Source organism: Centruroides vittatus, unplaced genomic scaffold (genome assembly GCF_030686945.1).
Source record: "Centruroides vittatus isolate TY-2023 unplaced genomic scaffold, ASM3068694v2 contig_4, whole genome shotgun sequence".
Classification (NCBI taxonomy): Eukaryota; Metazoa; Arthropoda; class Arachnida; order Scorpiones; family Buthidae; genus Centruroides; species Centruroides vittatus.
The window spans coordinates 4,217,044-4,289,132 of NW_027122214.1; the positions used below are offsets into that span (position 1 = coordinate 4,217,044).

Sequence of the window (72,089 nt, forward strand, 5' to 3'; positions counted from 1 at the left end):
TATGACAGAAATATATTTAGGAACTTTTGTTTATATCATTTAGTATATACTAAAATTTGTTTTGTTATACATAATTTTACTTAACATTGCAGTTTACAAAAACCTATTTGACAACGTTAAGTGAGGACTTGTTGTACTTTTTCTTTTAATAGAGTTTTGCACTAATTATTATATAATTATTATTATCCTGAGTATAGTCTTATCTTTATTAATTAAAAAATAAAAGATTCTAATTCAGTAAATTGTATTTTAGATATAAATTGGATTTAATATAAAAAATTGTTATACTTTTGTGAAATATTTCTTCACTGTAATCAATTTAAGATATTACTACAGCTTATAAATGCAATATAGCCTTAGGTATTCCTAAAAGCAAATATAAATAACCTGCTGTTTAAAATCTATGATATACAACTACAATTCTATTTTATTATTTATATATATTTGTCTATAAAAGCATCTAATTTCCATTTAAAAACTTTTTGCAATAAAAATTTCTTCTATTACATTTACAATTATGAAACTTTTATATTTTTTGGCAAGCAATTGTCAAAAATATATAAAAGTTTTGTATTTGTGGAATAATTCTGAAATAATTCTCTAAGCACAAAATACTCTATTGCTTTGATTTTGTTGATTAAAGATTTAAATGATTAATCTTAAATTGGTTAATGTGAACCTAGGTATACAAAATGGCAGTGCTTCCGGTAACCTCGATGGCAAGTGTTTTTAGAAAAGAAATGTAGATGGCGCTGATAGTAATGATGCCTTCGTATGCAAATATCCATCAAAAAATTCCGTTCAGGAAACATGAGGAAGTAATGTGAATTTCGAATTTTGGTTATGATGTAGATGGATTATGAATGTTGTTAATTTTTTAAAAGTGTCCGTGTTTTTTTAAAGTTTGTACAATTTACTCAAAGTCTAAAGTTATCGAGAAGGAAAGTTTGTCAATGGTAATTAACATCTTAAACGTGTCGTTAATGTGTTTAATGCGTGTTAATATCACAAAAGTGTATTAAAGGTGTGTTAACATTGTGTAAGTGAGGTAAAAATTTTGTAAAGGATTTATATGTGGTTCAAATTTGTGTTTAAAGTGTGTAAATGTGTTAAATCTGTTTAAAAATGTGCAAATATGAGTTAAATGTGTTTAAACGTGGTTTAAATGTGCATTTATAGTGTGTAAAATGTGTTTAAAAGTGTGCAAATGTGTGTTAAATGTGTTAAATTTGTCATAACCAAGGATATGTAATAGTGATTTCCGACCTGAAAGACGACTGTGAACGACACATGGAAGGCTAGGTGGCCATGGATCGCAGGTGCCAACCTCTACGGAGACGCTGCCTATCATAGATGAAAAGGCGAGAGATGTGAATCATAAGACTGCAGTTCTTAAGAGGAGTAAAATTTATGTACAATACAGGCAAATTTTGTTCGAACCACTGATGTATAGAATCTCGTAATTCACTTCGTTCATGCATCAATTGAATTTATAGGTAGTATGATGACTTTTATTTTTCGTTTCTGGTCCAAGAGTAGGAAAGCAGGAGAAAAAGCAGGGGAAAAAGTAAGTAGCAAATTTACGTTTTAAAAATGTTTGTTTTAAAAAAGTTTAAATATAGGCGCGTTTAGGTTATTGTCGACGATCGCCATCTTGTTTGCACATTTGCGTGTGCAAACAAGATGGCAACTGGAAGCGCCACCATTTTGTATACCTAGGCTCACATTAACCCTTAAATTAAATATTCATCTCAAATCAAGTAGTTTCTAACAAAATTAAATATGCTTTATTGGATTTATGACAAAGTATTGTAAATTAAACATTTTCTTATATCCAAAAATTTAATTTCTTCTAAGAGATATTTACAAATATTTAATTGTACCAAGTTCTCTAACCATCCTGATGTCATACATTAGATAGATTGATACAAAAGTCTAAAATTTTCCATTTCTAGCATTAAAATTTAAACTAATTTATTTGGTTATTTATCTGACTCTAATGCCAAAAAAATAAATTTTTAAATTTTGTACTGTATTGAGAGATATTTTTAACTGTTTATAAATTTGCATATCCTCAAATTTAATTGAGGATTAAATAAAAACAGATTAATGAGGTTTTACCATATTAACTTTCAGAAACTGTGCAATATTTACAATGATATTTAATTAGTGTATTTGTATATCTAACAATAATCTCCTATTAAATTACTCTTCTATATAAATTATCTTTCTATTTTTACAAATATAAATTTGTTTTCTTTTAATATAAATTGGGTAAAAATTATTTACATTTCAAATTACAATTTCATATTCTATTTTATATAAAATTAAAATTTTTAACGTATACTTTCAATTTTATTTTTATCTAATACATTTTCAAAAAGCTTCTATAGACTTAGATTAAAAATTACTTTCTTTGATTCACTGATTATCAGTTGGAAATTTCTTATTAGATAATATTAATTTTTGATCCCTTAATATGGATGTTTTGTTATAAATTATCTTCACATAATTGTATACAACAGACTCTCAATTATCCAATTATGGATTTGTCTTCTTTGTCCCAGAATGGGACAAAGAAGACAATTCCAAACAATTGATAATTTCTGGCCATAAAATTCAGAAAATATGTAAATGCAAATTTGGAAAATAATAACAGACTCTTAGTATTATCAGACAGAACCTGCGCATTTTCTAATGATATATGAGCCTTTTACTAATATATTTTAACATTTTTTTTTATCATTTGATTGTTATATCAACCTTCTCCAGGGGGTACAGGAAAACCCTGTAAAGAATAAGAGCCTTGAACATGAATCAAGTTCAGACCACTTGAGTAATTTTGACTTGAATCATGTTCTTAACATATTGGCACTCATTTATGGATGTAAAAGTTAACCTTTTAAATATCTCCATTAATCTAATCTTGGATAAGTAGAGTCTATTGTATTTCTTGCAATTAGGAGATGAAACTTTGAATGGTATCAGAAATTATTTGCTCTCTTGCAAAATTTAGTAAAATTCATTTTTCATGTATTTATTTCAATGTAATCAAAGACTATTATTCAAACTTTGTATCAAATAATTATGTTTTTCTATATAATCAGAATCCATTCATATGCATCCTAAAAATAATGTTATCAGTATATATGTTTAACTAATATGAAATATCAATTATTGTATATTTTAAGTGATTTAATCTTGTTATGAATTTTTCATCTTAACTTTCTCTTATGTACTTATAGTTGAAGTTTTGCTGTAACAGGTGACTTTAAAGTAATAGGTGATGTGGCATTATTTTCTAAACTATTCAATGAAAGTGAAGAACTTAATCTACTACTTGATTCCAAAATAACAGGATTGTGAATTCTTAAATTTGGTTCAGACTTTGACTTGTTCTTTAAATCACTTGCTAATACCTCTGATCTTGAAACTGGAGAATCTGAATGAGATTTGCGAAGTTTTGAATCTGTTTCATCCTTTGTTCTCACTCCAATGGCTTTTAATATCATATCCATTTTACGAGCATAATCCATGTGACCTGAAACCTACAGTGAAACAGTAAGCATTTTTATATGTTTACTTAAAAATTATACGTCAACATTGAAAATTTTATTTTAATTACATTGAAATTTAAATATACAGTAAAACCTTATTGATGTGGCCACCTAGGTGGGGTTATGAAAAAATTGGCATAACATAAAATTGTAATTAGAGTGCAGTACTGAATTCTGATAAAAGTTTAATATAGATAATAAACAAATAATAATATATTCACATACTATTATAATCTTTTGCAACACACAGTAATTCAAACTTTCAAATTTGTTAATGTATGAACACTAAATAGAGTATTAAAATAGAGAATGTATAATGAATGCAGGCTGTTTGCTATAGGGTTCATTCAAGTACTGTACAGTACAGCATTAAATGGAATTGTTTAGTATCAATACACAGAATCGATACATTTTTGAAATGGTAATAATAATTTATTTAAATACTGTATTTTAATAAAAGAATTCAGGAAACAAATTTATTAAACAAAAGTCACTAAATATGTAGAAATTTCCAAGTGTCAGGAAAAAACAATGTTAATAATTAAACTCACTTTTACATCAGATTCGTTGATATTTTTCTTTGTTGAATGTTGTGAGTGACATTGCTAATTTAGATAGTTATATTTTTGCAAAATTCAATCAAATTTTGTGTAAAATTATTGAATAACTACATAATTGTTATTCTTCTTAATAAATTCTGGAGATAAATTTAATTTATCAAGTGTAAATAAAGATTTATTTTATTTGCACATCATATATCAGAGGGATCTTAACAAACTTTTTCAAAATTACAGCAACAAAGCTTAATTCCATTTAAAGTGCATTAAACGATACATTAAGTTTAGGAATGTGGGGTTTTCCTGTTCTGTTGGTCAGAAAAATGGAGATAAATGTCACTTTAGGACACACTTATCATGGTCACATAAGCAAAATGGATACCAAGATGGAGTTTGATTTATATGTAAACTTATGCAGTTTTACAAGGAAATTTTTCAGGTGACAGCAAAATGAGGTTTTACTGTAATTAAAACAGTGAAATTATATTATTTATTAGATAATATTAAATGTGACTTTTATACAATATTAATGGCATAAATTGTAAAATTCGTTTTTATAATATTTTAAATATTCCACTAAAACAAAAAAAAAAAATGCTAACTGAACTGTTTTTAAATTTAATAATTTAATGTTCACTTTGCACTACTTTGTATGGTTATTAAATTTTTATAAATATGTAGTTAAATGATACATTTTAAGCACATAAAATTTTCTGATGATAACATATTTAAAAAATGATAAGAAAAATGTACAAATGTATGTATGATATTCCAATTGTCCTGCACCATTAAAATGTACTTAATAAAGTTTATTTTATCTTTTAGAAATTTTAGAAATTTCCTTTTAATAATTCAGCTGAATTAATTTGACTTCATTCGCATTTTCCATTATTAAGAAAAAAAAGAATTTGTATTAACCAATTATTATTTTAAGGATATTACTACAGAAAAAATTAACTTTTCAAATTAGCTAGTTTGTTTAAAAAATGATGCTTTTACACTATCTTAATTAGTTACCTTTAGATTCAAAAACAAAGTTCTGTAATAAAAATATTACATTCCAGACCATATAACATTTAACTATTTCATGCTATTTACATATTACTACTTGTTAATACTGAAATTTATATTCCAACGTCCCACTCTAATTCTTTTTACATATCTATCTCAGATCACAAGGGATCTTTCTTTTAGGAACCTATGCAACTGGTCTCTAATGTTGAAAACATTTTCTAGCTGAATTTAACAATTTTAAAACATAAAAACTTCTATTTTTTAAATTTAGGACTTCTATATTTATTGTAGTTAAATTATTAAATATTATTTTATGTATGTTTTATCATTGTAATGTTTTATTTCTGAATTTCTACTATTGCACAGTATGAAGAGAAAAGTATTCCATACAGTTAACTGCATTCCTGCATGCTTTTTGTAAGTAAATGTATTTACTTATTTCTAACTATTAATATATATTTAACTATTAAATCAGTTCAATAAACTTCAATTTTTTCTAATTAGAAATTATTTATTTTATTTATTCATAATATATGCCGAAATAACTGTTTACATTTCAAAATATTATTACATTATTCCTAATAGAATTATAAATCCAACACATAATATATTATATTATATATGCTTTGATATTGACTGAAAATTATAAACAATCTGCAAATTTTCACAAACAAAAGAAAACACAAAAATATAACATCTTCACACTTGCAAGGCTAATGTTTAAAACATTTTAAACTATATCATCATCAGAGGAGCATTTTAAACAATTTTATATACAGTCAAACCTGTCTATAATGGAACCCATATAAAGTGAAAATCTGTCATTAACAGAAAATTTCTTCCATCCCTTGAATTTTCTGCAAAACTTAATGTAAATTAACCTGTATACAGAGGAACCTGTCTAATGTGAAAATGAAAAGGAAAATCAAGCTGTACAATGAAAAAATTGGTATCTTTATCTGATTTAACACAAATTTAACAAGAAGCTTACAAGCCTAGCATGTATAAATCATAAGAAAGTAAAAACATACACGCGCAATACAGAATAGCAAAATACGACTACTGTATTATAGTAATTTTATTGGGATTTGAACAGAAAGTTTTTGCATATTTTTATTAACAGCTGTTTTTACTTAACATAAATATGTGATGTAATTATAAGTTCTGAAATTTAATACATTATTTCTGATGTGAGATTGTATTCTTTGTTTTGTAGCTTATTTTAAATTTCTTTCATCACATTTTGTTTGAATAAAATCAAGTTAAAATGTGTGCAGACAAAATACACATTGAACATATTATGCATGCTTTTTAAATTTCATAAAGGATATCAAGCTACACAAACAGTAAAAAATACTCCTACCATGTATGGGGAAGATGCTTCTAAACTCTGAATGTGTCAAATGTGGTTTTCAAAGTTTCATTTAGGAAATTTTGAACTAAAGGGTACAAAATGTACAGATCCCAAAAGCTGTTGAAGAGAAATTGTGGGGAAAAAATTGTTAAAGATTGGTGAATAACAACTCGTGAATTTACAACGAATCTTAGTGTGTCACAGACAATTATTGTTGAAACATTACATCCACTTGAAATGGTCGTAAAACATGCTAATGATTGTGTTCTATACACAGTTTGTTTTTTTTTCACTTATGAAAAAACAAACTGAATTGAGTATAATTTTGTCTGAGGAAGGTAGGCAGCTGTACAGTTTTATTTTATTTTTAAATCGATTTCTCATTTTTATCTTAGAGAACTTTAATTTTTCCATTTATCCATAAAAAAGTTAAAATAAAAATATTTGTTATTTACCGAAAATTTGTTGTAGCAGATGGTGATTGTTCTGTACTTGAATACCACTTAATTACTAGTATATTTAGGAGAATAATTACTTACAATATCACTAAGATCCACATTACACATTCTTCTATTATTCCATTTAATAGGCTGTAGTCCAGCAATATTCATTGTAGCAGATGATGTACGATATAAATATTTTAACAACCAATCTCCACTGAAATAACATATATTTTTTTTACTTTTCACTCTCTTAAGAACAAAACTTTAGTTTATAATAATTTTTCTAACATAAACATTTCAAATTAGCAGTATTGATAGATTAATATGTCTCATACCGACAATATCCATTGATAATTTTCCCACACACAACTCTTGCTAAAGACTTCCATTTATTTATATCAGCAGATATTGGTGCTCCTAATAAAATGGCATCTTCAATAATCCCTTCACAACCTGATGTCAAATAATCAAAAAAATTAATTAGATTAATGTTTAAATAATCAATTCTTAATACTAATTATTATTATATCATCTAAAATAAGCACCATAGTGGCTTGAGTAATCTTAAAGTTATCCTTAATTAAATTAGCCCTATTTAAAAGAGTTCCCAACAAAACAAATAATTATAACTCATCTTATTTGTATTTTGTATCTTATTTATAAACAGGAAGTTGTAATAAACTCTTGTTATATGTTACATATATCATGTACAGGGTCTATTTGATTTACAGTCTAAAAGGATAATCTTGTGGATACCATTAGCTATTAGAATCCAGCATTACTATATAAGCTTTTCTTTGCTAATTCAGTCATGCTGAATACTAATATTAAAACTTGTTTTTCTAGCATATGCAATTTTTTCACAATAAGATTACAAAAATTGTATAGAATAATTTGAGTAATATAAGCAATAAACAATATTTCAGAATAAAACTTTGTGCAATATTTTATTTAAAACCAAGAATTAACTATATAGAAAAGTATATTTGTTTACTGAAGAAAAAAATATACATATTACAAAGTCATTTAGAAAATGAGTATAACTATAGATTTGTGAGAATTTGAGTTTAAGTAAAAAGTGAAACTCAATTTCATTATTGGACAGTCAATCACAAGGAAATTAGACTTAAAGTTATTCAACTTAGGCCTAATTTCCTTTTTATTGAAACTTTTCTGTCATTATCATGTGGGACAATCAAGTTAACAATAGGAAAAAATCTGTTTCAAAAAAACACACTATAATCATTCTTTCCTTTAACTGGGAACAATTATTAAAATTGTTAGAAACAGAAAGGAAAAATTTGCCCACATGCTTTGACTGACCCAAAGGAAATAAAATAATAATTCAAATGCAAAACCAAGAGAAAAAACAAAAAAGAAAAGAGTGTCAGTTAAGAAAAATGGAAAGTTTTTATGTAAGGAATCATTGTTGACATATTCTCTCTAGAATTTTCAAAAGCCTTAGACTTGACTTGTTCTTCTCATCTCCAGCAGAGGTAAGAGCTAACATAGCACATTCTCTTCTGCAAATAGATTGTTATAATCATTTTGATGTTGGAGGAAAAATGTTGATTTATAAATATGCATGGCCAAGTAAATGTTAAATAAATGCTTATTGTGTTTATTTGCTATAGTTGAGTATTTTCACTCTCCATTCAGACTCATGGTGTGAAAGTAACTTTTCAACAAGGTGTATCATTATAATATGTTGAGATTTATGTAAGCCAACCACTCAGGTCTCATTATGACACAACAACACTGCAAAATCTCACAAATTTATTCAAACTGTAAATCAACTGTAAAATTATTACTAATTTAAAATAAATAATGAAAATAGAAATACCTTTCCTTTTAGACATTTCTTGTAAGCAATAATAAATAACTCGTGCACCAAGACTAAATCCAATAAGAGTTACAGGTCTGTTTCCCTTAAATTATATAAAAATAATTTTTAATTTCTGAAATTAATACACACATTGTTTTAAATATTAAAATTTAATAAAACCTGCTGTCTTCCCAAAAGAACATCTGCAAGATGTCTTCCTACTTCTGCGGATCGATTGATGCAGACTCCCCAAGGATTATCAATGATACCAGCAATTGTAATTATGGTGCTTGGCCAAGTAATTGCAGTTATTAATCCTAAAGTAAAGAAAACAATAATTTTCTATTTTAGTAGTAAAATAAAATTAACACTTACAAATGCATGTATGATTATAATAAATGTATTGGGCATTATCACAAAGTTCACATGATTAAATTCCAACATATTTGATTAAATTTTTTTACAGAAAAAAGGTCAAAAATTAAACGATTAAAAAGTTTTACTAGTATTAAATTTCAGAAATATTTCAGATTATCATTGATAAATTAAAGGCACTTGCTTCTTAAATGTGCTTTAAGATGTGTAAAATATAAATGTTTTGTTATTTTTTCTTTCTGCTTAGTTCAGTAGCATGCCGTCATTGGAAGTGGTGGAAGCGCTGCATCCACCTTCCAATGACCTTCCCTTGTATTTTCTAAAATATAAATTTTCATATTTTAACGTACTTTGAATTAATTAAAATTAATATTTTATTATAACTGCATTATGTATCTTATTAAAAAATTCTCTACTATATGTGAAAAAAACGATAAGATTACTATTGTATATTCGAATGTCAGTGGCAGAATGGAAGCGCTTCCGAGACAGCTTTCAAGGCGAGAATAACTGAATGGTGTAAAGCAGCCAGAGGGCATTGGCACATGCGCTTTACAGAGCACCAACCTCAGCCAGTTTAGTTGGTGGAAGCTACACACGTGTAACGCTTCCAACAATTCTATCCCTTAGCCACTGGGTAGCTATCAGACTAAGTGAATTGTTTAAGATTTAAAAAGTAAAGAGTATTCAATGTTATTTTTATGTACGTTTTTTTGCAAAGTTATATTTAATTACAGTATAATTAAAAGAAAATTATAATTATATTGACAGATTTTCAGACATAAAATCTTTAGAGTTTTTATCACTTTTAGATGTTTTTCATAATATTAAAATTATTAACAATTTTTCCAAGCGTGTTTTAATTCTTTAAATTAAGTAAATTTTATGGGAAATTTTTTGATTTATCTAAATTACGTAGCGAATCGCAATATTTATATTCGTGTCCGGACTATATTGATGAGTAACTCTTAAACATAAAACATATTATAATTAATGTCGACCGAACAAAGACGTACTAAAAGAATTATATGATGTAATATCATTAATTTTTATGGTACCATCTACCGGTGGGTCTGCTGAGTGCAGTTTTTCGACCACGAAGCAAATTCATACATTGGCCAGAAACACTCGGCCAGAAAAAAGACTGTAGTCGCTAGTGTCGCTTTCGATAGAAAAAGAGCTTTTAAATACGTCGATGGAGTCGACGTCCGGCGACTTTTATGATAAAGTAATTAATGACTTTGCGGAAAAAATCGCCGAATAGAGGTAGTTTATAAAAAATTAAAAAAAAAACAAGTTTTTCTATCATTGTTTGTATCGTATCAATTTGTATTATGTATGTATTGTTTGTACTTTAAACTAAAATACATAAATTGTTTATTTTTGTCATTTCCGGTATTTGTTTATAACTTTTATGGAAATGTCATGTACTGGACAGGTCTGACCCGTCACGAAAGACGCGAAAAAACAGGTAATTTAGAGAAAAATTTATTAATTTAAAACACACAGGTAAAAGTCGTTTATAGTCGGACACCCATTGTTTATATGAAACTGCCAGGCAGAAACCATAAATCGCGGAAGGAAGTCGTCCTATGATTGGTGGAAGATTGAATTCGTCTTCGATTTTGACTTTTCTCACTCTCCAGGTAAGTCTCGTTACGTTTAGTAACCAGGGACCAATCACTTGGGAAGCGTCATTGAGGGCGAACAACCAATCAAAATGGATGAAAGAACGGAGATTGATATAATCTCCAACAAATGAGGACACCTAGCACTCGGTGTCCTCGTCATGTGTCAACGCGCAAAAAAAAAAAATTTCTCGTCTATTTTGCCAACCTGTAACCCATGCCACTTCGGACTTAGACCGTGTCTCCGCCGCCAACAGAGGAAGTCTCCCCATGCCCTACAGTCTTGTCAACCCACTGTTTTGGGACCACCTTCGATCGACCATCGAAGAACCACATCGACGCTCAGGACGTCCGAACGGCTGATTGTCCTAAAGCAAACTATTTTGTACATAGTATATGTTTATTTTATGTTAAAATAAACGGTTTTTGTCAGATACTTGTCGTCTTTGTCTCTACAGCCACTACCCATGTACGAATGGACCCTAGACCACTACTGACGTGCAATTAACTGATTGCCCCTGGAAGTTGGCTTCTTACAGAAACACAGCTTCCCTATCATCAAATGTCACAGCATGCCACTGGCTTAGTTCAATGTACATTTCTTAAACTATTGCATAAGCAGTTAACACAGTGATTCTCAAACTTTTTAAAGAGATATCCACCTATTTTTGTAAAAAAAAAATTCTTGTCCCTACACTTTTTATAAAAGTATATGTTTTCTTATGGTGTATTTTATTATAATAAAGTAATTTTTTCTTACAATTTCTGATAGTATGCAATTCTATTTCAAACAAATCTAAAGTAAATAGTGTACAGAGATGCTATTTGTTTATTGCTAAATGAAATCAAATTTTGAAAACAATATTGTATTTAGGTAGTCATAAACATAATAATAAATTTCAATGTAATAATATTAATGAAATAAACTAAAGAAATTGTGAGTGTATTTAATGCTATATTACATTAAAACTAGTGGATAGACTATAAAGTATGTATAGTGCTATATTTGAAAATAAAAAATCCAGCAATGAGTTGCTTAACTTTTCCAGCAACATTTGAAACTGTGTATGGGTGCCATTTGCTATGATATTTTATTATTAAAAACTTTTTTATTTTTAATTACTACAAAATAGCAAAAAGCTTGACTTTGACAGTAGGGATGAGTTTTATAAAAAATTATAAATGCTAATTATGAGTAAAATCATCATTAAGTCCAACCCTACTCAAGATATGACACATGATCACCATTTACTTCCCCATCTGATTGACCATTAAATATCATAATTTAATAGCGTCAATCTCCCTAATAAAGAAACCTCCCTGCAAAATTTCAGAAATTTTCAATGAAAAGCACAGAATGTATACAGACTTCTATTTTTAAGTTGGGAATATTTAAAGGGTCAAATTAGAGATAACTGGAGAATAGAACTGGTTTTATCCAATTCTCACTACTAAAAATAAAAATATGACGAAGGTAGCAAAACTTTTCAGCAGGCCTTCATATATCCACTGAATTTAACTATACTTGTGCTTCAAAAGCTTTAATTCTCTTTTATCAGCAATTTAATACTTACCTGAAAGTATCGTATACTTTAAAGCTTCTTGTGCAGCCATGGAAACAGCAAAACTAAAAAGATAATCCATTGCACGGCCTAACTCCAGGAAGTAGGTTGATTCATATCTAAGACAATACTGTTCTCTGGAATGCATAAGTGTTTGCCATGGTTCTTGAAAGCCTTCTATAAATATTATTCTCAATTATCACTATTATATTGATTAAAATTCATTTATCTATAATTATTGGGCTTATTTGAATATTCAAATGAATCATTCATATCTGTCAAAATTCTTTCTTTCAGTTAAATCCTTGCAATTTCTCAAATTTTTATGTTAAAATAAAGATATAATCATATTATATTTTCTGTATTAAGTAGAAAAATGTGTCTTCAAACAAGCTTTAAAATACCATTAATTATAATATAATACTTTAAATAGAATTAAAAATTAAAGATAGGCAGATTTTATTTTAAATAACTAAGCTCAAAACTGAGACAGTTTGGCTGTGAGAAAAATCAAGAAATATAATCTAAATAATTTATCTAATTAATCTTTGGTTTTTATAACATGTTATAGGAATCTGCCTATCTATCTAATGCAATGCTTGCCTGCCTCAGAAAACAAAATCATTCTTTTATGAGCTGAAATAAAATTTTAAGAGATAAATATAATTTTTTTTATTTTTGTATAAAATTTAAATTGTAGATGAAAAAACTTTTGTTAGTTTTTGAGCAATTTTTTCTTGTTTTAATGTTAAAACATCCCAAGAAAATCTAGTGAATCATTTAAATGACTCTTACATTATCGAATGATTTCAATTTTGAATAATCAATTAATTTTTATTCAAATGAACCCATCATCATCTATAATCTTTAATATGCAATAAATGTATTAAAATAATTAATATATATATAATTTGCATTCTAGTGTGACTTCTAAATAATATGAGATATTACACTATTACAAATATGACTCAAACATTGCACATAAGAATGATATGTATAGTTAAGGTGATAATCACAGACCTCATAACTGATAGATAACTAACTGTTCACTTGCTTTTTTTGTTTGTTAATAATGTTATAAAATGTTTTCAAATTTTTATGACAATAATTATAACATTTTGTTTTGAAGAATAATAATAAATATCTTTAAATAATTTTTTTTGTTATTTTTCTGTTAAAATCAGTGTCTCAAACCTTCCTTAGAAATAATCTCCTACAAGACATTTTTAATCAAAGTTTTTCCTAATCAATCCTAACAAAATTTAAAACAACAGCATACCTTTTACATGTATGTTCATTATCTTTTGTCTGACAGTGTTACTTACATTCCTGATTAGTATGGCTGTCCATATTTTATTACACCTAAAGCCAACTTTTACCTCCTCAGACAGTCATGGTAAACCTGTGACCCATGCAATTTCAAGGTACCCATATGGAATGTTTAGAAAACATTAGGTTTATAAATTATAAAAAGTATTTGAGAGATTTTAAAATTTTTTATAGGTAGTATGAAAGTGAGGTTATAAAGTTATCATGAAAAAGCCACTAATTACAAACTTCAAATATAATAATTATAATCAAATAAACAACAAAAGATTTCTTACTAAGTAAAATATTTGTTTCCGTTATAATCATATTATTTTCTTTTCACTAATATAAGAGTTTATAGTTATTTTTGTGATGTAGATTAAAAGATTAAAATAAAATTTATAAGCATGTTTTTTTAATTATTTTTCAATTACTAAACTTAAATATTTGATCTACAATTTGGAGTTAATAAATTTCAAGTTCAATTTTGACCCAACTTCAAATGTTTACCATTGCTGTCCTTGGACAACATCACCGAAGGAGTAATACACTGTTTTAGGTAGACATATAATTTACTTGCAATTGCTTAATGTTTTAGTCATTTGTTTACAAATTCTATTGTCAGTTATTATCATCTGCTTCAAACACTAAACTTATTAAACCAGTCGTAAAGGAATTACAGCATATTCAGGAAGTCTTCATCTTTTATTATTAATTCATCGACGAATGGAAAAATGTGTTTTTGATTTTTTTGTCCCTAATCTGCCACTTCATGTAAACAAACTTGTAAATATCATATAGCTATTTTCAATCTGTAAATTTCCCATGCTGTAATTCCTTTACAACTAGTATAATAAGTCTAGTATCTAAGACAGACAATAATAGCTAACAACAGAACTTGTAAACAAATAACTAGACATGAAGCAATTGCAAGAAATAGTTAATACAGAAGAAAGTGTAGAGCCTTCCTAGTGTAAAGAAGAAAATTTGAAGGAACCAGTATATTGATTATTTCACATATATATATAATCAGTTATTATAATTAAATTAGTTTTATTAAAATTCCAATATGATAAAGGAAAATACTTTAGCTTAAAAAATAAAATCTAGTAGCTCCAAATCCAATGTTTAAGGTAATTTTTCATTCAATATGTTTAATTTTAAAATATAAAGTAATAAAACTCTGATAAACTTACCTGGACCTTCTTCTGACAGCCATCCTGACACAGCTAATGTGATATGTAATTGCTGTCCTTCTGTCAATGTTTCAAAGGCAAATTCTTCAATTCCACCTACTCGTTTTTTCATTTTATAACCTAATATAAAATATTACATTATAAAAATGTAAGGTATTACATTACTACATGAAATATTACATATCCAGAGATTTGGCAGATGATCAAAAATAATGGCATAAGAAGCGAGGTCATTCCATGTATAAAAAAATTAATATATGTAAATTCTTTGATCACTTTCAAATTTGAGCATGAAGCAGTCTGTTCATTTCCTTCAGCCTCCAGACCAAGAATGATCTACCTATCTTTTGTGTAGGACTTTGGAGCATTTCATAAGGAGGAGTATAATTAGTAATTGCTGCTAAGTAAGCATTAGTGAGCTCATTAAGTTTATGATTTTCTAATTTAACCATAACAAATATTAAGTAAGAACTCCAATAGGAATGAACCAAATTTTCCAAAGATTTACTTATTAATAGCATCATTTCTCCCTTCAGCCTAACAACTCCAGATTTTTTTTTATTGCTGAAACAATAATATAATTGAATGATCCTTGCAGGAGAGCAATCTCCTTTTCAGTTAGTTTAGTAATTCAAGTTTCTTCTAATCCTAAGATATCATACATCCCTAACAGTTTTTGAAACAGACAGAAAAAAACTTATTACTAACCCCTTGGATATTCCAATTAATCACTTGATCTCAGTTCCTTTGTTTAATAATGAATATAATCCACCAAAATTATCACTACTATTGTGATTAACATTAGTATTCATCACACTAAATAAATTAGTCAATTCATTTCTACATTGAAAAAAGAGCAAGCAATTCTTTATAAAACTATAAGTAGTTTTATGAATTATATAATTGTTTCTTAATAGAATTTGCATAGCTTTCTTGCATAGCTTTGCTTCTTATAAAGTGGGAGAACTTTAGCTCTACAATCCCTAGTCTCTTGAGTGAGATTGGAAAGATTATAATCAAAAATTGCTATAGATCTTTTCACAGGTTACTTTTTTTATAGTTATAAAAGACTAATAATATTTGATTTTTTATCCTAATATTACTTATTGTAATATTTAGGATCATGGGCTCTTCTTTTCTTATAATGTAAGATCTGGTTATTTCTTCCTTTTTAAATTCTGTCAATTTCAGGATCTCCCTAAAGGAATTTATTAGGCTTTCTTTAATATTCATGTTATCAGTCATCAGACAGCCAAATAACATCAGATTAAGTTGATTGGTTATATTTAAAATATTATTTGCCATATACTGTTGAGCTTCCATTTTCCTGTCTAAATCCAGTAGAACTGTTTCTTAATTTATTGACCTTCTGTTCCAATAAACCAAGTTTGGTCTTAAAATCTTTAATGTCCTGATGTATCAAACTAATTTCTGTTTTAACCTCCAAAATTTATTCGGTTATAGAACTGTGTGAGGCTTGAGTTAGTTTTGTCAACTCTTGTAAACTGGTAGCTGTCGAGCTATCACCCTTCTCCATCAACTCAAGACAATCTACTAGCACAGATTCAAAATTATTTTTCCTCTCTTCTTCATATACTTTTTCACTCCTCTTCATATCCATAGGAGTTGCAGATTATTTACAGAGTATAGTTTCCACTTTAGCTGATTAGACACCTTAACTACTTCTGGTCATGGAGGCTGCCCTCTCTTTGATGGAGAATGCTATAAAGGACTTGGATTTTGTTCAATTCCAGCCATAATACATAAAATCGATACTATTGTCAGTAAATATGCTTGAAATTGCCACAAAATCATCATTGAATAATCCTTCTTTTTTCTCAAGAAAAGCTCACTTAAAATTTATGCTAACAACATTGAATGTCTGAAGTGCCCCAAAATATATTTAAATTTAAATAAATAAATAATATATATATATACATATATATAATATTTACAATACATACATACAATCTTAAGTCACCTTTTACTCCAAAAAAAAAAAAATTCATTAATTCTAAACAAATACTTAAACATATAATGTATAGTATTAACAATTCTATTTAGCAAACATTTTTAAAAATTACTGGAAAAAAATTACAACTGACCTGTTAAACCAGCACCAGCAACACCAAAAAGAGAACTTATGACTGCAATTCCAGCAGCAGATCCTAATGCTGCTGCACCAGCACCACCAATAATTGCTCCAGCTCCAGCTGCTACAAAGGGAGCAGCTAAACCACCAGTTAATCCTGTATGAAAAATTTTTATTTTAGGGTGTAAAAACACTACATATTTGATACATAATTCAGAATTATTTGGATAATTTAACACATCTATCATTAAGTTGCTTATTTTTAGTTTCATCAACTATTTGAATCTTGCTTAAACTGAATTACAGAATATTGCATCAAAATTGAGATACAGGAAATCCTTGTTTGTTTGAAATTCAAATGACAAGATAATCGCAACTTTGAATTATCCAAGCCACATTTCTGTGCATTATGCCAAATGTCATGTAACTGATGTAATTTATTAATGAAACAAAGTATGGTTATGTATACAGAATTCTATTGCCATTAATTAATAATTAATAACAAGCAATTATTTATTGTGACATCATCACAATTCTGGGCTGCAATTTTTAATCATATTTTTATTTTATTTAAAATATACGTTCTCTGCCTCACATTAGTACTATAGTGTCTTGCCCCTGTACTCCATGCTTTTCCATTAGCAATGGAGACATGCTGGTCATCTATTAACTGCTTTCAAGGAAAAATTTTTGAATTGAAAAATAACATGACTTCCGGTTTGTATTGGAAGTTCATATATAGTTAATTGGGGCCTCCTGCCCTTAAGGTTTCCATATCTGATCTCATCTTTAATCTATCTACTGTAACTCCATTCTTAAGAGAGAAGGATGGACAAATGTCAGTGAAAATTTATAGGTCTACAATTTTTTCAAATTGCAGTAAAATAATAACAAATAAACTGCAGATAAACAGCATTTGTCCAGTGAGAACCTCACAGATTGCCAGATAAGTTTTATAAAAAGTAAAGCAGAATTCCTTGAAATGTAACCCAAATTATTTTTAAAGTAGCCTAAAAAGTTGTAAGTCACCCAAATGTAGTAGCCTAGAGCCCTACAAATATCTCAATCTGCTACTAGTAGCCCAATCTTTCAATCTCAAAACCTAGCCATATTTTGTGAGATAAGAGAAAAAAGAGTAGTCCATGAGAAAGATGACACCCTGAAAATGTGTTACTCAAAAGCAAAGGCATGTTGACCAGATTAGAGTTGTTCTTGGTCTATTGTTCTCTTATAGCATAGCAGTATTTTGATCTAAATGAACCAGTTAACATATGCATATCACAGTTTGGACAGAATTTTCACTTTGAATTTCAAAACAGCCATATTTTGAACTAACCAAATTCCTTAACATGTAAATCTCTATATCTCCAGCTGGGACAAAAGTACAGTTATGAACTAATGGAATTTCAAACTATCCAAGTTCAAATTAACAAGGATTTCCTGTAATATTTTTTCTCTAATTAACTTATCTGTATCTTGCAAGATCATATTTTATGAAATGATGACAGATGACAGTAACATTGATCTTTAGATAAAACTATCTAAAAGATCAATGTTATAGAGCAGTGGTTCTCAATCTGTGGTCCGCGGAACACGGGTGCTCCATGAAGCCACTTCAAGTGTTCCATGAAAAAACAAATAAACAATTAAAAATTGTTAAAATATAAAAATCAATACAATATAAAATAATTTTTGTATGGGAATGTAATTAGCAAATGCCAATGTTGTCATCTACTAGACTGAGTGCACTTGATTTCAAAAAGGTTTGCCACCCCTGCTTTAAAGCTGATGTATTGTAAGTGTTCTGCGGAAAAAAAATGTCAAAGTTTAGGGTACCGTGGAAAACAATGTAAAAGTTTAGTGTTCCCCAACTTCAAAAAGATTGAGAACCACTGTTATAGAGAACAGAAGTTTGTTTATAATTTCATATTTTGATACAACTTGTTATATAATGACTTTATCAGAATTTGAAACTTTTAATAAAAATAAATAATCATGAATCTATTTCTGTAGTTATATGTACATTTCATATTTAACAGAAGCTACTTGATCATTGTTTGACTAAAGCTTTTACATATACATACTTACAATAAATAATAATATTATTGAAAAAACTTTGAGAAATGAAAAAGAGAAAAGAGATGATATTGAAAATGTGGGCAAAGGTAGGTGAAGCAACAACATTGAGGGCTGATGGTCATTATTTTGCTTAAAATAATAAATTACTAACCTCCAGAAGGAGGTGTAATTGTAGTCTGTACATATCTCCTAAATCTGCCATTGGAAATGGAAAAGTTAAGAGAGGATTAATTAAACTGAAAAGACGTGAAGTTTTTAGAAAAGTTTGAGAACAGTTATTATTAATAATAATAATAATGAGTGAAATAGTTTATCAAATTCATGTAATTAATTAATTGAAGAGGAACAAAGAAATTTCAAGAGTAAGGAGTGAAATAGGAATGACGTAGGGGTCTTAAGGGGAAGATTGTCAAGACTTGTAATAAGAATTGCATATGCTCCATTCTTTCTACATCCCCTTTCAGCTGTCATTTTAAAAATGACTGTTGGCTACAAAGCCAACAGACATTCTTAAAATGACAACTGGAAAATAAAAGTTGTGCAAATAAGCAAAGCAAATGTGTGTTAAAAGAGGAATGTATTTAATATCTTTATGTTTAATGGCTATATTAATTTTTGACTAATTTCTAATGTAAACTGATATTGTTTATTGTTTGAGAGTGAGATTTTTGATGGTAGTATAGTTTTTCTTTTTGATACTTATTGTTAGAATAGTGTCCCTGAATTATAGCAATCTAAAAGCCCTTGAAATAATGAAGTATGTGAACAAAAAAATCAGTAATCAATATCTGACTTGATATTGAAATTGATTTTATGTTCAAGTTTTTCTAAATTATCGTTGTATTTTGTAAATTGTTTTCATGCAGAATTAAGAATTTAGAACAAGACAAGACAAGGATTTTAATTAAAAAGTAATATCAATTTGTTTGTTAAAGAAAAAGACCAACTTCATGCACTAAGATGAAATTATTTCAAATAAAATACAATATAGTGAAATGCTTTGTGTGGTCTTAATTTTATTTTCTAGTACAAATTTTTTATTGTATGACAAAGTTTATAAGTTATAAACAATGCTTAGAAACTAGTTTTATCTAAACATTTTCTTCAATAAAATGTAATTTTATTTTAGAACTATTCAATTCAACATTTTTCAGATATTTTTTTCAATTAATAGGGCATTAAGAACATTGAAAATTACAGATTATTCATCATTTGATAAAAGTAATTCATTTAACAATTTTTAACATAAAAAATTATTTTATGAAAATTTTAGAAGTTATCTCATTTTAATATATTTTCAAAATTTAATATTAGTTTTTTAGGGAACTTTTACAAGGGGTAGTAATCATATGTTTCTAAAGCATTACCTATGTTAACAATTTGAATTAATTAATTAAATTTAGTTCAAATATAATGGTCCATGTATAGATATTCATAAAATCAAAATATGTAATAACTGGCCAAAGTAACTTGAAACACTGTATACAAATATGATGACCAATGATAAATATTACTAAACATAAAGAATAATTATGAATTTCACGTTTAACAATAAAATATTTATGGATCATAAAAGTTTGCAATAGACTTTATAAAAAAGAAAAACATACTGTTAAATAAGTTTAAGAGATTTTGAAGGCCATTAGCTTCATATTCAAAACCTAATAATATTAAAACAATAGTGTGTGCTTATTATACTCACTTTGAGACTCACTTATATTGATAACAAGCAATTGATAACATTAAGTAAGATTACAATTTGTGAAAATTCCGACTTTATTGATTTTGACATTAAAAGGACACACAAAAAAAATCAACAGATGAAAACTAGATATCCAAAAACAATTATTGATCTTAAATATTTTCTTCTAAATACGATTTGAGGAAAAGTAAATTGAATTTGATATTAAACAAGTCTGCAGACAATCCAATAAAAGTGTCTTCTATTTTATCTTTCATACTAGAGAAACTAATAATACAACCAGTTTCAATCTTTTATTATAGACAACCAAATGGCTGAAAAAGTTAGGATGCCAGCAAATTGCTCTGGGGAACCTGTAACTATATTTCACCATAAGTAACCTCAGAAATTTTTCAAGAGCAATATACCCAGATAGGTCAAGCAGGACTGTTCAGAGCTTGTATGGGGTCCAGTGTAAAGTGAGACCCCTTTTGTCTCTTAGCAAGCCCCTTCAATGTTTTCATTTTAATAAATGATATATCTAAAATGTTTCTTTATTAATAAACAGCAATCTTAAAAATTTTATTTTCTGTTAGTAAAAATAACATTAATTGTATAGGAGTAAGAATCAAGGAAGTTTTTTCCAGGTCCACAGAAAAATTCCTATCCTCCTTTCAATACTCCTGATATCATGCTCCATTGCTTACCACCCACAACTGTCCTCATTACATGTTTAGCTGGAGAGATAATGGCTACAGAAAAAAGCCTTATTAGAGCCCTACAAGCAAAAAGACCCAAAAGTAGAAAAAAAGTTTTTTTATTGTAAGTAAACCTGTCATTATTATTTACTGTGTTCTTGGATGTCTAATTTTTATGAATTTTTTTGTAAATATTTTTAAGGAAACTTAAAACAAAACTAAAAATCAATCCAAATATTTTATTTCTAACATTTAAAGAAATCTTATTGAGAAATTTTTTTTAATAATGAAATATCTTACCCATTAATGCACCACCACCAAGAGTTGCCACACCAATCATTAAATAACGCTTTATTTTCTTATTTCTATTTCGTATTTTACTTTCATGATGTTCTTCTCTAAATAAATTAAATTAAAATATTAGTACATATAGAAAACATATAATATTAGAAATTCTCTCATCAAGCATGATGGAATACTTTTTATCAGAAAGTAGAGATTGGAGAATTGAGAAAAGTAGATATTTCAAGAAATTCGAGAAGAGTTGCTAATATTTCTAGAAATTAAATAGTTTATACTCGAGCTTGATGTTGTGATGTTATTTCTGCAGCCCTTGAAAAGCCATTCTTATTTGATATTGCTCAAGTTGAACTTCACGACCTTCAGAGGTCTCTATTGTTCTTATTCTTTAAATCTAGAATTTACCTGACTAATTTTACTCTTAAGCTTTTTTTTTAAGCCCCTAGACATTTTTTTTTCAACAAAATAGCAAGCCTTTTAATTCCACATTAATAAAACAAAGATGAATTATATGTACAGTATGTTAATTAGATGAGCAATAACACTTTCTAAATAACGGGCTTGTTAGATCGTTACTTCCGATTGGATGATAGAACATCATGTCGTCTCTGTGAAAAGATTTTTTTTTCATTTGTTATAAAAGTGATACAATATGGCTATCTTTTTTAAAGTTTAAATTTTAAATTTAATGAAGCAAGTTTAAAATACGCCATTTGCCAAAATGTTTAAAAATGCAACTTAAAGGAAATTTCCTTTAAGTTGCATTTTTGAAGTATGAACGTCAAGTGGTCACTGACATCACTGCAATGTATGTGCAATCACCAATCCCAAATTGATAAAATGTTTATTCTATAGCTAATATTTCTGTGAAATAAGTAGCCTGTACTTGCACTGTTTGTGTCAGAATATAAAATGAATATAACCAAAGTTTCATCTGGATTGGACAAAAATTGCACGAGTTATAAGAATTCACACACACACACACACAGAGACAATGCCTTTTATATTAGTAATTTTAAACACCATTGCAATTTATATTCATTTGTACCAAATTTAAGAAAATTGCAAATAAATCTTAGAGCCAAACAAAATTACAAAATCAGAACAATATTTCAAAAAAATAAATAAATAAAAAATAATAATAATAATAATAATCATTTTCATGCTGTTACATTTAAACAAAAAGAGCAAATTAAAGCTAAAAAAATTAAATTTTTATGATATTAGTTATTACTTAAATATATGAAAATTATATAAGAAATCTTTACTCTGTCTGTCCTTGAACATCATCAGATATCATCTCAACAACAGATTCTTCATAAATTTCAACTAATGGCTGCTCCACTCTCATCAACCAAGCCATGTGATGGATCAAGACTCGCATTCTTGCATCATATTCTCCTAAAATGAAAAATGTATACATTATACTGCAATAATGTGGCAAATAAAGAAATAACTAAAATATATATATAATAACCAAATCCAGTTTAATCTTTTCTTTCATAATATTCTAAATTATTTAATTTCATTCTAAAATTAATTTAATTATAATATTAATATAAATTATAGTCTAACTGTCTATCCTTAAACCAAATTACTAAGTTTCACTAAAAGTTTAACTGAATTATAGCCTAAAAAGTTCAGCATTTAGACATGTAAAAAGCTAAAAGTAATTATAAATTATTTTACATATTAAATAGCAAAAATTAGTTTAAAAATTAATACAATTTATTAACTCATTACTTGGTATAAATTGTATAAAAATTTCTAAAGCAAAATAACAAATACAGTGGAACTTCACTTAACAAGCATGTTGAATAACGAGTAATTCACATAATGAGCAAAACAAATTGTAAAAAATTGACTGAGAGAGAGATTAATCAGCAACGTTTTGCATAACAAGTGACTGGGAGAAGGAAAGTCCCAGATTGTGAACATGCTCCATCAGTCTCCATTCACTTGTTCCACTAGCATCTTAGTGTCGCTTGTGATCACACATATTACATATAAACATCAACAACCATAGCCCATTATATAATAAACATGCCAAATGATATGCCAAATTCTTATGCCATATAAAGGCTATAATTAAATATTAGAAATTAAATAATTTGACTAGAGATAGGCAGTTATGCTGCCATCTTGTATTAAATTTAATGACCAATTCCAGATTAAATTTTCGAAATGTCTAAATTAAAAATTAATTATTTATAATTATTAAATTTAATACGAGATGGAAGTACAGTAGAGCGTCGATAACTGGAACCAATTGGGGACTGGGGTCGTTCCAAGTAGTGATTTTTTCCAATTTCCGATTATGTACGAAAAAATATATTAACCTGTCCGATGTTCAAATTTTTCTTTGTTGCATATCGCTTCCTGTTGAATTTTTCTCCATTGCGTGTCGCTTTGTGTTGAATTTTCATCGATTTTAAGCCTAATGAAAATTTTTATAATAATAATCGAGGCTATCGTATCGTTAAAAATTATTTCTTTATTTTGTACAAACAAAATAAATATATTGAAGAATATAAAAAACATGAAAATTATACTTTAGAAGTAATTTAGTATCAAAAACGTTCGATTCAGCACGACACAGTCCGACTGAAAATCGTTCCAGTTTCCGGCCATTTCAATTACCGACGTTCCAATTTTCGACGCTCTACTGTATAACTGCCTACCACTAGTCAAATTAATTCATTTCTAATATTTAATTATAGTCTTTACATGGCCTAAGAATTTGGCATATCGTTTGGCGTGTTTATCAGACATATATCTGTGATTATTTTTGTTTTCTGCAAATCAAATTAGCATTCCAGATTGGTTCCACATTGGTTCATTCTGTGATAGAAGAAAAGATGATGATGATTCATGCTCCTTTATGATGTATATTGTATAATTTTCTTCAAATAAACATTATATATAAAATATTTGAGTATTTTTTTCAGCATGAAATGCATTATTGTATTATGCATTAATTTATATGGGAAAAATTGTTTTGCTTAACGAGTGTTTCGCATTACGAGTAAGATTCTGGAACGAATTATGCTCATTAAGCAAGATTCCACTGTATAAAATTAAATTTAATAATACAAAATGTATCAATAAAACATTAAAAAAATATTTTAAATTTAAAAATAGTATTAAAAATGTAAAATATGAGATAATAAAAAAATTGGAAGCATCATTATATTTTCTTAATTATAAAATAATTTTCTAACATACCTATTCTTATTCCTTGGTAGCAATATAAAATATAATTTTTAAAATTAATTTAATAAAATTTATTCTTTAATAAATGACTTTATGAGAAGAAAAAAAATACACTATATATGGAATACTATTAATTTATGGAGTAGCATGTCCATATTAATTACATTTGATATATTTTAAAACACATAAGAAATTTTTTTGTATACTAATATTTATGAGACTTTCAATAATTTTGATAAAGTTGTAATCAGTTAACATGAGACAGATCCAAGTATAAAACACTTAAAAATAGTAACCTTCATAGTCTCTAAATATAGTATAATATTCTTTCTTTAAATCAGGTGAAATTTAAAGAACTACTTAAAGACTGACCAATAAATTCAAATTACTTATTATCTATTTTAAAAAATTTTTATTTAAACATATTTGTTTGCATATATATTCTTATAATTTCTTTTGAAAGATTATTCAATTTTATACAAAGTACAAACCTAGCCTGATCTTTTCTCATAGGATATCAGAAACATGCACATTTACATAAAAACAATATATGACCAGTATTTTTACAGATTTTAAGAATTGTAATTTTTTGCAAACTGTTATTATGTACATATTCAGTGAGGAAATAATGTCTTCTAATAGTCTACAGAGAAAAGTCAGGAGAAGTTTGTGCTGCATTGGTTAGGGAGGAAGGGGTTGCAAAATATTGGGAGAGGTTTGTGTAAAATGGTTGTCTATTATGTAACTTTGTTATGTCAGTTTGTTACTTTATAAGAAGTTTTAAACTTAAGTTATATGATCAGCATTTTTATATATATTTGCATTGTTTTTTTTATATAAGTAAATAAATTATTAGTTTTCATTACCATAATAATTTTTTGAAAGCAATGAAAACTGTTTTATCTTTTTTAATTTCATTATGATTCACTAAGCAAGTTTTGATTTTATGTTTCTTTGTCAGCAGATATATAATAGTGATAAGAAAGAAACTAAATGTCAGCAACAACAGAACAGAATAGTATCTACATTTGCATAATTTTTATCTTTGTCTGTATCTCTAAATTTAACTGTTTAGAAAGGTTAAATTCCATCAATTTGCTTATCTGGTTTGTACAATTATCAAATCTGTAATACCAGATGATTGTAATTAAAGTACCTATAATCAATGCCATCTAGAGAAATATTCAGTAGTTTAAATGTAACCAAATTTGGTATGGTAACATTTTAGGATATGCAGAAGAGATTTTCTTAAAAAACAATTTGTATCAAACTCACCACATGATAAGTTCATTTGCAACTCTATAGAAAGATAAGTTGTTCGAGATTCCTTTCCCTCTTAGAACAAACTTTGAATATTTTGAAAAAGAGATGCTGTCTAGAAAGTTTTCACAACTAAAGTAAAAAGAAAGAGATGTACACCACAAAGATAAGAAAGTGATGACAGAGTGATAAAACAGGAGTCATTAAGTAATTTTTTACAATTTAAATATGTTCTACCTACAACAATACTTCAGACTGGAGTGTATGTATACAGTAATAAAGCACCTTGTAGAACAAACAAACTCCAGTAAACAATCATAAAAAAAATGACTAATATTTTTGATCCTGTCCATCAATCTTCTTCAGGTCAAAGGTTTTGAATCAGAATGATATTTGAATATTGTTGTGAACAATGCATTTCAAGTATCATAGCATTTTTGAATCTGTTCCATTTTTCAAATGCATTTATATCCTAAGCATGGCAGAGATTAATTTAAAACTGCAACCCAATGCAATTATGACAAACATTAAAGCATAATTATTCAGAGAGTATTTCATAAAAAATATTTTTGAAAATAATTTAAGACATTTAGTGCATGCTATCAATTATTATTGTTTTTATTTTTATGCTATCAATGTCTCACACCAAATTTAAAACTAGGACATTGTGCGACATTGTTGTATCGTGATAGAATTGAGGTGGAGCCAGACAGAAAGAAGTGATCTTTGGACTTATTAGACACAGAAGAGGCAATCCTTGTACTTGCTGGCCTTGGAAGACATGATCCTTGCACTTGCCAACATGGAGAGGCGATCCAAAAACAAAGCAATTGCCATCAATTGCTTTGTTCTTGGGTTTTATTCATTTTTTGCACCCATTTTCCATTAGGCACTCACAATGATGTTTTTATTTTTCACCCCAAAGCCTAAATTCTGTTAGGCATGTTCAGTTGCATCAGAGAGTGCAGACATTGTCACTTTAACTCCTCTAATCAAAAATGAAGTCATGGACTCCTATTTTTTATATTTAAATGGTCCTTAATATATGTTGGATTCCTCATTGCAATTAATGGAAAATGGCAAAGCAAATTCTATAAGCTCATAGAAAGAGTTCTAGCTACCATAGAACATTGCACAACAATGTCATACAATTCATGCAGTGCTATGACTTTATATCTGAAAAATGAAGTCATGGATCACCATTTTTTATTACATTTTTGAATTCCTCAGCCTTCCTGGAAAATGGCAAAGTTTAATCAAAATCAAACAGATTTTGAGAACAAACACAATTCTGTAAGCCACACAGAAGACATTTCTCTGTGGCTTTTGAATGCTTTATAATTGAAGCAGAGCTAATGCTCTGCCTCAATTATAAACGCATTCAAAAATGCAATGACATTCAAAATGCATCATTTACAACCTTTGACCTAAAGAAGATTCATGGAAAGGATCAAAAAAATCATTAGTCTTTCTTTATGTGATTGTTTACTGAAGTTTTTTCTTTTTGGTTGTAAAAGGTGTTTTACTAATGTAAGATTTAAATACTTTAACTCTCACTCAAGTACTTTTGGTTAAGTTGATTTAACCTTTATCAGGATCAAATGAAATGGAAAAGAACAGAACATTAAATTTAAAATCTGATATTCTTGTTCTGACAATTTTGATATTATTTTTTCTTAGCATCTTCTGCTTGTCTAAAATGTCACTATACTAAATTTAGTTGCATTTGGACTGCTAAATATCTCTCTGAATAATGTTGAATAGAGGTACTTTAATTACAATTACTTGGTACTTTAAATTGTTATCAACTTGTTTTATAGTTCTGAAGAATTACCGACATTGGCAAGATGGTTGAAGCGGTTAAAGTGAATATCTGCTCTTTAGAGGCCTCTCAATTCAAATACAGATTCTTATAAATTTTCCATGGATGGTTGGGCAAATGTGTACCTAGATGAATTTATAACAGGCTTATTAATAAGTCCTCTTATTGACTGCAGAAATAAAAAAAATAATAACTATTATACATAAAAATTACAGATTAATAACTGATATTAGTTATTTCAAATTCATATTCATAATTTTATGTACAGTCAATGCTTATATTCATATTTTATTTATTGTAAAAGTGTTTTGGTTATGTAATTCATATAAAACTCAAAATAGGTTATTAGGATAAATGGTAATTTCTAAAATTACATCTATTGCATTTTAAACTTTTTAATGATCAAAAAATGTAATACACATTTAACATAAACTTAAGTTTAATCAATTTTGTAAATTTGAATTACATTCTAAATTTTAAAGTCATAGAACAAATATTCAAAAATAAGACACAACTGTACAGTACATAGTGATGAACCTAACCCTGAAGTCAGGCTGTGAATCTGTCTGTAAACATTTGTCTTACTATGAAATATATTTGCTGTAAGAATAAATAATGACCAAGACACCCTTAACTAATAGAAAAAATATTATATAAATTAACTAACTGATAAAATATTTTAATAAAAAATTTAAAATTATCTCAAAAAGCTTTAAATTTACATTTAAACAAATTCTCTCTGCAATCTGAAATAAGATAAACTTTTACATACTTTTAATATTAAATACTTAATACAGTAGAGCATCGATTATCCAACCCCTGATCAACCGTCACATCGGTTAACCAACCGCGTTCCAGTCAGCAAATTCAAATGTCTGCTAGTGATGCGGCGCTACAATACTTGGCTATGTCTTGGCTACTTTATTTTTGTTAAATTTTTGCGTGTTTAAGCTGGCAACACTGACTTGACCATGAAAGGGAGGCCAGTATTTAAATGAGGCTTAATGTTATTTAATGACGCTATCAACAAAATAAAGAAATGTATTTACAAAATAAATACATTTCTTTATTTTACACAAAATAAATAGCGACGATTATTATTTTAAAAAAAATTTTGTTAGGCTTAACATCAATGAAAATTCGACGCGAAGTAGGTTAATAGCTATATACCAATATACTAATTACATGGGATATACTAATAATGTATTTTTTCATACTTTTCGGTTATCCGTTTTTTTCAGTTATCTGACCAACCCCAGTCCCCAATTGAGTCGGATAATCAATGCTCTACTGTACATACATAATATTTTTAATATCAGGATATTGATTCTCATATTAATATATTTTCTTCAAAAGAATTAATTAAAATATATTTCAAAATAAGAATGTTTGAATTTGAATTTCATACTTTAACAATTTCTATATTCTAATACATTCATGTTTGAAATTATGAAATAAATATCCCAAAAATATTTTAAAATCTTATTCATCTTGGTTTTTTAGAAATGTAATTTGATTTATTTTATTCTGGTTGATTTTACCTTAGTCAATTTTAAATATTTAATATTATTTTACTCAAATACTAAACTTTTATAAAAATTTAATTAAAAGCTTAAAATTTAAAATAAATCAATCTATGTAAGATTCAATTTATTTATTTTTACCTTCTTCTACAGCAAATAATATTGAATCTTCTACGATTTGAAGACAATTTCCATGAAGTTCATCTCTTAATACCTGTATTAAAGGATCAACATCACCACTTTCACCTGACATGAATGCATGCATGCCTGACCACACCTATCAAATGTTTAAAAATGCATGAAATTTTCATTTTAAATAAGTTTTCTAGATTTTAAAATAGATTCAAATTAATTAGCTGCTAAGTCCACTGTTAATTAATATTTTTCTCATTAACGTTATTACAAAAGTTCTAAAATATATATAATAATAAAAATTAGGATTATTATTAATCATACAACCATATAAATATTAAGTTTTTTTTTTTTTTACTATAACTATAATTTTCTTAAATTAGAATTTCAAGAAACTTATTCATAAACATTAAAAATATTTTAATGGCTTTGGATATATTTTATAATGAAAGTACAATAAAACAAAGTATTTCTGTATAATGCATTGGGGATGAAGAGAACATCTTTGGAACTGTTTTAGAATTAAAAATAATACCTTCTATAAAATTAATTAATGTTGTATTTATTTATTGTTTAGAATATAACATAGGGTTGAATGATGACAAGTATTCAATACTATATCACTGTAAATCAGATGATTTTTCAAATTCAAATAAAGACAATCCCAAACTTTCAGGCATAATGCATTCCTAATTTTCACAAATGATTTTGATGTGAAACCAAAACCAGTGAAAAGATTATTATTATTTGTCTGTCAACTGAAAATGTACAAAAGTCCAAATTTGGTGTTTAAAAACGATCTAGGGGTATCAAATACTACATATAAAAGATAGTTGTTTAAAAGTTAAATGCCTGAAAGTTGAAAATTATATCCTGGTCTATGTATTTTTATATAAAAAAAAAAACATTAACTTCTGTAAAATTGCTACAATTGCTATATATTTTAGAATTTTTGTTTTTTGTTAAACTGACTACTAATTCTTACTATACAGAAAAAATTGTAAGACTTTATAGCAAAATAAACCTTGTTTCAAATTTTATAACTTTATCTAGTTATTAATCAGAAATACAATAAAGGAAAAAAATTTATTATTCAACAAAGGAAATTTCCAAACATTTTAATATCTTCTTTTTATGCTAATAAAGATATAAAAGAATATATTTTTCTCATCTATAACAAAAAGCTCAATACAGTCTGTAATAAAAGTTTTTGAGATTGAAAAATTAAGAAATTTATGAAAAATCTTTAGATTTTAAGTTAGGAGCTTAAGTACATAACAATTTACAATATCTTATAATAATTTAAATTTATAATTTTTGAGGTACAAAAATAACTAACCTGGGAAGGTAAATTTAATCGGCGAATTAGTTGTCTTAGGCATCTTTCTCGAAACGTTCTAGAAAATAAACAATAATTTAATAATTTCAATAGCTGAACATATGTAAAGGTGCATCTTTAATATGAAATACTTGAAATTTTTCAAACCTGTCCCATTCATCCGAAAATAAATTATGGAGAGATATTGCACAGAGGGCACAGTATGAATAAAGACCTGCATCACTAAGTACTATTGTAATTGGTTTAAAGAAAGTTTGAAGAGATGATTCTATTAAAATAAATAAATTTTATAAATACAGTTAAAATAATTTTGTATATAAATGCATTTTATGTTTGTACACAAAATTCATATAATACAAGTACAAATTTTATATCGTTAATAAAATTTTAATTACTAAAAAAGAGTGCCTAAAAAAACTAAAAATGTTAATTAAACTTTTATGTATTTCATATATTTTTAGTTAATAAACTTTTTATTATAATTTTATTTATTATATCATCTAATAACAAACAAACAAATTAGTAAATTCATCAAATAAATATAATAATCAACATTTTTATTCAAAAAATTTATGACTTTTTATTAATATTATTTTTGCAGAATTTGTGTATAGGAAAAAACAACTGAATAAAAATCTTAAATAAAATTTATAAAGTAATGAATTTATAAGATTCTTAAAAAATTACTCTCTAACTTAAAATGTGAGATATAAATTTTAAATTAAAGCCAATTATTAAATACCTCTAGGCCAAATTACTTTAGTAATTAATTATTAATAGTAGCAGCAATATAGCTGATCTAATCCAGCTATCATTTGGCTTTAATATAACTAATGGGCTTACAGATGTTTATATTTGTACATAATTTTAAGAAATAAAAAATTTTTAAAATTAAGGGAAATTAAAAATTAGAGAAGTTTACAAAAATTTCAAATGTTTAATACTTGGAAACTTAAAGAAATGTAACATAAATATAATTCTATTGGTCATAATATTAAACTAAATGTTTTATCTAGATTCAATCCACTTATATTCAAAATTTTATCAGTAATACACTGCAATATTTGCATTTCTAATGGAGTTTTTGAACTGATTAATCAAAAACAACAGTGAGTGTAAAATATTAAGAAAGATTCTAAAAAATTAATTTTGAACACCTAATAAATATTTCATCACTTTGGTTATGAACACATATAGTTCCTTCTAAATTATAATGATAAAATAGCAAGAAAACTTTCGCTTGAAAAATTTTATATATTGATCAAAAATGTCTTCAGATAGATCATGTAAAATGATTGAGGAAACTTTCCAAATGTATTTTTAAAAGGAACAGTATTAGGAGTAGGATAAGATAGATATAATGCATAATATATTAATATTTATATTCATAATCCAGGATTAAGAGCCAAAGTTAGAAATTAATTAATTAATATTTTATTTTACTTTATGCAAATATCTATTGATAAACTTCTGGTATTTACTTCTAAATATAGCTATAGCATATTTATATATAATCTAATACAATATACTCCCTAATGATTGTAATATATTAACATAATCTTAAAGTACTTACTTGTTAGTATTTACTATTATTTGAGTGATCATAAAATATTTCATTCTCTATTTTATGTGAAATTTAAATTTACAGTATTTTATCATAAACTCGATAAAATATTCTTAAAGTAATTGAATTTTTGTTATTTATTTCTACTTTGAGCATATCTTTCAAAAATCTTAAAATAAAGATAATTTACTTGCAATATCCAGAGAATAATAAATATAAATTTTTCAATTCTTTGTGCAAACATAACTAATATTTGTCTCTAGTGAGAAACTATATGGCTTATATAAATCTGCATTATGGTATATTATCTTTGTATTATTCTAAAACTTTACCATTATTTTTTATTTGGCATTTTTTATTTACCATTTTATTTTACCATTATTTATGTTTTAAAAGAGTCTAATTCCAACCATGTTAAACAGTAAATAATTATATTATTTTGTTATATTTTTTAGCTGAAACTGTTAACTTATGCTGTCTAGTATTTATACTATCAGTAGATTCCTATAATAATATATATGTTCAGTTATCATTTAATTGGTTATAAACTGGTTATTTAAATATCATATTCATCATCATCATCCAAACTTGAAACCAAATTTTGTAACTTTATTTACTATCATTAAAAAGAGAAATGGATAGAAATGTATTGTACATTATATTCCTAATATATGATTTTCATGCAAAATTTAGAACATTAACTTACATTTAAATTGCTAAGATTCAGCTTTGAAGAAAAGTCAAGATCTTAATAAAATACAAGTATTTTTGGAATATTGTAAATTCTATTTTCAGACAATATTAAAAAGTTTATTTCTCCAATTTTCTTAACATTTACAATTTTCTGCTTGGAGCCAAATAAATACCTTTTATAACCCCAGTATTTTTAAGTCTTTCGACTCAGATAACACCACATTCTTTCAACAGAATATACACTAATGATGATGGACTGCAAGATTCAAAAATACTTAAGATTATGAATAATATTCATTTGGTTTCCAAGAAAGCAAAAAAAAAAATAAATGCTAAAGTGTTTACAAAAGTAAACTATTTACTATAATATGAATTTGAAACCTAAACTATTCCAAAAATGTTCATAAAACTTTAAAATTTTTGATTTTATAAAAAAAAAGCAAGCTATTTTGTGAAGCAATAAAATTTTTGTGTTTATAATATCAATTTAAATAAATAAAATGAGTCCATAAAAATAAATAAGAACAGAAACAGTCAGGGAATATTAATTAGAAAATTAAGAAAATAAAGCAATATCCTTATTTATTATTGGTAATGTTTCTAGAGACTTTATAAACAATATAAGAAAATTAAATTGATTTATAATTGTTATTCTTTTCATTTCTTAATTGTATAAAATAAATTTTTGATTATTTACAATATTTATGACATTTATACATTATTATAAAATAAAATTAAAAATTAAAATTATAAAATTTATTTTAATTATAAAACAGTTTATTTAAAATTAAGACATAATAATGAATATTAACTATTTAAATATGAAAATATTTAAACAGAAAAATGGTATATTATTTTCATATTGTATAATAATATACCAATCGTATCAGTGAAATCTTTGAAGTACATTTTTAAACACAAGCATAAAATTTTTATTACAGAAAACAATAATTAATATATTTAAAAAAATATAAAAACAGTTGAAACAAACATTAATAATTTAATGACATTTACTATACCTCTAATCCTATGATCCTGTATTAACTGTAAAAAATTTAATAAGAATATTTATATACATATTAGATCACATTATTTAAACTAAATTAAACTATATAATGAATCCATATATTAAAAAATTATTATAGTAAAATATTGAAATAGTTATTATTTATTATGCTAACCATCTAGCTTAAATATCTATTTACCACTCATAAGATATTCAAAAAATTTTTACTTATTAATAAATATAAGCCTAATGTCATCTAATTATCATCATAAATTACTAACAAGTGTGAAAAATGCAATTCATTATTGTTACACTCTATTTAACTCATATTGACAATCTGGAATAAACTATGCATTCTGATTCTATTTGTTACTAAGTAACAAATAGAATCAGAATGCATAGTTTCACAACTTCAACCAAAATTTTTTCAGGCAGACTAACAATACTTAGACAGACTATTAATTTTCTATAAAGATAATTGATGGAAAACAGTAAGAATGAATAACCTGGAATGTAAAACTGAGTAGTATGAATATAAAAATCTATAGACATTGAATATAGACAGATAATCTATCAAAATGACAACTATTAAATCTAACATAAGAAAAAGAATTATAAAATATTCCCTTTCTTATGAGAATAGAATCTTCCTTTTCTTTCTGAGGTTCCAAAAACTGATAGGATTTTTTTTTTTAATTGTAACATGATAAAGATAACTTTTGTCATTAAAAAAACCACCTATGAAGTATCATGATCAGTGTCAGTCAACACATGTAAAGTTCTTCGTAGATATTAATTCAAAGTATTAAATAAGTTACAAGTAATAACTTGAAGATATGCAACTTATTTCTAAGTCCAAATAGATTTTATTGATTAAGATAAGATTAGAATTATAAAAAATGTTTACATTGTAAAATACAAATATTTAGTTTAACGCCATACAAATCTATCGTTTAAGCGAAGAGTCAAAATGAACAACACTTTCTTAAAGATCAAGATATTCGAAAGACATACTTTTATTTGTTGATGTTTTTTCCATAATCTTTCCATTTATGACAGCTGTCGATGCCATCTCGTGTCTGATCAAATTTAAGAGTGCACTCTGGTGGTTGTTAATGGTGATTAAATTTTTTCAATTTTTTTTATTTGGTTTTTAATTTTTATTTATTTATTTTTTTAAGAGTTTAATTTTTATAAAAATAGTAAAATTTGGTATACATATTAAAATACGTGTATTTGTAAAAATATTCGTTAAAAATTATTTCAATAAAAGTAATGGAAACAGCAATATTATTTAAGATAAAACGACTTTTTCCCATTATTGAGATTATTTCCCGGGATTCACTCACTCTTATTATAATAAACAATTATCAGATTTTAATGTACAAATTTATTTAGTAACGTAGGCTGTTTGTATGCCATAAGAAAGCATTTGTCAAATGGTCACGGTTAGAGATGCTTGGCGTCCTAATTCAAGAATTTACTGTATATGGCGCCCTAGAATTGTTAATATTATAATGTTCAGCATTAATTAATTATTTGTAACTGTAATTAAAAACGGGTATGATTTAAATAAACAAAACATAAGTAAAAGGACAACTTAGTGAAAAGTAAATTATTTTGCGTCCGAGTGCCCTGTCATGGGCACTCTTGTCATCAAGTGCTTCTCTGCCTTGCATATGCTGCTTACTTCGTTCCTCCAACCGTGACCACGCTAAAATACATTAGCTTTACACCAGATGGTCGAGGCTGTTAAGACGTTTGTCAACCGCTCTGGGACATCCAGGACCGAATCCGGGCGGTCGAAAAATCCCAGAAATTTTTCGTATGTGGTCTTCATCGAACCATCACTCAACAGCCACTCCATTGTGAGTTTGGTCGAGCCAACGACGAGTACAATTAATAATTTTAATATATTTTAAAATTTTATTTTAAAAACGCTTTTATTAGTCATCTTATAAATATTTCAACTATGGGAATAGCGCAATATTTAAAAAAATTCTGACTTCCAGTTAACAAGTTTAATACTCGAATTTCTCAATTTTTTTTTTTTTTTTTTTTTTTTGTGTCCGTAAATTTTCCATTATCGAGCTGTTTCTCAACAATCTGTTCACAGAATGATTACAAAATTGTATACGGTTTATGGGTCTTTTGAATGCGTTGTCAAAGCGCCTCTTGTGTCCCAATCAGAATACCAGTAACGTACTGTATCGATAAAAGGACGTTGACGTGAGGTTATAATCAGGGATGTGTTGGGCCAGAGCGACGTTGCAGGACTTTTTTGTACCGATTTTGTCATAAGAAACAAAATATGAAATTTTTTCTAAAAGACTGAATTGAATTATTCTGGTTATATATTCAAAATGTCCTACAGTGAAAATTGAAGATGTAATAAAGGTGCTTTTTAATTACAATTATCAAAAGTTCCGATTTCTTGCGTATTTTATTTTATTTTATTTTTTCTTTTGTTCTTTACTCCCAGCGTTCCGGTACTTCTATTTTTAGCAAAACACCATTGGTTATAATGGCATGTTGTGCTCGGCATTGAGCCACATTGTTTGTTTATATTAATCGTCTGTATTCACACAGAATATAAGCGATCATGGACCTATCAAAGGGTGAAGGGTACACGAGAAAATAAGTTCGAGTTAAAAGTACTGACGATTTCGATTTAACGAGACCGTTTAAAACTTAACATGGAAAACCTTAAATACTGTGTCCGGACCTGTAGACAGCTTCCAGTTAACACAATTCGATTTAGAGAGGTTTACAAGTTCCAAATATATAATAATATTCAGTAAAGTTTTAATTGGATATATTACAGTCATAGCTCGCAAAATTTAATTTATTTAATTATATATATTAATATTAATTTAAAACCAATAGGTTCTCTGTAGAAAAGTCGAACAACGCAAAACTCTGTAATTACGTTGCTCGACTCCGCAATAGCGGTACGAAATTGCAGCTACGAAATTTTCAGCTCTTTTATAATCGGTTGTGGTGCGAACGCCACAAACCTTATGAGACCTCCGTCGTATATACGGTTCGTCGTTAAGCGATGCATACTTGTAGTTATTTATAAGTTTTTTAATAGTCTTTCAAATTTTATTACATTCTTCACTAAACAAGAATGAATTTGTCCTGAGGTAAAGAAACCGAAGCAGAAAGATAAGATTAAATGATTCATCTATAATCGATTTTTTGCATTCTAGAATATACAAAGTGTTTCAAAAATATAAGGGAAACTTCAAGAATGGATTTCTAACATATAGAGAAGAAAAATAAGTTATAGTATCATGGATCCGAAAATGTTTCGTTTAAGAGTTAATTAATTAAACACTCTCTCTCATTACCTCAGATGAAATGTTCAAAATGTTCATCTCCTGCCTGAATACAGGCCTCAGCTCGTCATCTCATTGAATCCCGAACACGCTCTTAAGTTTCTGGTTTAGCACATAATAAAGAGGTTAGGGCAGACGTTTTCAACGCTAAAACGTGTAAGTCGGATGTTCAGCGTCGCCTTCCTGTAAGCCTAGAAGTTTGACAATGGCGTAAAGAACGTCAGTGGAATCATGCTCGACGTTCGAAAACGCCATTGTTAAACTTCTAGGCTTACAGGAAGCAGCGCTGACCGTCCGACGTACACGTTTTCGCATTGTAAACGTCGGATGCAACCTCGCTATTGTCTGACAAGCTACATATTTCTGTAACAGTCTCGGGACATCCACTGCAGTAAAATACACCAAGTCTTTAAATGCCCAACAAAAAGTCTAAATCGTGTATGCTTGCAAGAGTATCGTACTTAATTGCAGTAAATGATTGCATTAGAATACACTAATGTCTTACTGGATTGTTTTTTAATTTCCCAGCAAAACACACTAACATTAACACAAAATTAAAATTGTCTGTAAAGCCATGTTATGAGATTTTCTTGGTTGAAAAACACGGGAAAAAATTCCGTGAATGTGTGTTTGTGTTAGTGTCTATTTCGTTTAATGTCTCAGGATGAGGTAATGATTAAGAAAATTTTGGCATGGTAGCTTGTGTTTAAGGGGCATTAATGCTATTAAATTTTGATGGTCATAAGTCGACGAAGTGATGAGTAGAGGGGTCACGTGTCCTATCTCGAATGGAATCGGACTTAAATTAATGAGGATTTTACTCGTTATTAGCATTTACAATTTTATAAAACTCGATCTCTGCTCTCAAAATTAAGCTTTTTGCCATTTTATAATAATTAATAATATAAAAGTTACTTTTATAAAATTCCATGACAGATGGCGCCACAGACAATTTCAATTTTGTTCTAATATCTAAGTACTTCTCGCCGAAAAAGTTACGCAACTCGTTGCTGAATTTTTATAACGTTCATTAATTATGATTTCATAGTGCATTGATCGACGAAGAGATACGAATTCGTATATATGGACGATGATATTGACGGCAAGCCGTCTCTTTGGACAAAAGGGGGCGGAATATAAATCCTCCGAGTCTTACTTCCCCGTGGTGCTCTATCGATGAAAATCGAAGACCGCTGAAAACCAATCTATCAATTGGTATCATCATAGGTGATGGTGATGGTGGATGTAGAGAAGACCGACTTGATTGCTAACAAGGCATAGGGTCATTTTCCCCAATAATCCCCAGGAATTTTTCGGGGGTGGTCCGTTCGGATATGTCGGGCCCCGTCCCTCACCACCCGGTCGCCCCATTGTGGGCCTGGCCGAACCCATAATGGGCCTACTAAAAGAGGCTCTCTTAGTGCCCACAGGGCGGAAAGAGTTAAAAAAAAAAAAAAAAAAAAAGGGTCATTTTCCCCGTCGTGTCTCTGCCTTGTGGTGATGGGGGCTTGGTGATCTGTGCTGCGGTGCCTCTGTGGAGTTTTTTCACTCGAACGACACAGCCAGATCCAATTAACGAGTAAGAGAGACATACGCCAATGGCAAGCTGGGAAGAATCGTAGCGTTCTGCCTCGGCGTTGCATACTCCCTCTCCTCTTAAACCAAAGCATCCAGAAATTTTTAAAAGAACTGAAGATATAGTTTATGTGGAACTACGGCACCCATCATTCCTGATGGCTGTATCTGTTCCGATTTGTCAGATCAGATTTAGGATCTACTAGAGGTCAACAAATCTGAATCTTCGATCGATTGAACTTCGCATCTGTGTGCTCTAACAAAGTGCTACTCACTCAAAGTGTGGTTCTAGTCAACCAACAGTTTATTATTGGGCCAACAAGCGATTTCATTGAAAATGTCTCATTTTTATATGTTACGTTAATAAAATAATTCTAAAACGTCTTTATAAGTTTTTTAAAAACATTTTTGACATTTTTCTCGATATGTTCTCTACCTGCGCGGCATCGGTTAGGGAAAGTTTCCTACATCCAATTGACCCTACACGATCGTCGTAACTTTGTGTGTTCGCCATTCGTACCATTCTTAATGTTCTTTTCTCTATTAGATGGAATGTATTATGGTGAACTAAACCAATTCATTTTGTTAATATTGATGAATGCGTACGTGTTTCTTAATAAGATCGGTCTTAAACGAAGGAATGTACGAAAGTGAAAAATTGTTCGTAAGGGACTATTCATAAATTACGTCCGCATTTTTCTTGAAATTTTTACTCCTTCCCCTCTTGTTCCAATTTTTCCAAATTTCCGTAACCCCTTCTCTTCGGACATTCAACAAAACTCAATACCCCTTAGAATCTTTATCACTTTATGAATAATAAAATGCATAAACTGTAAAAAAGAAAAAATTAACGAAATGAATCGGACGTCCATTGAAGTTCAATCCTTTCCCTCTCCCTTGTCCGACTTATCAAAACCCCCTCCCTCCCAGTGTGGACGTCATTTATGGACAGCCCCTAACTTCTAAACGGCTGATTGTAAGTAAATTTTTTAATGCCAATAGATTCAGATTAATATTAGATTAAGACCTTTTGCTTCAGTCTAACTTCTACATTATAAGTTATGGACGTGCGAAAACTAAGACGGGCGGACAGAAATCCATAACTTAATATTGCAGGCATTTTTTTATTGTCTCCTTCCTCTCCGTCCGTCCGCTGTACTGTACGCTTACTTTAAGTATTATATATTTGTGCACGCAATCTCCAGCCGATGGCGTTAAAAAGTTAAAGCTTTTTCTATGGAAAGAACTTTTTAGAAATTCTCGAATCGGAAGTAGATAAAATCAAACAGTTTCTTGAATTATAATCCTGTTTAATTTTTAGAAAAGGATTTTCCCATAGAAAAAGCATTAAATTTTTAACACCTTCTAATGGAGATCACAAGTATAACCACAGAGATTACAATCAGTCTTACAGACACCAAAATAGTTCACTTATTTCTTGGTAGTAGTTCGCATCACATTACGAGTCATACGAATACTCAAATAAGACAAAAGCTCGAATTTAGAAATATGAGTTTAAATTTTGATTTTAATTTATTGGAATTACTAAAAATAAGTTACAAAATAAATTTAGCACAATATTGTATCTACATAACTCGAAGTCTAGCTTTTGATCTAAGCGAGGTTTTATTATTTTTTTTATCTTTAAACTATACCAGATAAAAAGCCACACATTTTTATAGCGAAATAATTTATTACATATGAGAAAAACATTTCATTATCAACTTTAATTTAAATTAATTCAAAGTAATTCCAACTGAAAATGAGAATATTCAAATGCAATAATTGAAATCTTTCGATTCTTAAAAGCTCTCGTTGTTTCCGAGGATTTGTGGTAGGTATTCAGTTTTCAGATGTGATCCTTATAAGCTCAAACGGCAGCGAATAAGCCAATTTTAGAACTAATATCTAGTATTTCACTTTGCCGTTGGAAATTCTAATCTCATTACAGTAATACAGAGACCAAATTTTGTTTGTGATCTGATTTCTCAAATAAATTTAATACTCTGTGTGAAAGTAAAACAATTAACTTACATATTCGGAATTTAAAATTTATGTTGCTGATTATGCGAAACTTATCTAAGCATCCATGTTAACATATCTGATGTTATGAGAACACAACATCAGACCATAGCCCAAAACATAGACCACCTGAAAAGATAGTCTATGATGCTTTGTATGGAGTGTTATATAAGCGAGGTTGAGACCGAAGTTTTAAACGCGAAAACGTGTACGTCGGACGTTCGGCGCCGCTTTCCTGTAAGCCTAGAAATTTAACAATGATGTTTGGAAATTCAGTGGAATCATGCTCGACATTCCAAACGCCATTGTCAAACTTCTAGGCTTACAGGAAAGCGGCGCCGAACGTCCGACGTACACGTTTTCGCATTTAAAACTTCGGCCTCAACCTCGTTATTTTCTAATGATAAAGTTTGATAAATTACATCCGTAAAGAGACGGTAGAACATATTCTTTACTCATAACTATTATTTTACAAATATAATTACTGTATTTTAAAATTAAGTTAAGCTTGTTCATTTACATCGCAAAAAAGTAAATTAGAAATTTTATCAATTATTACTCAAACTCTACGATATTTTAAATAATCATTTAATTGCATATAATTACTTTACATCAGTTACTATTATAAACACTTATTCAAACTTTTAAAGTATATACTTGAACAGTTTTATAAACGATTAACATGAATCTGTATAATAGTATAAAAGGGATTTATGGCTTATTTCCACCTCCAAAATTAGCGAAAGGGGCAAAAATAGGCCATTTGATATGCTTATCTGAATTCATATAATTACGTATAGCATCCAAATTTTCAAATCTTTCCAGATACTTCAGAAGATTAGAATAGTTATCCAAACAATCTCTCTGGAAGAATCGTAGAAAATCCAATATTTCGTAGGCCATAAAGTCTACGTAAGTCAGTCGATCTGCAACCATCCACGAACGTCTGCCAAGAAATTCACTAAGAAGACGGAGATATGCAGGCAAATTCAATAGAAATCTTTTTTTATCATTAACAAAATCTTGACTATAATAACTGATTCTCATTAACCAGTTGCGTATGTCTAAAAGCTGTTGTTCAACCAAGTCTTGGCTAACTATATCTTGTTCTTCTGTTGCTATCAATCCATGTTTTCTTCCCAAATAGCGTAAAATTGTGGTACTTTGAGTCAATTTAACATTCTCGTCGATGTAATAAGGAAGATTTGGAAAACTTAAATTTAAGCTAAATTTATCTTTCATCCAATCCTCATAACTGGTATATCGTTTGTCTTCGTATTCGGTTCCAGTATAATGTAATAAATATCTAATTTGTTCACCCAAACCACGAATATTCCAGTATCCTAAAGTAGGTGCCATATCGTCGTTTCACTATGAATGAATTACATATCACATATCGGTTTTATCTCGCTAAAGGCGTTTAGTTTACATTAGATAAAAGTTGATTTATCAGCGTATAGATGACCTAAATGTTAAAATAAATTGTAAATATTTTATAAACTGGTCTGAAAACGTTGATTAATTCTAAATTAAATACCGATTTATGAAAGATTTTTAAAAATTAAAAGAATTTGTTTAATTAAAAATTAGTGTTATTACTAAATAATTGCGAAATATAGATTAAAGTTTAAGCTGCGTCTGTTCTATTGTCTATTGTTATTCAGTGATAAATTAACATTGTGTTCTATATCAAGGTTGCTGTGTCAGTGTTTGTATATTACACAATGTTTCTATCCTTTGGATATAATATTAGTTCAACGAAACGATAATGGTTCTAAAGTGTTGCTTTCCATATATACATGTACACAATAGCAAGTTTTTCCCGCAGTTGCATTGTGTTTCTAATGTTTTTGTATATATTCCCTATAAATACTACTTTAACACAATAAACACCAATATTGTTTACATTTATTTCTACAAATAATACGAACGTAATGTTTCCTTTTGTTAATGATTATGTAGTTTTATATCTAATTTCGATCGGAAAAGATCGAAATATTATGCCTATAATTATTCTAAAACTGTTACAACGGATTCAATTGTGTTTATAGAGTTGGATTGGATGGTATTAACGCCAGTTACCAACAACTATACCTCAAGTCAACATATTTTACAATAGCTGGCTTTAATACTGCCCATTAAGGTTTGACTCTCGATAGGGTCGACCAGCGTGACTGAAGAATAAATAGAAGAGAATGATCTGTTATCCTACAAAAAAAAAACATAATACATGCAGATCGGATTTGAATTTGGATACATCAGAATGGTAGAAGGAATGAATTATTTTTTTATTATTTATGTAAAAGAATGCAACGTTATAACACTAATTTAAATTTTACTTTATAATAATTTATCTTATTATTTCTCACATTTAAAAAAAATATTAAATAATCTATTTTAAAATCATAGAAATGAGCTTGCCATTTACTTACAGCATACATCAGTTTAACCATTTACTGTACAGATATGAACAATTACAATTGTTTCTGAAATTGTAAAATAAAAAAACAAACAAGTAGAACCTGTTTTCTCCTTTCCTGTATTTTTTTAAAAATTTTGTTTTACTTTTAAAAAAGATAAATACTTCCTTCCAACGAAACTGTCTTTCATAATCAAACTTCTCTGAATAATGACTTGTTTTTAACTTTGAAAATATAAAGTTATTACATGATTTTCCGTTCAAGGCTTTAACCTCTGTTTATTTATGCAATCTCCAGCAGATGATAATGGTTTTTTTTGAAAATCTCTTTCCAAAATCATTAAATTTTTACGGTTATTCTTTTTACGAGAATTTTTGTAAAAGGATTTTCCCCATAGAAAAATATGGGGAAAATCTTTTACCAAAAATTTTCGCAAATAGCATTAAATTTTTGCCGCCATTTGCTGGAAAACGCGTGCATAACCGAAAGGTCAATCGTCTTCAACTCTGTGAATTAAAACAAAATTAGAATATTTAGAGAATAATTATTCAATTTATATTTAAACATTCTAGAACTGTTATAATGTGAACTAAATTTAGTAAGATAAATAAATATATTTAAGTTGTAAATTCGATAAATTCCATCGATTTAAAATATTTGAAAGAGCACAATTTGTAGTTTATTGCATTCATATTTCACCCATTTTATTAAATTAATAAGCTGAAAAATTTTGAATAACGTATAGGCCTTACAGAAAATAAATCGTATTTATTTTGAAATTTTCCGTTTTTAAAAGCTAATCTATATGTGTTAAGTTAAAAGGTATTTTGCATATTAATTTAACACTATACAGTACGGACAGATATTGTACATCGCTATTATGCAAATTAGCAGCTAGAAGTCGGAGTTAACACAGATCGTGATGAGAAACGTCTATCTGTTTGTTGCAAGTTCGATTCATATTTTATTACTGACTGAAGCGATCTTGCACATGAACACATGAAAATATACAGTGTACATACACACACATATATATATAATATATTAATGTTTAAAATAAATTTATGTAATGAAATTCGTACTATACATAGTTTATAATCAACGACTACAAAAACTGTAATTAGATTAGTGAGAGAAGTTTTGATTTGACACAGGTAATCCTTATTGATTCCTCTAGTGTTGACCACAAAATCAACTAGTGCTGTGCAATGTTGCAAACAGAAAACGAAATTTGCAATCAGACGTCTGGGAATAAGCCACATTAGATGAAAGGGGTGAAAAGGCGCAGCATCTGTGCCTTTTCACCCTTTTCATCAATAAATTCAATAATATCACAATTTTCATCTATTCAAAATGACTGTAATACAGCAAAAAAAAAAAAACTACAGACAGCATTTAAAAAAGTATGCTGTTTATGGATGACATTGTGCTGCGTGAACCTTACCAAACCAAAGCTAAGAGACGGCCGGATGGCCGAGCGGTAAAGGTGGCAGCCTACCGCTCTGGGGGACCCGGGATCGAATCCGAACGGGTCGAATAATCCCCAGGAATTTTTCGGGGGGTGGTCCGTTCGGATATGTCGGGCCCCGTCCCTCACCACCCGGTCGCCCCATTGTGGGCCTGGCCGAACCCATAATGGGCCTACTAAAAGAGGCCCTCTTAGTGCCCACAGGGCGGAAAGAGTTAAAAAAAAAAAAAAAAAAAAACCCAAAGCTAAGAAGAAACTGGAAGAGTGGAGGAAAGTTTTGGAAGAAAGGAGCATGAGGATTAGCAGAACTAAAACAGATTATATGACTGAATGGCAGGGACGAGTGCAATATTAAAATCCAAAATGTGCCGCTTCTTGTGGTTTCGAGTTTTAAGTATCTTGGAGTCTTTGTCAAGATGGGGGAAGGATTGAACTCCGAAGTGCAACATAGAATTCAATGTGGATGGTTAAACTGGAGGAAGTTGCGCGCTGTGTTATGTGGCAAGCAAGTTAGCTGCAAACTGAAAGGTGAATTGTACAAATCGGTTGTTAGAGCTGTAATGTTGTATGGGGCTGAAACATGGGCAATCACAAGAGCTCAAGAAAGAAAGATGGAGGTGGCGGAGATGAGAATGTTGAGATGGATGTGTGGAGGGTCAAGAAAGGATAGAATAAGGAACGAGTTTATTAGAGGTTTTGTTAAGATGGGTCCCTTGAGTAGGAAGATGCAAAATGCAGGTTGAGGTGGTTTGGCTATGTAGAGCGAAGTAGTGAATATTATGTTGGAAAGAGAGTCGGAAAACTGGTAGTAAAAGGAAGGAGGAAGAGAGGAAGACCAAGGTTGCGCTGGAAAGATAAGGTGGCGGAAGAATTAAATCAGAGGGGACGTAAGAGAGAAGACGCCCTTGATAGGAAGAAATGGAGGATACGTATTAGAGAAGTAAACGCCGACCCGACATAAACATGGAAAAAGACGATGAAGAAAAACAGAAAGGCAGCATTTACAAAATATACAGTACATGGATGACTTTTAAAATACTGAAAAATATTTTTTGGACTTTGTATCTTTACGAATATCTCTCGTATTACGATAAAAATAATATTTTATTAGCCATCCATATAAAAAATGCTATAATTTCTTTTTATTATTTTACTAATGAACTATAATATTTTGTCTTGCCATACCTTCTGTATTTTCGTTCGATGGCATTCTGGGTGTTTTGTCTTGTATGAATTCTCTATAATTATAGCTTTCGATTTTCTTTTTGTCTGTCTCAGTTTAGTTGTCTTCGTCGCTCTCTATCTTGTTCGCTTTCAGATGGTGTCACACGCAGTTTTAAATGTTGCTGGATTTTTTAAACAGTAGTTTAAATTTAAGTAATTTAAACCCATATAATGATACGCTTTATTCATTTGGAATGTCTGAAACACGTAAGAATACTGCATAACATCTACTGTATATACTAGATAATTAAAAAATGCACGTCGGACCACCGATGAACATATTTCGGGTTGTTTATATTGGCCACCTTATTCTTTAGAAAAATTTTATAGTATGTATTCTGTAAAAGCATTAGAGTTGTCGGAACACCATAATTATGTTAAATCTATTATTTTAACAACAATTGTATTTTAATACTTGTTAAACTTGCATGTCAACCTAATTATTCTATATGTAATTCTTATTGCTTGAGGTATTTCGGTTTAGTGTCATCTTTAGAGACTAACGAATAGTGGCACTATAAAAATTTAAATACATCAATAATTTTAATAAATTATCTATATATAAAATAATTTGTTATATTTGAAAAAAGACATTTACGAAACTATTTTATAAATAAGATTGATATCTGATTTGTATCGATCGTAGCGACATCCAACAGATATTAACGACTATATTTTAGCAGGATTGTTTAAAAATTTCACGTGAACTTAAAATGCTTAATATTCAGAAAATTTGTAATTTCTTATTGTATATATCTTACATGTTTTAAAAACAAATTAAAACGTCGTGAAAAGTTTTGATTTACTAATATATAAAATTTAATGAGAAATATCTGGCGCCATCTGTTGCTAACAATATTTACGAGTTATATTAATAAAAGAAATTAATAAATTATTTACAAGCTACAACAATAATGATGAGATAAGAAATAAAACTTGTCAGTTAAAACTCGTTCGGTAAAACCGGTAATTTTGTTTAAGTTAAAAAAATAAAAACTTAATTAATGGTGAGCAAAAACTTATCAAAAACAATGGAAAAGAATAATAGTAACAGTAATTGTTTTCTCTTAAAATCATTCAATCTTTATCAAACTAAAATTTCTTTTATTACAACTTTAACTGAATGAATTCGAAATATAAATTTTTAAATTCTCACTGTTTTGTCATCCTTTGAATTTGGGCGTGTATCACCCGGAAAATTTATATACTGTATTTATAATAATTTATGGGGGAAAATATCGTCCATCACGAATAACTTCATGTAGTGAATTTTATTAATCCCCTATTTCCGTATTAATTTTCTAATTTCGATTCACTTCTAATAAAATCATTTACTTCCGGTGCTTCCACCGCTGAAGATTCATAAGTAATAAGAAAAATAATTGTTTTCGCTCACCGATAAATTTCTGCAATAAAAGAAGTGACCGATTTTACCGAAAGACAAAGACAAAAAAGACAAAAACAAAGACAATTTTGAATTTGAACAGTTGCCGTAGAAAGACCACCAGCGTTCTACCAGTAAAAAGCGTTTGCGTAGAGGTGACGATGTGCAGACGGGATATCGTATTATTATATTTCATTACAGTATTTTTTAATTATCAAATAAAATTTTATTATGAAACAGACATCTATTTATATCCATACGAACAGTTAAATACAATTTGGAATCGTACAATTGGTAATACAAACTGGAATCAGCCAAACTTTGTAACGTGGATATCACCATAATCATTTCAATTTTTACAATTAATCTATATTCTTATCGTTCTTCAATCGCTATTTCAATTGAATTCTGACAAATGTACTTTACAAATTTGTATTTTATCAGTATTTTTTACGTTAAATAATTACTTTTTAAATATTTAATTGATTATATATATATATATATATACACTGTAATGCAAGGAACGAACGTAATTTTTTAATTCCAAAGATCCAAGAAGTAAGTATCAGTTATATTTTTACATAATGAAGCTGTTACTTGTGTATTGGTTATAATACACTATCAATATATCGAGAATAAACAGCCCAGCGTATTTGGGTGTTGACAAGATTAGTGTGAAATATGAATACACTGGTGGAAAATCGAACGCGTTCAACTCGATATCAAAATCAGCGTAGAAAATTTTAATGTCCTCTGAATTCATTTTCAATAGGAAGCCATTCGAAATGAACGGTATTGTACTACTAACGCGTGGAAAAGTACGGAAGTAGGATGATCCAAATGTCGGGAACAACTTTAAAAATCATATATCAGTACATCTGGATCTTTAATACGTGCAATTTTTCACAAAAATATTCAGAATGACGGGAGATTTTTTGAAGTACAGATTATTTTATGTATGTTATAGTTGTAATTTCTGCCACTAGATGACGCTCATTTGAAATGAAATAACAGAGGTCAGTAGGTAGGTACAGCAATCCATCCAGCCAATGTTTTAACCCATTGTATGGGTTAAAACATTAGCTGCTGGTTCTATAGCTAATTAAAGACAGTGAGACGGAAGGATCTTAAAGCTAGCTTCTTGGATTTAAACTAATGTCGAATTAAAGTTTGAAGAACAGATAATGTTTCAAATGAAAGTTGATGTCAAATTTCACTTCAAACATTAGGCTATAACTTACCTCATACTTTCAAATCAATGTTGATTTAAGAAATGTATAAATTTTATGTTTATTTACTGGATAATGTTTACGAAACACATTATATTAGAAAACAAGAATTACTCTGCTGTTCTTAACTAACTAGGTAATTATACACAAAATGAATTAAGTAACCTACTTTAAAAATAACAAAATAAACATGATAAATTCCGAGGACAAAATTTTAAAAAGTAGTTTTGGATCCTCCTCTGTTTTACCCTAGTATCTAGGGTAAAACGAGGGCAGAATACTAGTATAGTAGTAGAAATACTAGTGTAGTAGTAGCTAAAAATATATTTTATAGGCTATATTTTTATGAAATATTTCTATTTCATTTTTCTTGACTAAGCTGTCAAAAAAATTTTGAATTTTTTCATTAAAAGTATGTCTTCTATTTATTGTCACTTCATGTAGCAATGCCTTTTAAAATGTATTCAAAAATATATTTTATGTTTCAAATTTTTATATGAAACAAAAAGAAATAATAAAAATTTATATTGAAATCTCGGGATCGAAGGTCAATATTAAATAAAAATCATTACAAAAGATAGAATATAATATACATTTAGACTTTTCCTATAAATTGGGAAAATGTTATATAAATGTTGATCAAAATGTCGAATCTGTTTGAGGCCTACAGGCTTAATAAGATAACAATGTAACTTATAGTATATTTGTAAAGTGGATCTAACTCTGAAAACATTTTAAGAAAATATTTAATACAGACTTATAAAATTTCATGAAAAAAAAATATAAATAATAGATATATATTGTATATACACACATATATATATTCAAACATTGAATTTTATAAAATTCAATATAAATATAGCCTATATATTTGGATGAATAAATATATATACTGCATATCTGTTATTTATACATATTGTATATTTTTATATAATGTAGTTACATATATTGCTATAATCGAGAGTTCAAGTTCGTGAGTTGTTATATTAGTAACTGAACTGATAATTTAGGAATGTAAATAAATAACCTAATAATAATTCATTGAAAAAGACAATGGTAAATTTTCTTTATGAAACAATAAAAATTTCACCAGTTAAAAATGACTTGGTCACTTTGTATTTAGTAATTATTGCTCATAATAAAAAGAAATTGATACTAATTTTTAAAGTTATTCCCAATTTCTGGCCCAACCATCTCTCGAAAATGATTCGGCAAATAAGGATATTTAATTGTTACCTAATGTAATACTCATGGTGGACAAACGATCCGCATGAAGCTCTTCTAAACTCTTGGTGCGGCTCCCGTCTACTTATACAATTTTTTTATAAACTTAGTACATACTAATTACACATACAATACCTAATATTTGCTGTATATTATTTAGTGTGATGTACACACGGTTTGTAAACGTAACTCTCAACTATTATCCTTCAATAGGGAACTGAAAGCTAAAATTACGTTCGTAAAGTCGAGAGTTAAATGAAAATCGTTTAACTAGTGTCCTAGCCGGTCATAAAGTATAACAGTACCAGTAAAGTATAATGTTTTAACTATATATATTAATATAATATAAAAATTGTTTTAACAGAGGATGAGGCTCGCGCGTATTTCTACTAGGCGATAAATGGCTCCTATCATGACGAGGTTTAGCCAATCCTGTAGCTTAATATAATTTAGAAAATTTTGGTTCTGTTTTCTAGTAATGAAATACTTAGTAATAACAATATATTATAAAATACAAATATTCACAAGGAAACATTATTTAATTTTAGTGACATTTGAGTGTTTTAAACAGAAGACTTCCGAACTAGTGGCAAACAATTAAGGATGCACTACGTGTCGGAGATTTAATTTCAAAACACGAAATTATACAGTATGTCGACGTTTAAAGTCCGACGTTTTACCTTTAGACATCAATATAATTAATTATGCCAAACCATTGACCTTTTTATTGCCTATTTGAAGATTTCTTCATCGATCATCACAACAACAATTTATGTACGCAAATAACAGCTTTGTATGATTTCAGACTTTGAAATTGTCAATATTGTTCAAAAATACGTCATATTTATATCATTTTGAAGTTATAATGAAATTTAATTCTTTTAATAAATAATTAGTTTTATATTAATACGTAAACGCCTTATTTCTCAATTCTTTTTATTTCTCTTTCCAATGTCTTTAATTCTCGCTTTTTCTCCCTGATATAAATTCACTTCTTTAGATTTTTAATAAATCAGATCAGAAATAAAATTTAAAGAAACGTATCCTTATTATTTAGGGGAGAACGGGGCAACTTCGGCACGTTAAGAATAAGTTAAATTTTGTGTAATAAATACTGTTGTAAACTGAAAGAAAAGCGTTGTTTATTGTCTACCAGAATGTAACCTTACCATAGAACTGATTAAAATCAGTTTGGAAATAAAAATAATCATAATAATAATAACTTTATAAAAAGATAGCAATTGCCGAAGTTGCCCCGTTCTCCCCTAACGAGGTATGCATGAAAAAAGCTGCACAAATATTAAGATAGGTGTGACATTTCTCATTACATTAAATACTCGATATACCTTTGCAGTTTTTTTTCTTCAATATTGCGTGATAAAGAATCGTATAATGCATAACTTGTACACAATAAATATACTTTTTCAGTTTTAAGTATAATTTTATCCTGTTGTGTTTTTTGAAGCCTGCTTGATATCTAGTAATTATATTTTAATTTTAAATCTTAATAGTATGATATATTTTTTCCATATAATATATGAATAGCTATTACAATATAAACGTATCAAAAGTTAAATTACATTTATTATTAATATTTAAAAAAATAAAAATTTTATATAATACCAATTACAATAAAATATTTATTCTTTTTCTTTTGCAAATTAAGCATGAATTTCATGGACTGTATTCAACATATAGACTTTAAAACACAGTAAATTGATGTTCTTATGTTGATGTATTGAGAACAATCGGCGTTTGCAAAAAGATGTTTCGCTTTTTTAAAGAAATTTTGGCATTTAAAAAATATATATATATTCGCAGATCGTCACCGGTTGAGAAATATCATTCTTATTGTAATAAACTGTTTTTATACTAGATTCTCTGCAAACAATAAGACGAATTTAAATTTTGAATTGTTGTGTAAAAGACTCATAAGTTGTCTCTGCAAGTAATGTAGGAATAACTGAAACATTCACTTCTTCAAACTCGTTTTTTCTTAGACATTCTCCTTTCCTTTTTCTTCTTTTTTCTCCTATTTATAATGTGCCGCCTTAATAGCAGATTATTTCTTGATAAAAAGATTCAATATAGAAGAATAATCCGTTTCAAATGAAACGGCTATACTACAGTTGTATTACACTTTTTCAGACTACAGTCTCAACGTCATCATAACTATTAAAAGTTTTAAATTGTTTCTGTAGGAAATATTTATACTCGTTTTACAGCGTTATAGTGTTGTTGTATACGCGCCAGTGTATCTTTTCAAGGATAAAAGTATAAAGAATTTAATTAATGATTCCTTCATAAACGGGAACAGGAATAGAATTCTCGTTGTTTGTTAAATAGTACGGTAGACACGAACATTTGCTATTCGGTATATTATATTTCAAAATACATATTCCCTATATTAAATTAGGAATTAAATCACAATATCAGGCAGTTTTTTTTGTAAATAACCTATTATGTCTTTTTTGCAAAATTAAAGTAGGCCAAACTTTAAATAATAATTTATTTCACTGTGTTTTAATAACACCGTAAAATGAAACGTAAACGTTTAAAAAATTCCGAGTATTTGCAAACCTTTCAGTTTATCATATAGGAAAAATTTTTTAATGCTAATTTGTAAAAACTTGTTAGAATATTATGTCTTGTTAACGTTTCTTTTAAGATTCCCTTAATTATAAACCGAAAAAATTGAAAGCACGCGGGATTTTGTAAACGCTTATCATTTAATATTCTCCTATAAAGCAGTGAAATAAAGTACTGTACGTATTTTGAAGATTTGGATGTTATTTTGACTTTCTAAAAATTTTTATGCGATGAAAGTTGAATGAAATCTAAATAAAGCCAGAAACGCGGTAGATGTGAAAAATTTCTGATGAAAAATTTACAGTAAATAAGATTGAGTCGAGTATTCGATTAATCAAACGCTAACACTTCGCTGGGAACAACGCGAACGTACAGGATTTCATTTTATAGACAACAACTGGCCTCATTGCTACCTAATGTTTACTGTGCCAGTTTACCGATTTGGCATGTGTGTGAAATCTGCACATGGAACTTGAGGCTATCGAAGATTAACCTCAGGTTTAACAAGCATTGTCAGAAAAATATTAAAATTGCAATTTGAAAGTTATTTCGATCTATTCGATATACTCGATTGAAATTTTCAATTTCGTGTTAAAGTTTGACATTTAAGAGGAATAATCTTACTTGTTAGCCTTAAAAACATCTTAGGCATTTTGCCACTAAATGCCACATGATTATGTGGAGAAGTGACTGGTACAGTAAAAAACTCCCTTTTAGATGGAAGAGGACATACGAAGCATGCTTGTGAGGTGGCGTGCATTACTTGGCACCTTCCCCCTCGTTTACACTTTTCTTCGTACAGTTTATATCTATACAATTCAGGCAATAAGTAAATAAAAACATCTTTGACATTTTCTTTGATATTATCAAAGAAAATGTGGATGTTTGAAAGACTATTCATTAATCCAGTTCACGATAGGCTTTTCGACTTTTAGGGTAGCAAATTCTGACCAATGTGAAAAAAACACCAACTTGAATAAAAATTATGAGGAAAAGAAAACTCACAAACTTGAGGATATTTTTTCTACCTTTGATGATTATGATGATGGCGGTCGGCAGAATGGCCGAGGCTACCAAGCTTCGGCTCGCCACTCTGGGAAAACTATGTTCGAGTCTGGGCTACTACAGCCTGAATTTTCTATAAATATTCAGTGCTGAGTGATTTCCTCACAAAATACAAATACAAACGATGGAGAATGATAATAAATGGGTTACTTAAACATTATAGAAATTGCATTCAAACGAATTCCAATTTTATTTTCTTATGTATTTCTAGAAAACACTCATTATTATGAGACTTTTACTATATTATTCCATAACTATTGGTCTGTAATGGCTATTTGAAAACAGAAAAGTTTAGTGGAAATCGAAAATCGCTAGAGGATTTTTAGAAGAAAAATGAAATAATTCCAGAGGCGCTCTGGTTTGGAATTCGGTATCACTAATCCCAGGTACGAAAACTTTCGAAAATGTTAATACAAAAGAAAGTACTTTTAAATTTCGAAGACTAAACTATAAAACTTATTGTTCGAATTTAATTAAATCCCGAAACTAAATGTAACGAATAAAATCTATGAGGTAACAAAAAAAAGGTAAGTTCCGTTTATTACAATAACTGGTTAGTGTAACACTAACCAGTTATTGATTATTGAACCAGTTATTGAACCAGATAAATTACCATAATTATTAGCAACCAAATTATTAGAATAGGTTAGGTTAGGTTAGAACGTGCGTCCCACTGTTTCCTTACTGGGATCAGAGACGAGCCGCCATCTTGGCACCAAGGGTAACATTAACCCAATAACTTAGGAAGATAGAAATTATTAAATAAAAAATTAGTGAGGGTTTAAAACAATTTTTTAATTTTTGTTCTCGATTTAGAAGGATTCCACTCATTGTTCAATTAATAATGAATTACTTCTGGACTAACTTGGCTTTTCTTGTTCCCATTATGGGTAAAATCTGTAAAAGATGTTTGAAAATGAAATTATTATATAAAAAAAAATCTAGTAACGAGTTGCGTAATCTTCCGGCTGTTACAAAGTTTTATTTAAAAAATAACTTTTATATTATTAATCATCAAGAATAAATAAATTGTGTGCCGCCATCTGTTATGAGATTTTGTTATAAAAAAGTTGTATATTTTCAATTATTATAAAATGACAAAAGACTTAATTTTGAGGGTAGAGATGAGTTTTATTACAAAATAAAAAAAAAAAAAAAATGCTAACAAGTAATCTTCATTACTTGTTAGCATTTACAGCAACGTGACTACCATCTCTCCATTTCCTCCACCTTTTACCCAGTGGCATAGCGTGGGTGTCTGCAGCCCGGGGCGAGGAAAATTTCGCAGCTCCCTTATTTAGGTATCTCAATTCAAAAGACTAAAATATACAGTAATTCTAAAGAACTTTTCGGCAAAGAACAATCATCATTATTGTGTATTGTACAGGTGTATTGTGTATTTATTGTGAAATTGTGCCGCCCGGGGTGGGCCGCCCCTGCCGCCCCCACTACGCTACGTCACTGCTTTTACCACCAAAATTTAATAGCATCAAAGCCCCTTATATATAATTTTGAGTGCGTTCTTTTATGTCTCCGCGTAACTCCACGCGCGTGGCATCCGTTTAAAAATCCTTGCAGAAGGCATTCCTGTATTCCAGCCAGGGTGCGCGCCATTGGACGGCAAAAGGCGGCTTGTAGTAGTAGTGTATAGTGGAAAGCAACATGGCGTCCTCCATGCCTTAGATAACTTTGTTTCAGTACCCATTATGTGGTTTTATGAATGAAAATTTAGAAATTGTGAAAGCGCACGTTAGTGCACACGGTGATGTGTCATCTCGAATTTTTTTCGAGGCTACTTTAAACGTTGTAATTTGGTGACTGTCTTCCAGCGATCAAGGTTGATCACTCGTTAAAAAAACTAGGGTGGCCATTAATCACTGGGTTCGCGTAAACCAACTTTCCCTCCTCTATCTCCAGGGGTGCGCGTATTACCACTGAACTATGTAAACTAGACACAGGAAATAGAATTAACATCAACGGATACTGTTATAAACCATATACCGGGCTCCGTCCTTCACCCCATTGTGCACCTGGTCGAACCCATAATGGGCCGGCTAAAACGAGGCCCTCTTAGTGCACACAGAGCGGAAAGAGTTAAGTAAACATTTGCCATTAAGTGGGTAGTAACCGAGGCTGCTCAGAATGCTGTATGCCCAACTTTACAGCAGAAATTTATACGAATAAACGATACTTTGAACTACCCTCAAAACAAATAAAAATAAATGAATAGTGACGAACGAATATGCAAGTATTCCGTTCGTTTGATAATTCGGGTAACGTAGATATTCAAGTTTTAACAGTGATCAGTAGTATTGGCAAGTGTAATTGAATACACGTGGACGTTGATCCCAACCAAATTTCTCGAACTTTCAGCATCACGTTGAATACCGTATTCAATGCATTATACTGTATATCTAAAAATAAAAAATATGGAAAAGATAGTATTAGGTAAAATAAATTTCGAATGAATTAAGTATTTGTTTTTATTTCTAGGAATGGAAGAGGTATTTAATAATCCGTTTTTACTGACAAATTCTTAGCCGTTGTAAACAAACTTATTTATTATCATTAGAGCACAGGTTTTCACTCAAGCGGCAATGGTATTTTGTGCGTAAGAAAGGAATTCATTTTGAATAATATTATACTAAATCTACTTAATAAAACGCAATTAAAATTTAAGAATCCATACTCAATAAATAGGTTTCCTGTTAACTGGCAATTCGAAATTATCAGAAAATATTTCTAGTTTTCTGCCAATTGATCGTCTGTTGAGAAGGGAAGTGAGAGTTAATGGTACGCATTGAGTGGTTTAAGAGTATGCGAAAAAAATAATAGTAAATAGTAGCTAATGTATTGTATTCCTGTGCTACATTAAGGTTTTTGACCACGCTACGTCATTGGGTGCTTAGTCTTAAATAAAATATAATTATAATTTTATCACATTTATCTATGTTTTTCCTGCAAAAATTTTCGCTTTAACAAAAATGTTTTTTACATTTAATTGTACACTGCTATATAATTGACCAAGGCACTCCCGTTTGTCGATAATACGAAATACAAATAGCAAAAATGCGAAATGGAAAAATACTTAAGAAAATGGCTGCCACGGGGTATGCATATCAAGAAAGTATGGGAACTGCTGCTCTGAATCAATGTAGTGAATTCGGTTCGTTAATTTTTATCTAACCAACGCAATTTCGTCTAATAAACATCAGTTATTCAAGTGCAACGAACATAAAAATTTCTTCTGATTGTGGGTCTCAAAAATTGCTTGGCCCCTAGATTGCGGGGGAAAATTGTTACGGTACTGCTTTTTACAATTTTGACCAATAATATAACTACGTAACTTATATTTGAAACAAAATTTCAAAGATATTTTTGTAATTTTCTATAATGCACACGAATTTACCACTCACATCGACATTTTTTCGCAAATTTATTACTATCTTCCAATTACAATCTCTTCTCAAGTACAATCTCTTTATGCTTTCTATCGGACAATATGTGTACCACGACGTGTGTTGCAGGATGACATTCGGTCACACTACTATTTCGAAACCTTAGTCACAGTGTGACGTATTTCCCGAAAACTTTTGAACTCTGAACAGTCCGACGCCAACAATTTTTATTTTTTTTCGTTTTCGGTAACATTCTGAAACAAAATTACGCTTTTATTGCCTTTGACCGGTGCATTCCCTACAAGTTTTTAACAGAACGGACGTAAAATTATCGTTACGCTATTCTTTACGACGGTACGAACTGTAAACATAATTGAAATGTCGTGCACAGATAATCCCTCGTATCTGAATTATACGAAATTTAAAGCTTATTGAATATTTGTAGTAATGAATTAAATGGTTTATCGTAGAAATTTCGACGTAATAAGTGACGCGCTTGATGCGACGTAATACTCAACTAACAATACTTTACAATTGTTCTTTTTCATATTGTTTGTGGATGATTTTTATTGTTGTTTCTCCTTAGAAAATTTTCAGCAAAATTCTGTTTCGGAAGTAAGTAATCCTTTGTTTTTGTTTATGTAATTAATATTGAGCATAAATTCTAATAGAGCAGCGACCCGAAACATATTTATGCCTTCAAGTTGAGATATTTATACAAATTATTGTTGAATTAAATTAGCGAGATTGATTTATAAACAGATTTTTGTTAGACTCGCGTTCTTTTTGTTCAAATTGAGATAACTACCCTCAAATTATTAAAATAAAGGTGCGGTAAATGTGCAATAGTTTAGACAGAAATCAGTTGAAAAAATAATCTTAGTTCTCTTAACATATTTTATGTACTGTACGTTATAATTTTCTATGCAGAGTAGTTAATTCCGAGATTTCTAAGCTATATTTCGGGTTTGATTAACAATACAAAGTATTGTTTAACAATACGAAGTATTGATTAACATATTGTTCGTATTGTTAATCAAACACGAATAGAAAATAAAAGAAAGCGTATTCTGTAACAATGAATACCCAACGTCTTGATTATATAATCGATACATGAAGCGAAATTCTGCCAAATATAGATAAAATAAGCAACGTTTTATACTGTTAGGTCTAATTTCAGTATCGAAGTCGAATAAAACAGTTAAAAAAACACTATCGTCAGGGTCAGTGTCATCAAGTGATTTATAATTTAAGCAGAATCAATTGTGTAAGTTATCATCTTTTGTCTTATAGAACTTTTTTCAAATTTTTACAAGAATATTACTTTCAGGTTAACGACGTTCAACTTGGAATTTTACATGGACATTTTTCTTCCCGACGCCAGACAGTACAATCGCGATGGAGTAGCATAATTTCTACACCTTTTCATTTAATATCGTAATATTTAATTTAAGGATTTTAATAAGTAATAATTGAGTTTTTTTCGAATTCCAATTAGTACAGAAGCTTGTATTTGAGTAATATCTCATCTAAATATCTTTATTGTACAGTACAGAAATCTTTATTGTGAGTATTTATTGTACAGAAAAATATATTTTTCTGTACAATAAATACTCACCTAAAAATATCTTTTTCAAAGATATCTTTTTTTCAAAATATCTTTTTCGAAAAAGATACACACGAATTAAGTATAATTAATTATAATGCCAATTTTAATTTACATGTTAAATAACGGAATCTATATATTGTTTAAACTACATCATAATTTTACATTATTAACACAACGTTAGACACGCTGGGCTACATTCACGTTATTGGATGCTCTAGCCAGTCGTGTTAAGGCATGGAACGTTTGCATCATATGCGCTATCTCGTGCATCACGTTCTGTACGCTACGCACTTTGGTTTTTTTCTGTACTAAAAAGGCAAATAATGCTCAACCTTAATTATGCAATAGTGTCTCTGTTACAATATCATAATTTTGTAGTATATATTTTCATATGCAATATTTATAATTTGTAGTTATATTTTAAAGATAATATTTTATTCGTTGCTATGTTTATTTTTAAATGAAAAATCTGTATTGAAAATTTACAACCTTCAATAGGAAAGTTTGAAGAAAATGACATAAAAATTAAGTTTTCGTAGTTTATTTTAGTTTACCGAATGAATCGAATAGCAACGAATATCCAGTTTTATTCCTCGATTGTTATTCTGTCGAGCAATCAGGGTCAGTTTCTGGAAATCAAAAAACTACCACAAAATGGGTGTCGCCTTGACGTGGCTTTGTGGCTTAACGTGTGAAAATTTTATCGAAGTTCTAAAGATAATGTTTTCTACAGACTAAGAACACCCGACAGAAATTTCAAATGTTTTTAAGTACAATTTTTTTTTCAAGCAGTTTTTTGTCAATTACACTGAAACACAAAGCAATAAATGTGTTGAATCTATTGCTTTATTCAGGTAAAAACAGAAACATAAAATGTATTGTTCTAATTTGAGAAAGATCATGGTGATATGATTAATATTTCATATAGTACAATACATTATCGGCATGAATTTTAATATATTAAATATTCTACTAGAGCAAATTATTAAAATGTTAGAAAGGTTGGAAACATTGTTTTAGATTCATCTTATGGGGCTTATTACTTCTAAAAGAATAGCATAGTATTTCTGTAATTTTTGTTAGCCCTACCAAACTTAATTTCTGGTTAAATCACTAAATATAAACAAAATTAATTTCTACAGAAATGTTTTTCATCCATTTCCAGTAATTATTAATGGTGGTATATTTTAATTAAAATAATGAAAAATTCGATATATAAATTAATTACTGTGTAGATATACTATAAAGCGTTGTCCTTCAGCCATGGGTTGGAACATTACCGGTGAGATATATTTAATTCTTTTTACTTCCAGATTTACTGCTGATAAACGAGGCATACGTATGAGGAGGTCATCCGGAATGGCTTTTATTTTATTATATCTGAAAAAATTCACTTACCAGAAGAAGATCTAATTAATGTATGAATTAGATCAATATAAGTGTGTGCGTGTGTATTGTCTGTGTGTGCTTGCATGTTTATTTGTTTGCTTGACAACAGAGATTTTATTTACAAATAACAACATGAACAAAGAGAAAATATTCAGTGTTAATGAGGTTCTGTTATTTGTAAATACAACCCTTTAACAAACAAACAATTAAACAAACATGCAAACCAAACGCAAACGCTGGAACACACACGCACGCTCAGGCATACCTGTATTGAAGTATATTTGACAGAGATTGAACAGAATACAATCCACCACATCTGCAATGTCTCTGCCTATAATCGACAATTATGTTGTTGGATTGATCTCTTCACTATAGTAGTATACTTTAGTGAAGGGGTCAGTTCCATTAGGCCTACATCAGTATACTATGCTTATCAATTCCATTTTTCTTAAAAATAGTTAAAGAATGTCATTTCATGGTTTGACTTTAAGCCGTTATTTAAATAATTTAATAAATATAAAATACTGTTATTTTTATATTTAGTACGAATAAATTATTACGTTGTACACCAACGAAGCTTTAGTTTCCGCTTCAAACTACAACAGGTAAGTTTTCCATTTTTGGTTTTAGACAAGTTTAAAGGGACTTTTTTAACAACTCGGGCGAGCAACCCCGAATTTTTCATGGGCGATCTGTCCAGGACATGACCTCGGGACAGACTGCCCTAGAAACAGATCCGGGCTCAACTCCCGTTGCCGTATTGTGGCCGAATCTATAATGGCTATGATTTAAAAGCATTTCTTAGTGTCGACAGGACGGAAAGAGTACTAAAATCCCTACAGACAACTATTGGGTTTTTTTTTAATTTAGCATACCCATTGTGGCCTACCTGTGCTCGAGTGGATAAAACCACTGAACATTGGTTGTGGGTTCGCGCCTCGCAAACGGGTTGGCCACGTGTAGTTTTCTGGGTTTTCACGTTTGTAACTCCTGAATAGGGACCAGCTTCTTACAGAAAGGAAGACATCTTAGCAGATACCACAGCTGTCCGTTGCAATATACAAACAAACAATAGAATCGTTAGTACTAAAGTTAGACTTACTTGAAATTAATAACTCGTAATTTCGTTGCAGGATCGGGTAATAAACTTCGATAAATGGTATTGATGGCATTACTACTCATGTCCAATTCTTCTAAATATATGGTTTGAAAACGCATATTCATGTATATATTCTATACAGTATTGTTATGCGGTAATTTAAGAGTTTTAAGTGAGACAAGTTTTAAAGAAGATTGATGATGTCTTTCTTAAACAGTCCTGGTTATTTCTAATAACTTCAATCGTTGTAGTATATTAAATGTGTACCATTTCCATGACATCCGATTAATTTTATAAAAATATCTTTTCCAAACTTCTTTCCAATCCTGTAAACGTTTCTTTCCCATTATCTGTCTCAAATTTTAATATATTACTCTCCCGATACTTAAATACTCAATGTGAAATTGAACAAACGTTTTTTTCGGTAGATACATCAGTACAGATTTATGTATTTCGAAGGTTTTCACTTCGTAATTAGATAAAGATTTCATTATGTTTTTCAGTTCGTTTGGATCTGTTAAATAACGACAAGAAATTCTATAATACGTGCACTCACACTTTGGTATGTCTTCGGGAGGCGGGCATAATTATGGCGGGAATTCTTCCGTTTGCCATAATAAAGACAAAGATTGAACATAAAATAAAGTACGATTTCATTTTTTCGATTCTTTAACACAAAAATACGTGTTTTAAACACTGAATTTATCACAAGGTTTTGTTTTCGTAATGATAACGTTCGAATTTTATCAAAATGAAACTAAAATATCGCTGGCGAGGAAAACCAAGAATTTTTCCAGGGTTGATGTGCCCCATATATGTTGAGTCCATATCTCACTGCCCAGCCGCCACAATACGGGAAAGGCAACAATGGATAAAAGACCCGACCTTACTTTATGTAGACAAATTGGCATAATACAGTTGCCCAAAAGTCGGGTAATCGTATTGAAAGCAATTCATTAGTTTTTGTAAAGTTTACGAGTAATAAAGTATTTGAATGGGACAACCGAAAGCATAATATAACAGCCGAAAAAGTAAAATATATAATATAAGAAAAGTATGGCAATCGATAAAAAAATCATTCCCACGATTTTTCATTTTTGGATTTAGGACATCTTGAAACGTTGAGAAATGCAAAAAAAAAAAAAAAAAATGAGGGTTTTCCTGTATGTATGGATGTTTGTGGAGACACGATTTTATTCACTCAACTTGAAACCTAATAATCCTGTGCCCTTTGTCGAAAATTTCTAAAATTTTGCAGGTAGATTTGGGTAATTTTTATAAAACCCACGGATAAGGTGACCAGACGTCCCGGATTTGGGTTGTTAGTCCCTCATTTGGTCATGTAACATTTTCAACATGTTCGCAAGTTGTCAGAGCACAAAGTTGTCGTTTTCTTTTACTGCTAGTAGCCCGGGACGCTCCGTAGTGGGCGTTCTAGCAGCAACGGTGTCATTCCGTGGTATAAATAATAAATTCATATCAATAATTCAATAATAAATTCCTATTGCAATAATAATATACTGAATTTATTATTAATTTAAATAATAGCTATGGGCGCCCCTAGTGGCCGTTCTAGGCATACCATGACAGATATACAAACAAGTTGTGAAAAAAAGTTTTTTTCTATAAAGAGTTGTTTTTAAGTTTATTTGTGCATTTATATATTTTTCTACTAAATTATTTATATAATAATAATAACTAATTCATTAATATGTTATGGACAAAGTGATTAATACAGGCATTATGAATAATGACCAACAAAATCGGGCATTGTAATAAATTTCAATAATTTATCAAATTGACCGGTCATTATGAATACTGCTATCACCTAGTCGGGCAAAGTGATAATAAGTTGAGGAATGATCATACGACATACGCCAGCCAATCGGCACTCAGTTGCGTGTGCGTATTGCGTTTAGTACCGAATTTGGCGGCAGTCGCGACTGTTTATGCTTTCGACAGATTCCTCCCGGAGGGGAGCTGCCGGCAGGCCGCCGATTGTTTAACGTCGCTAGTTATTTATTCACGGTAGTTCTTGAACACACGTATCAATAACTAGTGTGTATCAATATCTAGTAATGTTAAACAATCGGCGGTTTGCCGGCGGCTCTCCTCCGGGAAGGATCCGTCGAGAGCACAAAACAGTCGCGACTGTTTGTGTTGTGTGCACCATCGCGACTGTTAAACAGCACACAGGTAAAGTTTTGCCATTTAATTAATATAGTTAATAGTACTTAGTTTTAAAAGATTACATGTTCTTTTTAAAATACAGGTACTCCTCACTTTACGACCTATCTGCTTAACGACCACTCGCACTTACGACCAATCGAGTTTCGACCTGCAATTTGGGGAAGTCCCTTTCTCAGCTTGAGTGTCGGTCAATGGCGAATGGTGACATGCGCACTAAGCGTACTATAAAAGTCTTATAGTACTATAATAGGCTAATAGCGTTCTATAATAGTCTTTTTATGAATAAATTTGAAGTTTGTTGCATAATTTGTATAATTTTACAACGATCCTATATTCCCGGCGCAAGCTCCTCGCTTATCGACCAATTCGCTTAATGACGTAGTCGTCGGAACGGAACTCGGCCGTAAAGTGAGGAGTACCTGTATTTTGAAATAATTCACAAAAAATAAATATTTCTAAATGAAATAAGTAGAGGTTTTTTTAATCAAATTTTAAATTCGGTACTAAACACGATACGCACACGCAACTGAGTGACGATTAGCTAGCGTATGTCGGATGATCATTCCTCAACTTATTATCATCACTTTGCCCGACTAGGTGATAGCAGTATTCATAATGACCGGTCAATTTGATAAATTAATCAATATTTATTACACTGCCCGCCCTTTTTGATCATTATTCTTCGCCCGATTAATCACTTTTTTTTTTTTTTTTTTTTTAACTCTTTCCGCCCTGTGGGCACTAAGAGGGCCTCTTTTAGTAGGCCCATTATGGGTTCGGCCAGGCCCACAATGGGGCGACCGGGTGGTGAGGGACGGGGCCCGACATATCCGAACGGACCACCCCCCGAAAAATTCCTGGGGATTATTCGACCCGTTCGGACTCGATCCCGGGTCCCCCAGATCGGTAGGCTGCCACCTTTACCGCTCGGCCATCCGGCCCGATTAATCACTTTGTCCATAACATATATATGTATGTCGGAGGTCCACCCCATTTTTAGCTCCCAAAACACAGAAGCGTCCCGCATTTCAACCTAACATATCTGGTCACTTTATATTAGGGGTATTGATAGCATTAAATTTTGATGGTTAAAGATCGAGAGGATGGCTAGTAAATGGGTCACTTCTCATATTTCCTGTGGGGTCAAACTTAGTGAAGCTTTTATCCCTTAATAGCATTTACAAATTTTTATAAAACCCACGTCTACCCTCGAAATTAAACTTTTTACCATTTTTTAATTAACGAGTAATTTTTCAATCAAACCAGAAAATAACTATTTTTTACAGTATTAATAAATTTAATTACATAATTATTTTATGTATAAGTCCTCACATTCATTTACTTACATCCAAAGTCATAAGCGCAATAATAAATGAAAGCATGTCGTTATTAAAATCGTAATTTTTTCGTTATCAGTTAAAACTTATTGTTAACATATGGAAACTCTCATGGTCATATTATTATAACTCAGATTAATATCAAAAATTACATAATTATTAAAATATTTAACACATTTAACAGAGTTTATTAATATAAATGCAAGCAATAAATCTCTGTTTATGGATCTTAGAAAATTTCCGTTAAGCGAATTGTTGTAATCGAACACTATTTTCCATAGGTGTAGTGTTATTAACTGAAGTTTCGCCTTCGGAAATATAAGTTCGAACGATTGTGTTGAAATTATAAATAGGCCCTAAAATGTAAGAAATTGGCATGCCACAATGGATTGCAATACTCGTGGACGTTCGCAGAGGGGAGACAAATGGAGAAAATTATCTTGTGGGCCGAGGAATGTTGAGCCTCTATATATTTACAAGTTTTTTCGTCCACTTTTGTATAAAAATTAAAAATTTAACACTTAATTAACATTAAACAAATTTACCAATTACCATATCCTAATTAAGTCCATTGGATGCGTCGTTTTATATTTTAGAGAAACCTCGAATTAAAATGATATAGCAGAGCGGTTTTGACAAAAACAATTTTATTTATAAAGCATCGTGATTCTGTTTTAGCTACAGCATTAAAAAAATTCGAAGTGAACAATGTGATTCCATCCACTTAAAAGTTTTCAATATCAAATTTTTATCGAAAAAAAAACGTAAGTAAATAACACGCGAAAGTGTTTAAAAAACTGCGTCAAGTTAATTATTAATAAATGACGAGTTAAAAATTGAAAAAAGAAAAAGTTAAATCGTGACAAATCTATTATGACGCACGAATACAGAAAATTTTTAATAATTCAAACCGAAATTCTTGTTTATCGAAGAAAATCCGACAAATTGCAATTTGAAACAATGATATTTTAATTAGCGTCGTTGACTTTTGTTATAGGGCTGCAATTTGAAAAAATTGTAGACCTCAAAATTCCCACTGTCGTCCGTCCGCTGTCCGTCCGTCATTCCTTAAACTCGAGAACGGAGTTGCATAGATGAATGTCGAGACCGTATATGGGAAGCTTACGGACAGTAGGCCCCGATTAACTATATGCGAACATCCGATTAAAACCGAAAGTCACGTTATTTCAATTCAAAACTTTGGTTGGTTCTTGATAATAGCGAGGTTGAGGCCGAAGTTTTAAACGCGAAAACGTGTGCGTCTGACGTTCGGCGCCGCTTTCCTGTAAGCCTAGAAGTTTGACAATGGCGTTTGGAAAGTCAGTGGAATCATGCTCGACATTCCAAACACCATTGTCAAACTTCTAGGCTTACAGGAAAGCGGCGCCGAACGTCCGACGAACACGTTCTCGCGTTGAAAACTTGGGCCTCAACCTCGCTATTTATACATATAGTGAAGTCTTGATGAGTGTCCTTTGAGCCGCATCCGAAAAAAGGATCGTGATAGAATAAAGTCAAGTCTCGTTATATCGCCAGTGACGTAATTAACGTATTTCTCCCATAAATATTTAATAGAGAACCTTTCAATATATGTGAATTATTAAATCTATGATTTTGCGTTGCAAAACGACATTGTTTTCGTCAAAGGCAAAGGTTTACATGATTTTTGAGGAAATTTGTAGAGTCTTCATTCCTATATGTAATTCTTTCTGTAGGACTTTTTTCGGTTTAGCGCCACACTGGATTTTTTGCCATATTTCAAAGGTGAAGAAATGGTGGCGTTAAATCGAAATTTGGCTGTACGGAAATTTGTATTGGGATAGTAACGAACATAAATGTGTAATAATCTGTTTAAGTTTCCGAAACGTACGGTATTTTTCGTGTCGGATGTTAGAGTATTCGGCTTTTTACTGACAGTCGCGGGTTCGGTCCCTAGAGATAAATACAGCACTGAATTTCGGTTTTTCTTTATTTGAATAGAGGGTTAATGTAACCCTTGGTGCCAAGATGGCGGCGTTTCCGGTGATCTCCAATCCGGGTGTCGTGAGGTAATAGCGCTAGAGGAAGCTATCATGTAATTTACTGACGTAATACTTAATGACGTTTAACGTGATGTAAAAAAGAATGTGAAAGATTATGCAAATATGTAAAATATGAGGTGGTAGGTCCACGTCATATTTTACAAATTTGCACAATCTTTCGTAGTTTTTCGTGGAAATATGCAAATTAACAAGTAGGTAGACGATACTGACAGTGTTGCGTTGTATCTATAGTGGAATTTTTGATTTTTATTTTTTTAATAGTTTTTCCAAAGAAAGTTAAAAAGGTAGTATTTGTGAATTTGATACAAATAACAACTAAAAATGTTAATTTTTCAATTTTTTTTTTGATAATTTTGTATCTAGTAGTTATGCAGAAATTAGGTCCGGTGAACTTTTGTTAGGTCGAACTCTCCGTAAATTCTAATAGATGAAAATGAATATTCGAAATTAGCGTGGGACAATGATATTAATAACGGCTTTAAATTTGCTTTAAAATTAGGACTACAACGAACTCATGAAACGTGTAACTCGCGTGCTAAAACATGTAAATTATACTATAGAAGCGACTTAAAGTCATGTTTTCTAAGATTTGTAAAAGTGGTAATAACTAATAAGTATTCAGCATACGAAAGAAACATTCAAAAGTGTCCATTTTGTCTTTCGGTTCGCCCTCAAATTGTTTGAAATCTAAGGCAAAATGAAATTACAGCATTCGGCACTGTCCGAAGCATATATCTGATCGAATAGGTATAAAGAAAATCAGGAGACAGTTTCCAATTTTTCGCAAAACAATTGGTTGCGATGTGTCCAGGGACTGGGAAAACTCCAAAATGGTTTGATCTACAATATGTTCCGTCTGCACTACTTCCGAACTTTAATAAGAAGCAAATACTGAAAATAGAAAAGGAATAGGAAAAGGCAACAGCAAATGTGAATAAAAAGGCAGTCAAACACTCCTCTAAGGTTGTAGCAGAAACGACAACATTACGGAAGAAAGGACCTGCAAAAAATGAAATTGGAGTCTACCAAGCTAGGGAAAAAAAGTAGGATCGAATATAAAAAAGGAATCATTAACGTATGTTTTTTTTATCATCACTATTTTATCTTAGATTATTATATTTTCGGAGACACGTGATCTCCGATCAAAATAGCGCTAAACTCGCAGTCTCCAGGCCCATCTAACGTGGCGACCGGAAGCGCCGCCACCTTGGCACCGAGGGTTACGTTAACCGAATAGAGGCTGTACGGAAAGTCCCACAATTTATACCGTATATAACGGTATAAATTAGGTACTAACTTTCGATTAATTAACGATTCGATTGCTGCATAATATACATTACGTAAAGGCTAATACAGTATTTCACGTAGCTTTCGACGCCAAATAAATAGCGAATTGTGTTTTTGAGAGAAAAGCAATGGTAAAAGCAGCTACAGCGCGATAAAATTTACTTTTCTTCGACTGGTTTCTTATTTAAAAACAGCCGCGATTCCGTGACGATTTAAACAAATAACCATGCGATTATATTCAATACGTTTTGGTATAAGCGAGAACGAATAAGCGATAAATTCTCGTTGCGTCGTGACGTCTCCGAAACTTGTGTTTTCGATAGCGTTTGCAGCAAATTAAGAGCGATTATCGCAATTTTCTTCTCGCTTCTTGCAAATCGCCGTCTGTCTGAAAACATTAATTAGAAAATAGAATTATTTTATGGCTTTACTTAAAGTAAGGATGTTTATTTTTAATCTAAAATTTTCTTTTGTTCTCCATTGCAATGGTCATAAACTGTCTTCGCGGGGACAATAAAATGGCATCGATCAGTGTTCGATTTAGCGACACGCAAATGCCAATTCATATATTTATAGATCAATTAGAGGTATTTTGCTGCAAGCATATTCATCACAATGCCATTAATATTACGATAAATAGTAAAAATTTACTAAAATGTTTTTTAAGTTTATAATATTGTAAAATAAAAATTTCCATTGTAATAAGCCAAATTAACATCAAATATCCTCCTTGTTATTAAATCGAGATATATATATATATATATATATATAAGTAGGACTTACATTAATATTTATTGGAAATTTTATATAAAGAATATAAATATAACATCATTTAAAGCAAAAATTGTTTTTTATTTTAAAAAAAATATTAATAAGAAATATATATATATATATTTTTTAAAAAATTGTAAAAGGTATATATGCTGTTTATTGTTTAATTTTGGGAAAATAAATTAAATTTTTAATGAAATAATTGAAATTTATCTCACAAGATGGCAGCACGTGTCAAATAGGGTGTAACCGAAAAGTGGAATTGTTCGTCCATCCTCATTTCTTTCGTAAAAATTGAAATCTTATTAAAATCGAATGAAATCTAATGCATATGTAAATATATTAATATTTTTAATTCTATTTTATTATAGAATACAAACATTTCTCGTGTCAAAAAGAATCAAATTTAAGTCAAATTAGTCGATAAAAGTTTCCTTTCAGTGCAGATGGACCTTATTTTATTACACAGTTACTTATAAAAAAAAAGATATTTTAATACAAAAATTGACTATGTAAAATCATCGTTGTTTTTTTATTCGAAGTTGGTTAAATGACACTTTAGAAATCGGCACTTAAAAAAACATGAAAAAAAGAGAATTGAGAACATCCACGAAATGTATTCGCGGCTCACTTCAATCCACTTTTGCTGGAAACACGCAAATTGAAATCACGCCGCCATCGATGCCAGTCACGTGAGAGATGATTGACAAGCGGCCCCGCGTGCTTGACGTAAAGAACACCAGTGGCGTCCTTCGACGTCACGAACCGAACTCTTCGCTATTGGTCGTTACCGGAAACTCCTCTACATTAACGACGTCCTCCGTCCAGTAAAAAGGAAAGTCGAACAATTTATGCAAATACTTTAAAAGTCTCTGGCTGCATTTCCGGATGGCGTAGGTCCCGAAAGAGTAAAGAAAACCCTAAAGATTCCTGGTGTTTGCGCTGTTTTGAGTGACATCTAACATCCCGGTTACTAAGCCATCGGTAACTCGATCTGGAAATCAGTTTTTAGACGTCTGCTAACCGATACCGTATATTTTAAACGCTCCGCACACAAACGGCTGTACAAGTGTTTCTCAACCGGTGGCTCGCGACCCGTCGCTTGATTAATAAATATATTGTGGGGTGAAGCCGTGGCGAAATAAGCGAGATCGGAAGTTATTGTCTAATTGCATCCTTTGGGAGTGTAGAAACACTAGAGGTGCGGTTGAACAGTACGGTTTCGAGGATTCATATGTATTTCTTTAATCCCAAAAGCTCACTTGTGGATGAACGTTTTTCAACCTACGATTTGCAGTTTAAACGCGGCTTCGGTCGATGATCTGGGAGGATCTTAATAGCAGTTTCGTCTTTCGAATAATAGCATTTTGACGTTTTTGGTACAATCCAATAAATTTTGTTAACGGAGTGGAGATTTCCACCTGTAGGGGAGAGCCGCTTCACGTGACTGCGTGACGTAATTTTCACTATAGCGGTTTCGGTAGTCATGGTAACTTTATGTCAACACAAGAACGAATCTCCACACTTTCTTGCTGCGGAATTTCTGGGAATTTTAAAATTGTTCGGAAAACACAAACAAAAAGAAAAGGAAAAGAATAAGTTGTTGAAACCGTCGCTACACAGATGCAGACGGTTGTTTACGCCAATCAAAACGATGGTTTCTTAAACGCGAAGGAGAAAAAATGGAGAAGGCAGGACGGAGGCCACACCTCGACTTAATGTCCTTTAATGGGTGTCCGGTTATTGATGGACGACGTAGTGTTTAATTCTTTGGGAGATCGGCGATAGAGAACACGCGAGCGGAAAGTGTGCAGAAGAGAAATAAAGGGGTGCCGGCGCCTGGCGGGGAGGCATTAAAGGCAAAAAAGTGTGTCGTTTTTACTTGTGGCGGTCGGGATGTCAAGGAGTCAACACCATCCGAATGGATGACATGGAATCGCTTGTAGCAGGAAATTATTGATATACCAGATTCACTTAGGAGTGCTCGGTCGAGGCAATTTCGCCGCACGGCCTCGTCGGGGGTCGACCCCTAGCGGCGAGCGTAGGAAACATCCCACAGTGTGATTCTAATGGAAATGTTGTGTTTCCTACGCAGGGATGGTGACTGTCACGTGACGGCCGAGTGATGCATCACTCGTAGCGTCACGACCGCGAGCCGTAACAAAGAGGTATGGAGAAAACGTGTTAAATTTACCTCTCTATCATCGAAGGCTTTCTACTTGTCAACTTCGACTTTCCGACCGTTTTCGGTCTGGCCGCGCGCGCTCTACCTCTCCGCGACGGTTCGGAGGTGTGGAGCGCGGTAGTGGGTCCCAATTAGCTATCCAGATGGGCAGATACGGCCCGGTAATCGGATCGCGTCGGTGTTCGGCGTGTTATACCTTTCCCACGACATCTAGCGTTTAGGCCGGAAACGGACCAGGTAAACACGTCGGGTCGTCCGAGGGTCAGACGGGTCGCGACCCTTTATGGGGGTGGGGAATCGTTTACATTAGGCGTGACACGTTGCCTGTGATGTGCCGGCGTTGCTTGATGGGGCACAACGTACACATTGGCACGGCTAAGTGTGGGGACAAGACGAACTCTGACCCCGCGGGGTCAGGAATAGAGGTTTCTCCACCCGATTACAGAACTCATTCTGTCATTGGTGGATGTTAAATGCCGGTTCGAACCGAAACGCTCGCTTCGCAGTTAGACGAATCGTATCGAAAATCAATTAGGCACTCGGCTTGGCTTCTTTTTCTTAAAGACCCGTTAACGTTTATCGATAAATCGTCGTTTCTCGAGCAAAAACGGAAGCGCTTAGAACGACTTCCGGTTCGCAATCTTGCTTTGAATCTTAACGTTGCGAATTTTCCCGGCCGCGACGCGACGCGACCCGCGATGCGTCGAGCGGGTAGAACGTTGGAAAAAACCGTTGGAAGAAGGGCTGCCCCGGGTTAATGATAATCTGGCAATGGAAAGTTAATTACAAGCACCTAAACGTTGTTGGTCGGCTAAGGTCGCCGTGTTAGGATTAATCAAGCCAACCGGTCAGACGGAACGTTGAAAAGCCACGTGCCTCTCGTCACGTGATGGTCGGTGTCTGTAGCCGTAATTTCCGGCCAAAGCCCGTCTAGTAACTTCCTCCCGGCAGTTTGAGGTCTGGCCGACAGAGGGTTCTGCCTTAGCGGCTGCGGAGCCCAAACGAGTGTCGGAGGGAAGA

The 72,089-nt window shown here is 30.1% G+C and overlaps 1 protein-coding gene and 1 pseudogene across 4 annotated transcripts; both read right to left on the bottom strand.

Annotated features, from left to right (window-relative positions):
* Window positions 1-3,160: 3,160 nt before the first annotated feature.
* LOC136976304 (transmembrane and coiled-coil domain-containing protein 4-like) lies at window positions 3,161-35,315 on the bottom strand. 4 transcript variants are annotated; one of them, XM_067271551.1, is made up of 16 exons: window positions 35,236-35,269; window positions 34,235-34,259; window positions 33,229-33,471; window positions 31,106-31,226; window positions 30,959-31,016; window positions 29,629-29,764; window positions 22,938-23,070; window positions 21,670-21,767; window positions 16,925-17,068; window positions 14,820-14,939; window positions 12,328-12,492; window positions 8,931-9,067; window positions 8,769-8,853; window positions 7,261-7,378; window positions 7,022-7,139; window positions 3,161-3,548 (listed from the first exon to the last, which is right to left on the bottom strand). In XM_067271551.1, exons 6-16 carry the CDS (start codon window positions 29,750-29,752, stop codon window positions 3,240-3,242), a joined length of 1,551 nt encoding a protein of 516 aa, XP_067127652.1. In that variant the 5' UTR covers window positions 29,753-29,764; window positions 30,959-31,016; window positions 31,106-31,226; window positions 33,229-33,471; window positions 34,235-34,259; window positions 35,236-35,269; the 3' UTR covers window positions 3,161-3,239. The 4 variants fall into 4 exon arrangements, with proteins under 4 accessions (XP_067127652.1, XP_067127651.1, XP_067127647.1 ...); XM_067271550.1 differs by lacking the exon at window positions 34,235-34,259 and having other exon boundaries at window positions 35,236-35,315; XM_067271546.1 differs by lacking the exon at window positions 33,229-33,471 and having other exon boundaries at window positions 35,236-35,315.
* A 6,411-nt stretch (window positions 35,316-41,726) lies between these two features.
* LOC136976305 (glutathione S-transferase Mu 1 pseudogene) lies at window positions 41,727-46,357 on the bottom strand (annotated as a pseudogene).
* Between the last annotated feature and the right edge of the window lie 25,732 nt (window positions 46,358-72,089).

What these genes read in the sequence shown, in the direction of transcription:
- LOC136976304 (XM_067271546.1), bottom strand. Translation starts at nt 35,271, where the DNA reads ATGGAAAGATTATGGAAAAAACATCAACAAATAAAA. An exon ending in GATTAAATTTACCTTCCCAG is followed by an intron (nt 29,765 to 30,958) that starts GTTAGTTATTTT and finishes AACATTTGATAG; the next exon opens with GTGTGGTCAGGCATGCATGC. An exon ending in GCTGTCAGAAGAAGGTCCAG is followed by an intron (nt 12,493 to 14,819) that starts GTAAGTTTATCA and finishes TAATATTTATAG; the next exon opens with AAGGCTTTCAAGAACCATGG.